The sequence below is a fragment of the Micropterus salmoides genome, unplaced genomic scaffold (assembly GCF_014851395.1).
Source record: "Micropterus salmoides isolate LMB-PRFRI ecotype aquatic unplaced genomic scaffold, ASM1485139v1 Ms_hic_scaffold_8, whole genome shotgun sequence".
Taxonomy (NCBI): domain Eukaryota; kingdom Metazoa; phylum Chordata; class Actinopteri; order Centrarchiformes; family Centrarchidae; genus Micropterus; species Micropterus salmoides.
Window position 1 is genome coordinate 738,538 of NW_024044570.1, and position 62,713 is coordinate 801,250.

Consider the following 62,713-nt stretch of genomic DNA (forward strand, 5'->3'; position numbering starts at 1 on the left):
GCAGATAGGGCACGGAAAGAGCATACATCGATGTGGTTAGCAGTTAGCATCGGTAAGATGGAAATAAAGAGCATTATTAAACAGACTGGAGAAAAGGTGGCAAAAGCAACGGGAGGAAGAGAGGAAAGGACGATGGCTTTACAAAATTCAGAGGAGAGAGGGAGAAATGAGATGTGCAGGAAGGAACAGGAGAGAAGAGACACTTATATCAAGACCTGGATTTGGGCACACTGGATTAAACAGCGCTTTATTCAAAATAGGGAAACATAACACGGGCAGGTGTGAAAACTGGGGCAACAAGAGACAGGCGAACACGTCATGGTACACTGTCAGAAGTGTGAGGGGAAAATGAGGGAACTGATCCAAAACCTTAGAAGGGAAAGAATACATTTTGAAAATCTAACAATATTAAGAAAGAACTCACGAGATAAGTGGAATTGTTTTTCATTATTTTAGAGTAATCAGTATGACTGAGAGGATCTGAGTCTTAAACTTATATTTATTTGTTTTGTTTTGTTGTTTTGTCTGAAATTAGTAGTAGTCATTCTGAGCCACACTCCGTACCAGTTGCTGGTCGCTGCGTGCCAACCGTCAATAAAATTCCATAAAGAAGAAGATGTGCTGGGATTGTGAGCTTAGCATGACTTTGTTACCTGCCTGAACTAACGCTACGCTTGATAAATAGTTATCCAACACTATTCATTCAGTGTAAAACTCCATAGGTTTGAACTAATGCTGATGACAGCAGTAATAACTCGGTCATCTTGGCTCAAGCTGAACATCACAGCCTGCTGAGAGGCCTTTGGGGGGGGGGGCACAGCTGTAGAGGAAAGGGGTTCGCTGGATTTATAACACAAATCAAGTGTCATTGTGCAACAGCATGCAGAACAATAACCGTTTTAACTCAATTAAGTTGTTTTTATAACCTTTTGAAGTCAAAATCATAATTGAGGTTAAAATTGTGCTGCACACAGTGTTTTTTATACAATAATTTATATTTGGCTAAAATTTATTTAGGTTTATTAAGTCACTGGTGTTAGAGTCAAAGTTGAGTTGCAAGTCCATGTCATGTGACTTGAGTCCACGCCTCTGGAGCCGACTAAATGAATACTGTTTCATCATTACCTTCATTTAACCAAGTTTCTGTCAAAAGCATAAAATCAAGTCCACAGACTTTAATAAAATACTTCATCAAGTAAGAAGAGATAATAATGAGGAGAGCTAACTTAGTAACCTAAGAGCTTTGCTCGTTACGCTGTGACAGACTGACACACATTCACATAATGTGATATGTAATCCCTGTCCTGGAATAGACTCACTGGGTCCAACTTGTTTTGAGAGCACATACTGCAGCGACATCGACACTGTAGCAGCACACTGGGACGATAGAGAGTCTCTCTGGATTGTCATCAGAATTATTTGGACTGTAGGATGAACTGGTGGTACAAACAGGAAGTGAAGATGTCAGTGGGGGCGAAGAAGAGAAATCAATGTGTGTAATAATCCAAAGCTATGAATAGAGGTTATTCTGTGACATGAGGCTGTAGTGGATTTTCACTCTTATCCCATCCCGCTCCCATAAAAATAATCCCTAAAATGGTTGTTTTACTCAGTGTGATTGACAGGAGAGATGATCAGAGGGCAGAGTTTTTACCACCATCATTAAGACCAGGACTAAAGAGTGGGTAGAGTTTCTCAGTGAAGCGGCAGCCAGTAAAGGAGTAGATAAGAGCTGCAGCATCAACGTCATAAAAGGAGACCAGACCCTCCTCATAATCCACAAACACCCCCACCTTCTCAGGCCGAGACTTCAGAGAGAGATAGACTGCAGGGTCATCAAAAGCGTAGTACTCATTTTCAATCAAACATATCGTCCAGTAACCATCCTGAGGAGTCACAGTGAAGTTTTGCTTCCTGTTGATCGACTCTCTGGCCACTCCTAAACCCCACTCAGTCTTCCCTTTAACCTGAACCTCGTAGTAAAATCTTCCTGAAGAGAAACTCTGCTTTGCTAAGACAATAACAAAATAATCAAATCTCTCTGGATTGTCTGGGAGGATCTTCTTTACATCAGCATGTTTAACTTGTTTTCCATCATCAGACAGGATGAGTTTGGGATGTGCTGTATCAGGATCGAGGGTCACATCCACTGCATACAGCTGGACCCTCTTCAGCTCAGGCAGCTTCGTCATCTGTTCACTGAGCGTCTCCTCCAGCTGATTCACAGCTCTCCTCACAGTCCCCTCATATGAAGGTGGACGGACGCTGACTTCTGTCCAGTCCTTGGTGGGTGGAGCAGCGTTCAGGGACGGGAGGCTTTGGAGGAGGTGGAGGTGGTCTTCAGAGCGTGAGAGCTGCTCCACCTCAGAGCTTCTCTTCTTCAGCTCAGAGATTTCCTGTTCCAGCTCTTTGATGAAGCCTTCAGCCTGTTTCTCTGTCTCTCTCTGCTTCTCTTTGATCGTGTAGATGAGCTCGGCCTGGCTTCTCTCAACAGACTCCTTCAGAGCGCTGAAGACCTGAACACCACCTGCTATCTCTCTGTCTGCATCTTCCTTACTGAGCTCCACTGAGCGTTTGATCTCCTCAATCTTCAGTCGTCTCTTCAGGATTTCAACGCCGCCTTCTTTCAGAGGAACAGCCTCCTCTGTCTTGTGGTCTAAAACCATCCAGAGCATGAAGACACACATCAGACCCCCCAGGCAGAACTTCAGGGCCTTCAGTTTGCAGCTGGCAGCAGACATATCGACACTCTGAGGACAAACAGTGAAAGTAGGAGAAAGCTAAGGTGTAATTACAAAATTCCTTACTAGGCATAAAATGATCAAGTTAGGTTAAGTGGAATATCAGCAAGAAAGTTTTCAATATTTTGTTATTTTACATTTAAGCACAAGGGCGTCACGTTGTGTTGAAAAGTGTTGGGGACATTTAGGGGCCCAGATTAGGGGTGTGACAAAACATTCAGCCCACGAGACGTGAAGATGCACAATATTAGGGTCACAAGAAGATATTTTAATACTATTTAGACTAAATATTCAGTGATGAAATACATGGCTGGGGGGTCAGGGGGTCCTCCCGCAGAAGAGTTTGAGCATTAAACGCTTAATTTCCTGCATTCTGGAGACATTTTCTGCACCAATTTGTGGTGGAAAGTCTTTATTTATGTAAAGGAAAACACAAAATTCAGGTGGCAGGTGACAATTCAGAAAAATATACTGGAATATAATGCAGTAGGGCTGAACGATGAATCGTTTTCAAATGGAAATTGCGATTTGGAAGAACGCGATTAGCTAATCGTGAAGACGGCGATTAAAATGTAGGTTAATTATACATCTGACTCGTTTTAAACAGTCATGCAGTTACAAATTAAGTCAATTGTCGTCCTTGTGTGACCGACCTGCTCACCAATCAGAGAGGGCACAGGGCAGGTATATTTTACAACGACAACGAAACTAGATGAAAGCGCGGGATGATGGCGTCAGGCGAACCGACAGAGGCAGCGGATGTGCCACGGTTTTGTCCGGCATCAACTCACACTGTGCTTCAGCAGCGTTCAGCCCTATGTTGTTGTTCTTTTGTTAATTTGTCCTTTTTTTGTGCTTCAACGTGGAGCGTTTCAGAAAAGAGCGTTTTGCCCGTCTGATTTTCCTGACTTGTTCAGATATTGTTGATTTGATCGGTTGGGCTTTATTTTTGTGCTTCTACCTTGGTTAAGTAGGCTACGTAAACTATTTTTCAATCTGTTTTTTAATTGTGTTTATTGTTGATACATAATCGTGATTCTGCACCGGGTGTTTTATTTAGAAAATATACTGGATTCTCTGTGCTGTGTCTGACTTCCTGCCTAGTTCATCTGCTCTGTGCTGCTTGACGAGTTAAGTCCTGTCAAAAATAGTCTGGCAGTGAATATTGAACTTTAGCTAAACCTAAAAGAAAATCGTAATCGCAAAATCTGCAGGAATTTTTCCCCCAAATTGTTCAGCCCTATAATGCAGTAATCAGTCAATTTTTTAAGCTTAATGCAGATGTGTTTCTTCTATATTTACATAGCGTTGCATGTTTTCTTATTGTGCACAATAACCTTTCTCATAGCATTTTCATTTGCTATGCTATTTTCCAGGAGATTTTAACAAGTGCTTTCAAAAAGCAGTGGGGACAACATCAGCCATTTCAAGTCCCCAGAGACCCCAGTGTAAAAGGACACTATGTCTAAGCAAAATATTCATTTCCAAGAGGACAAAATAAAAACAAAGGAACTTGTTAAAGTAAGTAGTAAATATAATCAGCTGTACTCACCAGGGTTTGGCAGAGACTCTGCTGTGTTGTTAAGTCAGCTTAATTTTTCCTTTTGGAAGAAACAAGTTTGTCTCGACTGCAGGTCTTCTGTCACTCAGTAAAAAATGTTTTCATTTGAGGTATGAGACATTTAAGCTGTCATGCTTTTCCAGTGCTGCTCCGCCTCTTTCTGCTCTGCAGTGGGGCTTCGTTGGCCCTCAGGTTTGACCTGATATGTGACGTTCTTTTGGCACAAAAAGAATTTAGTTTGGTTGAATGTACTGAAGGCACCATGTTGTTACTGGAGATTTTTTACCAAGTAAAAGTACTCTAACAAATTAAAGGCCAAAATATACATGGCACATATCTCTAGATGTAGCGCAATTCAGGGATCGTAAAGATGTAAGATGACTAAATGTGTAACTTACTATAGGTGCGTTCGAGATGACGGTGGCTGACTTTTGCAGACTTGATAGTCTAACATGAGCTGCAGGTGACTGCAGGGGTGGGGAATAAAAAAGGCGCCATCAAGTCGGACACATTCTACCTGCATGATCACTGACTGATCTCGTGGCCGCCTTGCTCCCGCCAGGTTTTAATGCCATGTGACATGGTGACGTTTTGCAGCACCGGCAAAAGTCTGACACAATTTCTACCCAGCATGCCTTGTTTTAAGTCCAGCATGTATTACGTTAAGTCAGCGCTGCGTAGAGCCACATGAAGTCTAAAGCACCCTTTGTGGGAGTTACTGACCAAAATGCACTTATATTGATTATACCCAGCTGGTGGACATGTATTATTTTTGGCGTCTGCGGTTTGTGCACCATTTTATACCACCCCAGTGTATTAACAGTAATTTGGAAACATTTTTAGATATTTCTTGAGTTTTCGATAAGACCGTCATCTAGTTTTTAAATTATTCGCAGAGAGACCGATGCAGAAATATGAAATCACTTTTTAGTGCCACCGAGTTGTTGATTGGCACCAAATTTTGCATAGTACCTCCGTCGGGCATGGTTAAGGTTAAAAGAAACATTTAAAGACTACAACACACTCAAAGTATTCTACTCAGCTCTGCAGCCCACAGCAAATCAAAGGAAACACTGTGGACACTGGCTTCCATGCAGAACACCTCTGTCATTTTGATGCTGTTTATTCTGCTGTCGCCAGGTCACGGGTCAGATAAGAGGCAGAAAAATCGATAAACAGATATATCGATGTCAGCATATGTTTCTGCTGAGGTGCAGAAATCCAAAAAACACCAGAGTCTCTGTTCCAGAGTTTGTCTTCCTGGCAGGGGTGCCATAAAGGGGGGGCCAGGGGGGGCCATGGCCCTGATTAAATTGCTGTCCCTTGTAAGAGAAAACTTGTAATAGCAAATAACAGAGTCAACTGTGTGATGAATCATTCCTTTGTACGTACGGTACAGAGAGAGGGCTAGAGTGGTATTATTACAACTATTACACTTGGGGATGAGGATGGGATTGGACGCTCCGCAGATCAACGCTCGGGTCCAAACTGAAGGTAAAATTAACAGTAGGGAAAGTCTCCGCCTCCACAAATTAGGAAAGGAACCCCCCTGAACGTCTGAACGGGGTGGTGAACAGCAGGACGCTCCATTTGAACTTACTATGTGAGTACTGTGTGATGAACCATTTCCTGAAAAGAAAAACTAGGTTGATAGACATGTAATTTCATTTGGTGATGTCTGCCAGATAGTGTATATTATTACATTTACGGTGATATGTCGCTTTTCCATTACCAGTACCAGCTCCACTCGCCTCGACTCTACACGGTTTGGTCGTGCTCCGTTTTCCAATGCAGATAGTACCCCTGGTCGTCATAGCGACGCCACACATAACTGCCGCGACGTAATGTTCAATACGACACGCACACATCAGAGATCCACACAGCTTTCTCTTTAAAAACAGATAAGCGGTATGAAAAGCTTCCAGCTGTGTTTTCCTCTGCCGTTGTTGCTGCAGCGGTCTGTGTGACAGCAGGAGCAGAGGGCTCTGTTAGCGGGCAGCTGGCCGGCCTCATATGCTCCTCCCGCAGGTCGCCGCAGGCTTCCCCCGCAGCCACAACTCTGAAAATATTTAAGCACATTTTTGTTCCGCCATCACTTCTCGTAAATCTGTCAATATTCGAAATCTACACAGCTGATTTCTCACCTCAAAACTTGTCAGAAGTGGATTTAGTGATGAAATCAAGTATGAAAATTGTAAAATATAAAACTTTCTGCTGCTGGCCTCTGTCTGGCACACGCAATGATGACGCAATGAATAGTGACGATTCTCTCTGACCAATCAGCAGTCTGCTTTGTTTTCACATCACATTTTAGTATCGCCTCAGCTCTCTTGGAACCATGACAGAGTTGATATGAAAAAAAAGTACCTGGAAGAAGGCACAGGTACAACTTTTCCACAGTGGAAAACCAAACAAAGGTGAGCCGAGTCGAGCTGGTACTGTGCAGTGGAAAAGGGGCTATAGTTTTTAGTGATAATGTGTGATATTTTTCGAGACAGGCCTGATACGTAATTCCTTAGTGGTGGTATTTTTGTTCCGGAACAGTTCTCATTTTCCTTCGGGGTGTTGACAACTAGTCTGGAGTAATTCCTGTGTAGTCGATGGACATAAACACAAAAGAGTTTTTTATCCTGCGTCATTTTGAAACAAAAATAAAAAATCTTGCACTTTACAAACAGTGAAGTCTTTACTTTACAGTAAAGAGTCTTTGCCGCAGCGGCCTGGATTCGACCTGTGACCGCTGCTTTATGTAATTCTCTCTTTTTCCCTCTACTCTCTCTAAACTCTCCTATCTTAAAGAAAAAATATTTACACATATAACGGTATATACTAAACGATAACATAAGTCTACTGGATGTACGTCCCGTTATAATATAAATAACTTGTGTGTAAAGACATAAATGTTTTTCATAGAATGTCCTATAGAGGATTGAAAATATCATATTTTCCTTTATTGCATCTCCATTTACTCTTTAATAGCTAAATAAATATTCCTTAGGAGACCAGAATTATACATCTAGGCCTAATGGCTGAGGAGTTATTCCTGACTGATTTTGGGTATGTTATTTTAGGTGTTCTTCCTGGAAATAGGGGCAAATAGCTTGTAGTTACCAACAGGTTAAGAACTTTTGAGTTTCAAACACTAACAATAGTATGTCCCACTGAGAACGAAAACAAAAGAGCATATGTGTGAGATGATAAATGAATAAACTCTGCGGTACTCATTCAGTGTGTAGTATATACAATTCAATATAGACCAGGTGCTATATTGTGTCATAAAGATAATAATAATAATAATAATCCTTATTTGTAGAGCACTTTTCAAAAACAAGTTACAAAGTGCTTTAACAAGTGTAAAGACAATAATACCCAAGAGACAATAATACAAAAAACAATACAAGATAAAAGCATGAAAACATTGAAAAGACTAAAATACAGATAAATATAAAATTAGTAAAATACAATTAAATAAAAGGGATAAAATAAAGTCAAATAAGATCGGGAAAGCTCTCCTATAAAAGTATGTTTTAAGAAGGGACTTAAAAGAGTTCACTGACTCAGCCGACCTGATTTCCTCGGGCAGGCTGTTCCAGAGCCTCGGGGCCCTGACAGCAAACGCTCTGTCCCCTTTAGTTTTCAGTCGAGACTCTGGAACAGACAACAGACCTCTGCCCGAGGATCTCAAGGTACGTGCTGGTGTGTATGGGACTAAAAGGTCAGAAATATAACAAGGCGAGAGGCCATGAAGAGCTTTAAAAGCTTTAAAAGTGATCAATAGAATTTTAAAGTCAATTCTAAAACACACTGGGAGCCAGTGTAATGAAGCTAAAATAGGAGTAATGTGGTCATATTTCTTTGTTCTGGTTAAAAGCCTGGCAGCTGAGTTCTGGACAGTCTGAAGTCCATCAATAGATTTTTGGGTTAAACAGGTAAAAAGGCTGTTGCAATAATCCGTGATGAGATGAAGGCGTGTAAAATGGTCTCGGTGTCCTTAAAAGTTAACATAGATCGAATTTTTGTTGAGTTGATAAAAACATGATTGAACAAGCTTTGTGGTGTGCTGCTCGAAATTTAAATTACTATCAAACCAAACACCAAGGTTCTTTGCCACAGGCTTAATGTGATTTACTAGGGAACCAGCAGATGGCAGTATTTGATTTGCCATCTGCTGGACCCGATGACCAGGATTTCTGTTTTGTCTGAGTTCAGCTGGAGGAAATTATTTGACATCCATTTTTTAACTTCACAAAGGCAGTTGTTAAGTGAACTCAGCATTCCAGGGTCTGTGGATCTGACGGGCAAGTATATTTGTGTGTATCAGCATAAATATGAAAAGAAATTCCATGTTTATGGATAATATGTCCAAGGGGAAGCAGATACAAGGAAAACAAAATGGGTCCTAAGACCGACCCTGAGGCACACCATATTTAACTGGACAGAACGAAGAGACATAGTTGTTTACAGACACGCAAAACTTCCTATTTGACAGGTAGGATGAAAACCATTCTAGGGCAGTACCAGAGATCCCCACCCAGTGCCTCAGTCTGTCTAACGTGATGTTGTGATCAATGGTGTCAAAAGCAGCGCTAAGGTCCAGGAGTACCAGGACTGAGCACATGCCTTCATCAGCAGACATTAAAAGGTCATTGGTGACTTTAAGCAGGGCAGTCTCAGTGCTGTGGTACTTCCTGAAACCAGACTGAAACTTTTCAAATATTTGTTATTTTCCAGTACAGTGAGCAGCTGTTTGGACACAATTCTTTCTAGAATCTTTGCAATAAAAGGCAGTTTTAAAATTATGTAGGAGGGAGGGATCTAAACCAGGTTTCTTTAAAAGTGGGTTCACGCAAGCCGTTTTAAAATAATCAGGGACACAACCAGTAGATAGGGAGCTGTTGAAAACAGAGATCAAATGGGGCCCAACAGAATCTATTACTTTCAGTAAAACTTTGTAGGTATTACATCAAGTGGGCTGGAGGACACTCTCATTTGTGATACTGTTTTTAAAAGCTCAGACAAGTCGATGGGATAAAACTGGTTAAAACTCTCTTGTTGCTGGTGAGGAACCTCTGAGGAAGAAGCCACAGGGGTAATAGAGGCTCTGATTGACACCACCTTATTGGTAAAATAAGATAAAAACAATTCACAGTCATCATTACTTCCAGCTGAGGCACAAGGAGGGGTTGGGTTTACCAGCTGATCCACAGTCTTAAACAGAAACCTGGGATTGTGTTTATGTGTAGTAATGAGTTCAGAAAAATAGTGTGTTCTCGCATCCTTAACCATGTTATTGTAGTTAATTAATAAATCCTTCAGACTGAGGTAATGGACTTGGAGACTGGATTTTTTCCTGCATTCCCTTTTGAGGCTGCGAATGCTGTCATTTATCCAGGGTTGCTTACTAGCTTTAGACGTAGGCCTAACCTTTAGAGGAGCAGTAATATTTAGTGACGACAAGCAGATATGATTGAAGTGATCGACCAGATTGTTGGTGTTGGAATCAGACAGGTGTTGGCTTTGGCTCTGAAAGAATGTGCAAAACACTTTGTTCATTAAAGAAGCGAGAACACACGGAGCTTGGTGAGGCGGCATGAGTAACAGGCGAATCGCAGCTAAAAACAATACATCTGTGGTCAGATATGGTCATGTCCACTAATTCCACAGAGGAGACGCTGACACCCAGGGTAAAAACCAAGTCCAGTGTAGGACCACGGTTATGTGTTTGCCCACTTGGCTGAAGAGTTTATCCAAAGATCGTGTGTGCTTGATAAGATCCAACTATACACAAGTATGGAAAGATCAGAGTGACTGTGAGTGTTGTGTGAATGAGAAGCCCATTGAAAGTTTGAAAGCACATCTGTCCCAGAGTCAAACCTAACAGCATGTGAGCTTTTTTAATATCTACATTTGATACAGGAATTAGGTTCCAGGAGTGATTTACTATCGGGACATTTTCTGATAAACTGCTATCTGCAGTGCCATAAAAAAGTTCAGAGACGCTTGACTGTCTGCAGTGAGTATCACATTTCTCACCAGGCACTAGAGATTACAGAAAGATACAATAGGAATGGATAAAGTCTGCGTGGGGTTTAGATTGTGCAGCTTCACCAGTAACCCTGTCTGAATTTGGGGGTTTTGTAGCAAGTTTTTGATTTGGGGATTTAAGAGATGTTGTGGTTCAGCCAAAACCAGTTGGAGACCATGTTGTGACAGATTCCCCTCAGTTTTTTGTTGGTTGTCTGTGGGGACAAACAGTTACCAATAGGTTACAACTCCAAACGTTTTTCCACTACAGGGAAGGAAGTAGTAGCAGGCCTAAGAGCACTGGCAGCAGCTACTGAAGAAATGCTGGCCACAGACACACAAACCCTAGAGTTGTAACTCTGACTCTGTTTTACTTCGTGGATGGTGTCGGCGCAGGCAGCTACAAATTATTTGTTTTAAGCCGTGTTTTTCAGTTTAGCTACAGGACATCACAGTGTCCACTGATTCTCAGTATGCATTATATGTGTGTCATTATTTCCATGTTTTGCGGAAAACTTATTTTCCTGTCCTCTACAGGTAGAGCTTCTTCCCCACAAAGATCTAACCTTTAACCCACTGTCTGCATTCCTGTTTAACCTGCCTCTGTTGCTGTATGCAAATGTCAGGCTCATGCAATGACCCTGCATGGTCATTTAAATGTGCTATATAAATAAACTTGAACCTTAATGAATAACTGTGGTGATATTCATACATTTTTCTTATCATTAACAAATCCCATGCAAAGATGAAAACCAACAATGAATTTATCCTACTTACAGTTATGGATCCCATCCCTTATTTATCTCAATCTGACAATTTTTGAAAAACCCCCAGCTTGTTCCATAATATTTCTTTCAGCACTTCATTGAAGCTAAATATTGACACAGAGTGAAATATTTAAATGCAAGACTTGTGTTAATGTACTAAAAAAATGTGTGGTCACTGCCCCCTTTAAGAATGATACGTTGATCTTGACTGGAATTGACTTTAGGGACAGTAAACTTCAGAGCATGGTTAAGTGCACAACAATTTCTTACTATGTGATCATCATCCCTTTCAATGTTAACCTCTTTTGAGAAAAAAAAGGGTGTTACTCATCTGCATAGGACCTCTCATGCCTTATCTGCCAAAGGTCATTAGTTCATTAGTTTTGTATAAATTACACATTTGTTACAAGAATCTTCAGCAACAACCCTGGTGTGCACAACATGGGATAAAAAATGTTGTTGTAGCAGATTTTACTGCTCTCTGGTATTTAAATAATGTATCCCCCAATATTTCAAATGAGACTTGAAGTTTGTCCTTTTTCCACTTTCTCTCAGCTATTCTACAGGCACGTCTGAGAGAGCGGGAAGTGTCATTCAGCCAAGGCTCTGAAAGAGGTTTAGAGCGTTTTTCCCTCAGTGGAGCAACACAGTCCAATATCTCAGTACAAGTACAATCAAAGTGGGAGGTGAGTTCCTCAACAATGAGATTACAGCCATCGAGATTGTACAACAATGAGTCTTTAAAAGCAGCAGAAAAGTGTGAGGCAGTTAAAGGGTTAATTGCATTTACACTGCGTGCAGGAGCAAAGGTAGCAAAGGGAAAACCAGGTTGTCATGTTAAGCAACATAGTTCAGGTTCTGCATCCTTGTGTAGATGACATTTACACTGGGGACATGTCCCCATTACTTTTCTGAAAGTAGCTTGCACCAAAACATGTTCTCTAACAAACAAAAATGCTTTGAGAAAGGTTTATTTGCACAATAAGAAAACATGCTATGCAATTTAGTTTAAATATAGAAGAATCATGTGCATTATCCAACACAAGTAAGCGCAGCATTTTATTTTGTTATATTTTTATATTCATGAATTGTCAAGTAGGCTACGCAACAAAACTACTCAATTACAGTTAGGCAAGTAATTGGAATTCATTACTTTCCACCTCTGCTTTCTGGTAACCTATTTACAAAACAGTAGCTGAACAGAATTTGCATTTCTCTGATAGATTCTGAAAACATATTGCACATTTAGACGCATATTGTTCAGCCGCACTATCTCTGTCTTCACTGTCCTCTCTGTCTACTCTTTCACCCGTGAACAGGGCTGTGGCATCTTCCTCTTCCTGGTCTTGGACCTGGTACTAGTACTACTACTACAGAACGAGTTGGCTAATTTTTTTACATTTACTTGCATTTCAACAAAGACGTTTGACTCTTTTGAACTTTTCAGCCTGACCCTTTACGTTTTTAAACTCTGCTTTTCCATTTTCTTTTGTAGCTCGTTTGGAGGTTCTCTCCATTACTGTGTAAAGATATGGTTATTAACTCTTTGAGGATTTCTTTCTAACATCTAACATTCCTCCATGGTGCTTTCTTTTGGCAATACATGGTTCTAACTTTAATTGGTCCAATCTTAACCACAACAATAGCAATATTTGAAGTGAAGGCAGCACAGCCAGCAACGTCAGCAAGGCATCAACATAATCAGATGGTTTGCATGGTGCAGGGGAAATTATGCTCATGAAAAGTGTAGCTGTGTCATTTAAATGTCAAGTGAGGTCCACATTTCTGACAGTTCTGACAAAGCAACATCTTTAACAGTGGCAGAAATGTTGAGTTCTTTTGAGAAATACCAAATCCGAGTATGACCAAGACGTACGTACTCCTGGACACCAAAAGAGTCCAGTATGGCACATGGTTCCTTGGCTTTATTGTCCTTGTGATTATGTTTAAGTCACCAGCAATGACAAAATAATCAAAATCAGTGCAAATTAAAGATAAAATATATTTTTAATTCATCAATAAAATTAGAATTGTACTTTGGAGGCCTGTAGATAATTGCTAGTAATGGAGCTCCTCGCAGAACTAAACAAGTCATAATGTGCTCTTCACCAAATTTAAAACTATTTTATATTTTTAACAAGAGTTAAAAATCTAAAACCGTTCCGGGGAAAAAAGCATTAACCTGTGCAGAAAAAAAGCAGAGTTGCGGTTTCATACAAAAAATTTCATATAATTTCATGAATTAAAATATTTTTTGATGTAGAGCTGCTTGATTATGGCAAAATCCTAATCACGATAATTTTGTTATATATACACAATTATATAACACAATTACTCATCGACTTATTAATTTATTGAACTTTTAAAAGTGAATGCTTCGTTTAAAAAATAAATACCCCAAAATCCCAAATAGCCCATGAAATTAGAAATAATAATCCCATATTATTAACTTTAAACAAGATCTAGAGCACACGAGGACGACAGCAGCGCAGTGTTTCTCCCCCTGTTGATTGCTTTGGGTGAAAGATGCGTCGCTGAGAGGCTCCGTGTGTGTGTGCATGCAGTGAAGCAGAGCAGGTGACAGGTGTAATACTCGAGTTGAAGATAATTTACTACATTACATAATGCTATAATACAACCGTGAAACTATAAATCTGTATTATGTTGGAAGACGTGGACACAGTGGATGTTTTACAAACACAGAGACCAGGTAAAGCAACACTAAACACACCTGCTTTAGAATACAAGAGATATACTTTATTAATCCTACGAGGAGAAACTCAATGTTTTCACTCTGTTGTTAATGTTTTACACACAAACAGGACCTATAGGGACAACGCATGGAGAGATGTCAGCGTGAGGGGGCTGCCACTTGGTACGGCGCCCCGAGCAGTTTGGGGTTCCAGGGGCTTGCTAGGGGCCACCTTCAGCAGTGCCCAAGAGGTGAACTGGCACCTCTCCAGCTACCAGTCCACACTCAGTATCTGTGGCCTGAACTCGAACCAGCGACCCTCCAGTTTCCAGTCAAGTCCTTAGGGACTGAGCAACTGCTGCCCCCTTTAGTGTATGTATAAAGAATATCCTTAAACTACAGCCTACCTGCTTGTTGCGGGGCCGTGTAAAACTCCATAGGTTTAAACTAATAATGATGACAGCAGTTATAACTCGATCATCTTGGCTCAAGCTGAACATCACAGCCTGCTGAGAAGGAGTTTGGGTTTTTAGGGAGGGAACAGCTGTAAAGGAAAGGGGTGCGCTGGATTTGTAACAAAAAAGTTAGTGTCATTGTGTAATGGCATGTGCCACAGTAATTGTTTTATCTCGATTAACTTGTTTTTATAATCATTGGAAGTCTAAATGGTAATTGAGGTTATTCAATTAATAGCACAGCCCTATGTGGATGCACTGGCAACGTGGTGTCTTTCAATGTTCCCTAGGGGACACTCAATCTGGATCTATAGAAAGACACCCATGTCCAAGGTACATGTGGTGAACCACTTAAAGTCATGACCCCTCTGGACATATTTGTTAAAGCATCACACACATTTACCTTCCATTTACCCCATACCCAAGAGGCTGGACGCCCCCAGTGAGATCAGTTACATGTACAGGCAGTGTTTTAAAGTTGTTTCCCATGATTAGCTAGCCAGCCGGCTGTATCAAAGAAAACAAGGGTCCTACAAATGCAGTTCCAGTCCTTGGATTGCGGTCCTGAAAATGCAACCTCTGGTACTGCAGCTACATTCTACTTGAAGATTCAGGGAAAGAAGGAAGTACTAGGCTACTAGAGACGAGCGAACAACAGCAGTGACGAAGAACCACAGCAGAGATTTCTTTGCATGGACCGACAACGAGGTGGAACTGTTACTGAAAGTAACGCTGGAGCACAAAGTGACTTTGGCGATAGGAACCAGACTGGGAGACGTAAATACTACGACATGCATCAGTGTTATCTGCAGACTTAATCACAGCAAAAGGTCTGCGTTTTAAAACTAAACGTATGGATGTAGCCTTAGTAACCAGTGTGCTTTGTTCAATACGCTATGACTCACATTTTACAGACTGACACACATTCACATAATGTGATATGTAATCCCTGTCCTGGAATAGACTCACCGGGTCCAACTTGTTTTGAGAGCACATACTGCAGCTGACATGGACACTGTAGCAGCACACTGGGACGATAGAGAGTCTCTCTGGATTGTCATCAGAATTATTTGGACTGCAGGATGAACTGTTGTAGAGTGAATCGTTAAGTGACATGAAGCTGTAGAGGGTCAAACAGAATTTTCACTCTTATCCCATCAATCTCCCTCAGAAATTATCATGTCCTGTCCCTTTCCTGATAACCCCCCCCCCCATCCTCCCCAGTCCCATGATGAATAATAAAATTGAGACCCTTGGATCTGTTGTAGTCGTAAGTAGCAACGTGACATCAAAGATAAACAAAAGGAAAAACAGACAATGATCAGAATCTGGAAAAAACATGAATGCACCTTACATTAGGAAAAAAATATAATTTATACCATGTAGAAAATCAAATGTTCTACTCAGTGTGATTGACAGGAGAGATGATCAGAGGGGCAGAGTTTTTACCACCATATTTAAGACCAGGATTAAAGTATGGGTAGAGTTTCTCAGTGAAGAAGCAGCCAGTAAAGGAGTAGATAAGAGCTGCAGTATCAACGTCATAAAAGAGTTTGACTAGGCTTGAGCGGCTGACGGCTGACGTACTGCGGTAAGCGTGTCGACTCATTTCCGTTTCCGGTGCTTGTGTGTTGGTACCGTGTTGTTGTTACATTTGTTAGATTACAGCAGCCAACTGTCTGCTAAACACTTATTCTTTACAGTAATTTTGCCTAAGCACTCACAGTTCTTTCCATCTTTTAGTGACTGCTGTTCAATCTCATAGTTGTTCTAAAGTTTTGGTAACTGACGCTACAGTACTTTAGCTTAGCCGTTAGCGACTTTAGCTTAGCAGCTAGCGATGGCTTCTCCTTCTCCCTCTCTCTCTCCTACTTTCTCCTGCTCGGTGTGTCAGATGTTCAGTTACTCCTCTGCCTCCTTTAGCGGTAATGGTACGTGTAATAAGTGTAGTTTATTTATAGACATGGAGGCGAGGCTCAGTGATTTAGAAGTCCGGCTCCGCACCTTGGTAGATCAGTCTTTAGCTACTGTAGCTAGCCAGTCCCTGGTAGTCGGTGCGGAACGGCCTGAGTTAGCCTCTGGTAGCCGTCCCCCGGCATCTCCTGTGCAGCCAGGAAAGGGGGGGGGGGCGGGTGACTGTCCGAAGGAGGAATAGTCGTAAGCATTCAAAGTCCACGGGGCATCATCAACCTGTTCATGTTTCTAACAGATTTTCCCCACTCAGCGACACACCGCTGAGAAACCAACTCTGATCATTGGCAGCTCCATTTTGAGAAACGTGAAGTTAGCGAAGCCAGCGGCCATAGTTAAGTGCATCCCTGGGGCCAGAGCGGGCGACATTGAGTCTTATTTGAAACTGCTGGCTAAGGATAAACGTAAATACAGTAAGATTGTTATTCACGTCGGCGGTAATGACTCCTGGTTACGCCAATCGGAGGTCACTAAGATTAATGTTGAGTCGGTGTGTACATATGCAAAAACAATGTCGGACGCCGTAGTTTTCTCTGGACCCCTGCCAAATCTGACCAGTGATGACATGTATAGCCGCATGTCGTCATTCCGCCGCTGGTTGTCGAGGTGGTGTCCAGCAAACGATGTGGGCTTTGTTGATCATTGGCAGACTTTCTGGGGAAGACCTGGTCTGATCCGGAGAGACGGCATCCATCCCACTTGGGAAGGAGCAGCTCTCATTTCTAGAAATCTGGCCAAGTTTATTAGTGGACCAAATCCATGACAACCCAGAGTTGAGACCAGGAGGCAGAGTCGCAGTCTAACACACTTCTCTGCTCCTCCATTTCAGGAGTTACTTAGTGAAAATCCTATAGTGACGGTGTCTGCCCCCCGACCATTTAAATTATTTAAAAAGGTAAACAGAAGAGGAGCTGTGCATAAAAACCTCATAAAAATTAAAACCACAAGAGCAATAGTGCAAACGAATAGGAGAGTTAAATGTGGACTCTTAAACATCAGATCTCTCTCTTCTAAAGCTGTACTAGTAAATGAACTAATATCAGATTATGATATTGATTTATTTGGTCTTACTGAAACCTGGCTGGGTGATGGAGAATATGTTAGCCTAAATGAATCCACCCCTCCCAGTCATATTAATACTCACATTCCTCGAGGCACAGGCCGAGGAGGTGGAGTTGCAGCTATCTTCGACTCTAGCCTACTAATCAGCTCTAAACCTAAACTAAACTATAACTCATTTGAAAGCCTTGTTCTTGGTCTTTCGCACCCAAGTTGGAAATCACTGCAACCAATTTTTTGTTATAGTGTACCGAGCACCTGGCCCGTATCTGAATTCTTATCTGAATTTGCTGAGTTTTTGTCAACTTTAGTCCTTAAAACGGACAAAGTTATTATTGTAGGGGATTTTAATATTCATGTGGACGTTGAGAATGACAGCTTCAGTACTGCGTTTATCTCTCTGTTAGATTCCATTGGCTTCTCTCAGAGTGTTCATGAACCGACTCACTGTTTTAACCACACCCTCGACCTTGTTTTGGTGTATGGTATTGAAATTGAACATTTAGTGGTGTTCCCACAGAATCCCTCTTTATCCGACCACTGTTTGATAACTTTTGAGTTTGTATTGCTGAACTACTCGCCATTGGGCAAAAATTTCTATACAAGATGTCTGTCTGATAGAGCTGTAGCTAAATTTAAGGATGCGATTCCATCAGCTCTAAATTCATTATCAAGTCACAAAGTAACAGGATTCCTATGCTAATTTCAGTCCCTCCCAAATCGATCATCTTGTTGATAGTGCTGCAGGCTCGCTGCGAATGACACTCGACTCTGTAGCCCCTCTAAAAAAGAAAATAATAAAACAAAGACGGTTAGCTCCATGGTATAATACTGAAACTCGCAAATTAAAGCAAATATCGCGGAAAGAGGAATTGGCAGTGGAAAATTCTCGTTTAATTTGGCAAGATAGTCTTAAAACTTATAGGAAGGCCCTCCGTAATGCCAGAGCAGCGTACTACTCGTCATTAATAGAGGAAAATAGGAACAACCCCAGGTTTCTTTTCAGCACTGTAGCCAGGCTGAGAGTCACAGCTCTATTGAGCCAAGTATTCCCATAGCTCTCAGTAGTTACGACTTCATGAGCCATGTTCATAAGACATCCTTTTGTCCTTGGACCAATCCTCTTCACTTTATATATGCTTCCTCTTGGCAATATTATCAGGAAATATTCCATAAATTTTCATTGTTATGCAGATGATACTCAGTTATATCTATCGATCAAACCAGATGAAACTCATCAGTTAGCTAAACTTCAAATGTGCCTTTAGGATGTTAAAACCTGGATGACCTGTAATTTTCTAATGTTAAACTAGATAACCAGATAAAACTGAAGTTATTGTTCTGGGGCCTAAGCACCTCCGTGACGCATTATCTAAAGATATAGTTTCCCTGGATGGCATCGCCCTGGCCTCCAGCACCACTGTGAGGAATCTTGGAGTTATCTTTGATCAAGACATGTCGTTTAAGTCTCACATTAAGCAAATTTCAAGGACAGCCTTTTTCCACCTACGTAATATTGCGAAAATCAGGAACATCCTGTCTAAAAATGATGCAGAAAAACTAGTCCATGCATTTGTTACTTCTAGACTGGATTACTGCAATTCCTTATTATCAGGCTGCTCAAAAAAGTCCATTAAGACTCTTCAGCTGATCCAGAATGCTGCAGCACGTGTTCTGACAGGAACCAGGAAAAGAGATCATATTTCTCCTGTTTTAGCTTCTCTGCATTGGCTTCCAGTAAAATCCAATTTAAAATCATTCTTCTTACCTACAAAGCTCTTAATGGTCAGGCACAATCTTATCTTAAAGAGCTCATAGTACCTTACTACCCCATCAGAGCACTGCGCTCCAGAATGCAGGGTTACTTGTGGGTCCTAGAGTCTCCAAAAGTAGACTAGGAGCCAGAGCGTTCAGCTATCAAGCTCCTCTCCTGTGGAACCAGGTTCCAGTTTGGGTTCAGGAGGCAGACACCATCTCCACATTTAAGAGTAGGCTTAAGACTTTCCTCTTTGATAAAGCTTATAGTTAGGGCTGGCTCAGGTGAGTCCTGAACCATCCCTTAGTTATGCTGCTATAGGCCTAGACTGCCAGGGGATTTCCCATGATGCACTGAGCTCCTCTCTCCTCTACTTTCTCTCCCTCTGTATGCAACCTCATCCCATTATTGCATGTTACTAACACAACTTCTCCCCTTTCTGGTAGTCTTGTGCTTTCTCGTCCCTCTCCTCTCTCCTATCACTTCCTGCAGGTTTTCTGGCTCTGGAGCTGTGGAGTCTGGATCTGTGGTTGCGGGTCACCTGCTGCCCCCGTGTTCCTGCTCGACACCCTCTGCTGCAACGACTATTGTTACTAGTCCTATTGTTATTATTGTTATTATAATCATTAACATTACGACTGTTATCATTAACACTATTATAAATATCTGTACCATTTTTTCATTTAGTCTATAGCAACATCACCTTTACTGTCTGTACCTCTGTGTGGATATTGTGTAGGCTCCCTCCCCTCCCTCTCCTTCCATCCCTCTCTTTTTCTCTCTGTTCCTCTCCTGCCCTCTCTCCCTCTTTCTCTCTCTACTTCACCCAAACCGGTCGAGGCAGATGGTCGCCCACCCTGAGCCATGTTTCTGCACGAGGTTTCTGCCTCTTAAAAGGAAGTTTTTCCTTGCCTCTGTCTCCTAGTGCTGCTCTTGGTGGGAACTGTTGGGCTTCTGTAAATAACATCACAGAGTACGGTTTAGACCTGCTCTTTTTATGAAAAGCGCTGTGAGATAACTGTTGTTGTGATTTGGCGCTCTATAAATAAAATTGAATTGAATTGAATTGAAAAGGAGACCAGACCCTCCTCATAATCCACAAACACCCCCACCTTCTCAGGCTGAGACTTCAGAGAGAGACGGACTGGAGGGTCAGCAGCAGCTTCGTACTCGTTTTTATTCCTCAACCATATCGTCCAGTAACCATCTTGAGGAATCCGTGTGATGTTTCCCTTCCTGTTGATCGACTCTCTGGCCACTCCTAAACCCCACTCAGTCTTCCCTTTAACCTGAACCTCGCAGTAAAATCTTCCTGAGGAGAAACTCTGCTTTGCTAAGACATGAACACAAATATCAAATCTCTCTGGATTGTCTGGGAGATTCTTCCATACATCAGCATGTTTAACTTGTTTTCCATCATCAGTCAGGATGAGAGCAGGATGTGCTGTATCAGGATCGAGGGTCACATCCACTGCATACTGCTGGACCCTCTTCAGCTCAGGCAGCTTCTTCATCTGTTCACTGAGCGTCTCCTCCAGCTGATTCACAGCTCTCCTCACAGTCCCCTCATATGAAGGTGGACGGACCCTGACTTCTGTCCAGTCCTTGGTGGGTGGAGCAGCGTTCAGGGACGGGAGGCTTTGGAGGAGGTGGAGGTGGTCTTCAGAGCGTGAGAGCTGCTCCACCTCAGAGCTTCTCTTCTTCAGCTCAGAGATTTCCTGTTCCAGCTCTTTGATGAAGCCTTCAGCCTGTTTCTCTGTCTCTCTCTGCTTCTCTTTGATCGTGTCGATGAGCTCGGCCTGGCTTCTCTCAACAGACTCCTTCAGAGCGCTGAAGACCTGAACACCACCTGCTATCTCTCTGTCTGCATCTTCCTTACTGAGCTCCACTGAGCGTTTGATCTCCTCAATCTTCAGTCGTCTCTTCTGGATCATCTGCTGAGTTTCAGCCTCTGTCTTCCCCAGCTCGGCCTTCTTTCCTTCATATTCTTCTTTCAGAGGAAAAACATCATGTGTCTTGTGGTCTGAAACAGAGCAGAGCATGCAGACACACATCTGGTCGGTCTTACAGAACAGCTCCAGCAGTTTATCGTGCTTCGTACACATCCTGCCTTCCAGGTTCTCCACAGGGTCGATCAGCTGATGTCTTTTCAGGCCTGCCATTGTCAGATGAGGCTCCAGGTGAGTCTCACAGTAGGAGACCAGACAAACCAGGCAGGACTTCAGGGCCTTCAGTTTGGTTCCAGTGCAGACATCACAGGGAACTTCTCCTGGTTTGGCAGCTTGTTGCTCTGAGCTGCTGCTGCTGGCTTTCTGTTGAGCTGACTGTCTGAACTGAGCAGCCATCTCAGAGATGAAAGTGCAAAAAAATTACGCGACAGTCAGTTTGATAACATGGAGATCTTCATTTAAACATTGAAACATTTACTTTGGCTGCCTGGGGAGAACTACAATTTCTCTAAATATTAATCATAGAATACGATATTAATATGATATTAAATCCTTGAGCAAGCATAAACTTTCACACGTTTATGAGAAAGAAAAAAGAGATAAAATAAGACAAATCAAAGATACAAAAGCAGAACAGCAGAGAGCAGCATGTGGCGTTGATCCGGATGTTAATTGTAGTTCCTGCTAAATTTGCATGTGTTTAGTGGAAATGAAATATCTCTATGGCTTCATATCTTTATGTGGTAAAACTAAACCTGAACTGGCCTCTTACCAAATACTGAGTCAGTGCATTTTGGCTTTGTAGGGCCGTGTACTCACCAGGGTTTGGCAGAGATTCTGCCTTTCTGTTGAGAAAAAGCTGATGGATTCAGTTGAATGTTTCTTTAGAGAGAAAAAGTCTTGACCACAGCTCCAGACAAACTTTGACTTTCATTTGAGGAAATTTGACATTGCAGCTCTCATCTTTCACTATTGCTGCTCCTCCCAGTGCAGCTCTGGAAGTCAGGTTTTATTTCCTTCTTGGGAAATACTTTGGCAGAGCTTTGGAACAGGATGGCTTTTCATTTTTTTGGTTTGTTCTTTTCGCTACAGTGGAAGTATACAGCAGCCAAAATAACATGCAACTATAAATAGACAACATAACAAAGAGGTCAGTGCAAAAAAGAACATACTGTATCTTTTGATCAGCACACTTCCTTTACAATCCCACAAACACTCCAGTGTTCAGCTCAAGGCTTAGCCTGTAATTTCCCTTTACAGTTTTTCACTTTGCAGTTTACAATATTTTCTTTATTTGACAGATTTCTGATTGTCACATTACACGGCAAAAGTAAAGAAACACTGCATAAGTGACATTTTTCACATACATTATTTAGTTCCAGTGTCGTTTAAATGTTCATATTTAGAACTTTGTAATCATTAGTCCTTCTCATGTGTTCCCAACCTCTTTCAAAAGGGCTCGGGTTACGCCCCTAATCAAAAAGCCCTCCCTCAATCCTACTCAGGCAGAGAACTATCAGTCGGTTTCACTCATACCATTTCTATCCAAAGCTATTGTTGTGTCCTTTTTTTCTTTCCCCGAATGTCATCACAACATTAAACGAGAGGCACAAATCAATAGTCTGCTTCTCAATTTTCAATAATTTACTAAAAACATACAAAAAGTGCAAAATATATCAAAAGGACAATTATTATAGTGATTACATGATGTTATAATTAAAGAAAATAATAAAATAGAAGTGGAGATAAGTTCCATTTTGTTAATGTCAATTTAAAGGAGAGTTTTATCCTGCTTTTCAGAACCTAGAAAATCCTAAAGATTCCTCAGGAAACCCCAAAGTCACTCGAATTGGCTGAAAGTTATACAAAATTAGTGAACATTAAGACTTAAGATTATATTGATGTTCAATGGTATTTAATTCTTATTCCAATTTGGTTAGAGATGTTTTTCCCTCCACCCTCTGAAATAATGTCTGAAGGCTTCTCCTTCTTTTCCCTAATATAAACCCCTAAAAACTACAGCCACGTAGGCAACATGGCCGACTTCTAAACTGCGCCGCTCCTCGATACTTTCTTCTTAGGTCACTTGAGTTCACAAAAACAAGTATCACATCATTTTTCATTGTGCAATGAACATTTGGGCGGCCAAATGTTTCCCCATAAGGAAAGCTCCCTCAGTTTCTCAACTCCACATTAACAACAAAAACAAAGAAAACATATTGCATCAAAGGATGAACATGGGCTTTGCAGTTATGATAATGAGTTTACATGAAATAACCGTTAATCCTTAGTTCCAATTCAGATCTTGATCCATTAATTTAGGGAGGCCTCAGCATGTGAACATATGGATTCACAGGATAAGTGTATATAAAAGGAGCCTGCACAATGGAGCAGCTTTTCTCCCCAAAGCAGAGCACAGGGCCTGCTCCAGCTACCACCTACTTCAAGCACTCCTTTGGTGATAACTATGGATAGAGACTATTTGATTAACTTTTAATTTAACTTCTGGGTGAGTTATGCTACAGCAACGGCAGCGCCGAGAGGGCGATCCCAGAACCCTCTGCTACTGCCATAACCATAAAGTTTGAATAATAGTTAATCAAATAGGCTAGTCAGTTATTTTTGTTTATTTTTAATACATTTGTAAAGATTTCAAACAAACTTCTTTCACATAGTCATTATGGGCTATTGTTTGTAGAATTTGGAATTTAAGGCTGTAATATAACAAATTGTGGAAAAAGTGAAGCGCTGTGAATAGCCTACTTTCCGGATGATGCACTGTATAGGCTAATATGTAATGCAAATGTAGCAGGTGTAGCCCAGAGATACTGGAGAGGGTTTGCTGCAACAGTTCTTTATTTGACCACCCACGCACACATAGCCTACCTTTGCAAACATAAATCTCTCACTGCTGGCTCAGCACCTGATATCCCGGCTATTTACAGTTAAATATCTGTAAGTAAGTAAGAAATAGCTTAAAGAAACGGGACATTTAGGTAATTAAACCTCTGTAAATACTACGTTCTGCTTTAGTTGGACTGCTGCAGATGTTAAATTTAGACAGCATTCCTGGCTCAAACAGCAGCGTGGGGAACTGGAAAATACAGGAAGTAAACAAGCTATTTTGGTGAGAACATAATGAGTTATTATGCACAATATACCAATGCGTTGGTTTAGTGCTGTACGATGTAGGCCTATGTATTAAACTCCACATTGTGTGTAATTGTTGCGTTTAGGATTGCCCATGCTTGCGGAATGAAACCTACATGTGGGCCACAGAGCTCGTTATCCATGAGTTGGGTCGGAAGAAACCTGGTGACTGGAGCTCATTCTGTTTAATGTGTTTATCTGTGTATGGACACATTTTGTTTCCTTTGTTACACGATTGAGCTCAAACGTTTGACAAGTTAGCACAAGTCCAGGCTAGAAACTAACGGTGACCGAGGAATTCTCAGTAGCTGCTCCTGATCTTTGGAACACTTTACCTGCTGAAATAAGAAATGCCTCGGACTCCTGACACTTTCAGATCCTTGCTAAAGACGTATCAAAACAACGTTTTCCACATGTAGGCCTACCTTGTTTCAGCATAAGCCAAGGAATGGTAGGCTAATGTGACACGATGTCACGGACCTACTATGCTATTGAAAACTGTTTTAACAGCGTGTAGCTTTGCTCACATTCTCAAAGACTAATGTTTGCATGTGATCCGTGACTTAGAAAGCGCAGTGAAAACGCCTCTCATCGTCTATTGTAGCATATTTCAGCACCATGGACAGAGAGCGGAGGTCAATGATCGTTAGAAATGAGTAATTACTTTAGTTAACTTCACAGAAAAGAAATAAATGTATTGAATTACATGCTTATTTTTAATTATTGTTTTCTGCTAAGTGACGGCTGAGTGAAAGCTAAAATCACTTTCAGTGGAGACATTTTATCTTATAGGCCATAAGTCCAACGTCGGGCATTTAACAAAGAGCAAAATGAGTTATAGAGAAGATATAAAAAGAAAGTCATGCTATGCGCAAAGAGAGGGTTCTGTTAAAATATCAGAACCAGTAGATGTACAGTGTCTACATTTGTTCCGCAGACTAAATGGGCTTTAATACGCCATTAATGGAAGTATTTCTGCCAGCTCGTGAAAGGCTGATATAAGCTGCTTTCTGTTGCTGGATTGAGTTACATTAGCAGCAGCCTACAACCAACTCTGAAATTCAGTAGGTATTTCCCTGATTATCTAAATGTTTGATAACACTGCACTGCGGACTGTCGGTGATCGCTCTCTTTGGCTGGATAAAGCCAGAAACTCCTGATTTTAAGCATCTATGATACAGAGTTAACATAATGTCAAGAGACCCCCCCAAATGTCACAAATCATGTTTAGGGGAGCTCATTTCTTAAGAGGAACCAAGCTCCCCCATAGTTCGCACCTAGCTTCATGTCACACAGAATTTAACAGATTATTAAACTTATATTCAAATATAGTAACATTTAAAAATAAAATGAAACAACATACATTTATTTATATACATAGCATTTTAGGAAAACGAATCTCGGATAATCTTTGAGATTATAAAGTGCACCATATGCTGGCAAGTAGGCCTATACGCTGTTTGGTAAAATATTCTGCCATGTTATTACCCTAAACTCCACATTTGTGCTGTGAAATTGTGAAGTCCTTAGGAACAACGGCGCTGTCCAGAATGCTGAAAGGGAGATGAGATCAAATCATAGTTGGTTGTACAGCCTGCTTGCTTTTCAGTATAGGCCTAACTTTCTGAGCAAATTTCCTTTTCTACCCGGTGTAGCAGTGAGAGAGAGAGAGAGAAACCAGCCTGGAGAAACGCCTGTTTCAGCAGGACTCACTCACGGATTTTAAGTGAATGTAAACAGCAGCAAGATGATAATGTGGCCGTTATCCTCACAGCTTGAAAACTGCGCATGGATTGCTTGATCCAGGATGTTAATAAGCAAGTCTCTGTAAACATTTGAGCACAGCAGTCTCTGATTTTCGTTTCTTGGCCAACCCGAGTCCCATTTTGTCCAGACCAGAGGTTTAGGAGCAGCCTTAGGTCCAAGCTGGGCCAACATAGCTCTGATCCCGCTCTCTTTCCCCTCCTCTGGGCAGCTACGATGTTGGCGCTGCCGTTCCCATAGCATAACTCACCCCTAAGTTTATATAAAAGTAAATCTATCCTTATCACTAAGGAGCGCTTGAAGGAGGTGGTAGCTGGAGCAGGCCCTGTGCACTGCTTTGGGGAGAAAAGCTGCTCCATTGTGCCTTTTTATATACACTTATCTTGAGGCCACGAGAAAATTATAATTTTATTTTTTCGACAAAGTGGGACTAGGGGGGATCCGTACAGTCACATACACTGTTTAAAAAAAGGTGAAAAAATGGGAATATTGTGGCAGAAAAATATAGTAAAATAACTAACTTTTAGAGGCACGGTAATATTCCATAATGACAATACAGTTTGTAACTTTCATTTTACAAAAACATTCAATTCAATTCAATTCCATTCAATTACCTATAATTAAAGTTGAACACTGCTAAAATACAAATAATCAGACTAGTTAAGTTTTATTATATCATTTGACATAAATATCTTATAAATGTAATCAATGTTTAATCTAAAAATATGATACAACACCTGCAAACACTAGATTTTCCATTTAAAAAACATCAAAATACTGTTCTAAAACTGGTAATCAGCTTTTAGGATTGTGTTCATTGGAATTCTTGTAGAAGCGCATCTGGGAGGTCAGGCGCAGATGTTGTACGAGAATGCCTGGCTCGCAGTCTCCGCTCCATTCATCCCAAAGGTGTTCAACCAAACTCATCCAGGTCTTTATGGACCTGCTTTGTGCTCTGGTGCGCAGTCATGTTGGAACAGGAAGGGGCCATCTCCAAACTGTTTACACAAAGTTGGGAGCATGAAATTGTCCAAAATGTTTTGAAAATACCACCCCACACCATAATCCCCCCTCCACCAAACTTTACACTTGGCACAATGCAGTCAGGTAAGTACCGTTCTCTTGGCAACCGCCAAACCCAGACTCGCCCTTCGGATTGCCAGACAGAGAAGCGTGATTTGTAACAGTGAACACGTCTCCTCTGCTCTAGAGTCCAGTGGCGGCGTGCTTTACACCACTTCAGCCGACGCTTTGCATTGCACTTGGTGATGTAAGGCTTGGATGCAGCTGATTGGCCGTGGAAACCCATTCCATGAAGCTTACTACGCGCTGTTCCTGAGCTAATCTGAAGGCCACACGATGTTTGGAGGGCTGTAGCTATTGACTCTGCAGAAAGTTGGTGGCTTCTGCACATGCACTGATCTGTGATTTTATGTGGCCTACCTCTTCATGACTGAGTTTCTGTTCTGTTCTGTATTATGTTTAAGTAGTGAGGAAATTTCACAAATGGACTTATTGCACAGGTGGCAGTCTATCACAGTACCACGCTTCAATTCACAATTCACTGAGCTCTTGAGAGCGACCCATTTTTTCACAACTGTTTTTATAGGAGCCATTTATGTTTATTGTTGGCATGATATTTTATTTAATAATAAATAGTTGAATAAACTCAATGTGTAACGAGGTGACTGCTTTCCTCTGACTTCATGTGTTCTGTGCAGCATCTTAAGTTAAGAGAACTTTCAACCATTTTGACATCAGCGTTGGTGTCGATGTTTGTTTACTGTTTTCTTCTTCACCAATAACGCAGATTTGCCGTGATATTTCTCTCGCTTGCGGGCTTCCCCTGGTAACCCCATACAGTCTATGGGTAACCCCCGTGTTTCACGTCATACCGCTATGAACTGGGGGCAATTCCCTCAGCCAAAGTCTGCAGAAATGCGGACTTACCAAAAGTCTAATGTCGGCGAGAGAGCCCTCGCGCACTTGATGATTTGACAGTGGGATGGCCCTGAGCCCTCACGGACTTCCCGGGAACGCGCCTCAGAGTCTGTGAGTCCGTGAGGGGGGACATTGGGATCGGGCCAAACACTCTCAAGCTTTTTGGATGTAAGGAACGGCAAGCAAGTCTGCCTTTTGCTTATTGCTCACACTTGATGGAAGACCTGCTTTGTCATTTTTGCAGCCAGGTAGCTGCACCTGATAGGTACCTGACTTGAATTTGTCCCTAATTCTGTGGAGAGGGCTACGGACCGACACATCTCCAGAATTTGGTCATCATACCATTATTAAGGGAAACTTACTTACTTAATGTCTCGCAGACCTTGGATAGATATGCTGTTGATTTTGTTTGCCGTTGTTTATGTTTTCCAATTGAACTACCTTGAGAATCCAAGTGGTTTCTTTAGGTCATCCTGAGGTGTCGTCGTGAAAATGTTCTTTTGACTTGAATACCAAAAACTGGCACACGAATGAATTCATTAGGACTGCCAAGAGAAACTTGCATATATTCTACAGTGAGTGAACTATGGCCAGCCGGTGTTTGTTGTTTGAATAGGTATTATTCAAACTGTCACGACCCCGTGGGCCGTTTATGTGGATATGGGATGTTGTGCTTGTGTGTTTTCCCTCTCTGCCACCAGCAGCACCTTGCCCCGCCCCCAATGCTGCAGCAGCAACCTGAGGAGCGCGGCTGATTCCACTCTCCTAATCAGTGGAGAGTATAAGTTCTGGTGAAGGAAGCTGCTGTTGTTGAGAGTATGGTGGTCTACAACAAAAGAGACCGTGTCGCTGAGCGTTTGGAGTCTGCGGCGAGCCTGTGGCAGTTGGCAGAGACCGTAACCAGCAGTGACAACAGTGGGAGTCCCGTGGATAAGTGATTTACTGTTTTTGTTTGCACCGTGTGCTTGTTTGCTAGTTTGCTTTCACTACTTTGCGTTGTTTTGTGTGATACCTTAGTTACCTTTGAAAAGGACCCTTGTTGCTCGCTTCCCTTTTGGGAGTTGCCCCCTGAGGTTCACAACAACCACCAAGAAGTTGAGTTGGAATTCACATTGAATTTCAGGTAAATTCTGTCTGAGTTGTGTTTGTATCACATTCCCACTTGCCTTTCTACTTGCACATACTTGCATCTATTTTATACACCACCTTAATTTATAAATTGTGGACTTCCCATTTTCAGGGGCACGCAGTTGTGCACTGCCCTCCAAGGCCAGGTGGACCTAATTCAGCTGTAGCACTTCTAAAGTATGTGTAGAGTTTCTCAGTGAAGCGGCAGCCAGTAAAGGAGTAGATAAGAGCTGCAGCATCAACGTCATAAAAGGAGACCAGACCCTCCTCATAATCTACAAACACCCCCACCTTCTCAGGCCGAGACTTCAGAGAGAGACGGACTGGAGGACCAGCAGCAGCTTTGTACTCATTTTCATTCCTCAGCCATATCTTCCTGTTGCTCAGCTCTCTGGCAGAGCCGGCATCAGTCTGAGCTCAGCAGGGGGGCAATTATTTTTAATGGGTGGGCACTATTGATGGGGAATTTTTCCGGCTATCCTATAGGCTAGTTATTATCGCTACTGCCGTTTCTGTAAGTGATTAGCCTGAAGTGATGAGAACCAACTCCTAAACCGACTCTATTATAAACAGCACTTGTAGCTAGCTTACTGACAGGAGAGACGGATCTTAATTCTAGTTTGCTCTAGCATTAGAGTTGACAATACGGGACTACTCAAACCATGTAGGCCTACCATTTTCAAAACACTCACAACACACAGATTATTCTACAATCTCAATTATCAAAAAGAAATAAAACTGCTGTTTCTCCACGGCGGGAGGGATTTTTCAGGACAATGGACCACACACAACGGGGGGAATTAAATACTAAATTTATCGTCTTGACAGTAGGCTACATAATGCTTTTCTGGCACTTTGCAGTGTTCATTGATCAAACACGGTTATCACCACATCTTTTAGCTGAATCTCAATGAATGATACTTCATGTAACAAAATATTAACGAGTATAAACATTCAAAAAATATATATACGTCGACTCATTTATCACCGATGAACCCCACAAAGGATATTCTAGCGTTTAAAAGCAGTACTTGGAGGTGCATGCAATTCATGCATGACACTGTCAACACATGGGCCTCTAGCGTTTTCTGATATTTGGACAACGATGTTGACGTCTGCGGAGCCACGAGGTAGGCGGGCTGTCTTGATCGTGTATTGATGTGTGGCTGTAGTAGAACCTAAAGTGAATTGAGATTCAGAGTTAGGCTTTTTAGGCGTGGTGTAATGTCCATTTTGGAGCATTTTGAGCTGCCTGCTTTGTTCTGATATGTGCACTGCCGCCAGGAATCTCCCGCTAACTTGGTCATTTCATGCACGTACTAACATGCAAGTGCATTGGGAGGGGGGAGGCAGGGGGGTTTCCTGTCTTGGTGAGAATAAATCCTTTTTACAATCTGCAATTTGCACACTTGTTTGAATGCACATGCTTAAAAGGGCATCTACTTTTATTTGTACTATGCGGTGCGTTCGTGTACTGCTGCTGTGACATTTCCCCCAGAGATAACTGAAGTAGGGTGAGTGTTGTGAAACTGGGACAACTGCCACAGTTAGCAATAAACTTATTGACGAGGAACACACAAAATAACCCAAAAATGCTTATTCATCACTGGCAAAGCATCTGATTGGGGGGGGGAAAGGGTCATATAGATCATATGATGTCATAAATTGGTGTGGCATCATGAACAGTGACCCTTGATTTCCAGTAAAATTCCCTTTAAAAAATGTATTATAATATGAAAATGTAATATTTTAAATAGCTAAAACTCCAAAATTCACTCCAGGAGCCAATGGCAGACAAAAGATAGGCAACAAGGAAAGACAGGAGAAAAGAAGCACAGAAATCCCGAGGTCAAAAGCACAATCAGGGAAGCGAGGACAGAATTAAAGGTGAAGTTCTACAATATGAAGAACTAGTAGGAGCAGAGCAACCTAAGATTGTTGGCTCTCGCTTGCAACATCCCAAAAAGGATCTACACTGCAAAGGAGAGTGAAATAACATGATAAATATTATATAATGTTTGACTGGCCGAATGAACTCCTTCAGGAGGATGAGTTTGTCTCATCTGTTGGACCCACTGTTCCTGGCTCTGGTCCAGCAGGTCCCCGGAGTCGGCAGGGTCAACACTCTGGCCGTCCTACACAATAGCATCCAGAAGCCCTGCCACGCCGCCGACACCAAGCTGGAGCCATTTGTGGGTCAGGCTGTAGCTCAGCAAATCCACAGTTTCTTCCACAATGACACTGCTGCTGGAACCTGAAGGCTCAACCCTAGGTCTTTATCTAACCAGGAAGGTTTAGATTTGTGTGAAATGAAGGTTTGAAAACAAATGATCCCTGGAACGGCAGAGTGATTCTGGATGGAGACAGTGAAAACAGCACTTACCCCTCCATCTATAACCCCACTGAGGCAGATATTCATTCTCTGGGAACCAAGACAATCTATCCAATAATTGTTGAGAGATTGATTGCATATTGATTACTGCTCATTGTTTGTGGTTGTTTGTCAGGATGCAGCAGCTAATTAGCAGACCCACTTTAGGAGCCCCGTGTTGCATTTTGTATGACTCATTAGCTGCGTAACTGACATTTTTCTGCCATCATTTAACATTTATTCATTTAGCTGACGCTTTCATTCAAAGCGACTCACAATTCAAATTTATGTCAGAGGTCGCACACCTCTGGAGCTGAGGGTTAAGTGTCTTGTTCAGGGACACAATGGTGGACTCTCCAGTGGGGAGTTGAAGGCATGCGTCTTATCCACTGCTCCATCACCTCCAGTTTCAGTGTTGCTTAAATGTTAAACTCAATGATCATAAGCAGTGTTTCCCACAGAATGACAGCGTAACTGTGGCGGGGGGCAAGTCTACTTTAACAGGTGCAGACTTCGGCACAACACCTGGCGCTGCAATCACATCACCATGACATGAGCAAGGCGACGGCAGGCGCCGGGTCCGGCGCACGCAGTTGTTGTTCTCTGGTTGCACACACCTTTTGCCTAATCATTGTTCTAAGCTCACGCAGTCTACAGGAGGTAGATTGTGTCTTACGGCGCTGTTTATATATCCCACCCCTGCAGTCCCTGCAGCTATGGTGGTCAGCCGATTTCCCTTATGTCATTTCTATCCAAAGCAGAGATGCTCACAAGTCTTTGAGCTAGAGTCCAAGTCAAGTCTCTCGTGGTTATAATGAATGTTGTATCACCTGCTGCATTCAATCCAGGTTGCTAATAAAACTTCATAGCTATAAGGAATACTGTTAACCTGTTTTTCTTTTACAGAGCACAACCATGTGATGTGAAATGCAATTAATGACAGCTTATTAAATACTGTAAGTCAATAAAACTGTGACGTTGCATAATCAACAATAAATCTTAAAAAGTTTTTAACTTACAGAGCACAACCATGTAGCCTAATGTACAATGCGTCTACAATTAATGACAGCTTATAAACTACTGTAAGTCAACACATCTTCCTGACTCTCAAAACAATAAACTGTAACCTGTTTTTCACAGAGCACAACTATAATGTGCAATGCAATCAATGACAGCTTAAACTACTGTAAGTCAACACACCCTGCAGACTCTCAAACAAGTGTAATGTTAGGCTATAACTAAATAAAACTATAAGGCTACATGATCAACAATAAACCTGTAACCTCTTTCTAGCCAATAGCAATAACTAAGATGATGGCAGCCAGCAGGACGTAAATGATTACGTTAATCGACCACCACAAGTTTGGCAAGTAAACAAACACTCGTTCATCTTTTCATAACGAACGACAGTCAGAGCAAACCTTCCATAGCTCGTAGCTGAAGCAAGAAGCAAGCAAACGTTAGATGGCCAATACTGAGCTAAACATGTTCACTCACCACATATTTGCGTTCAGCTCGTCTTTGTTTGGGTCTTGTTGTATGAAGTTTTAAAGCCAAAGTTTATGATAAATGGCACAGCAGCTGCCGGTGTTTGTTGTCCTCTCTCACGTGCGGCCGCAAGCAGCAGATGCTACGTAGGCAGGTTATAGGTAACTTTGGGAGGGAATAACAGCAAGCTCATCAGATGTTTCTTAAAAATAAACATTGTTCACGAGTCCCGCGCCTCGAGTCTGAGTCGAGTCTGAAGTCTTTTCAGGACGAGTCTCAAGTCTAGTCTCAAGTCACTGTGTGTGCGATTTAAGTCGCACTCAAGTCCAAGTCTCTAACTCCCCATCTCTGATCCAAAGCTATCTAAAGGGTTGTCTTCAGACCGGGCACAGAGTTAGTCTCACAGAATAGCCTCCTTGATCCATTTCAAGGTTTTACGGCTCTGTTGTCTGTGACAGAAACCCTAAGATCGGCTAAAGATCACAGCATGCTGCTATCTGCACTCTTGGCAATGGGCATCTTGGGCTAGGCACTCCTGTGGTTTGAATTCTAACTCTCTGAGTGTTCTTACAATGTGTCTTGGCAATTGTCCTCCTCTCAGTGCCTCTCCAAAGGGGTGCCCCAAGGATTGGGGGTAGGGGCCCTTCTCTTCTCAGTTTACACCAAGCACTAGGGACGATCATTTGCTTGCATGGCTTTTCTTACCACTGCTACGCAGACGATAAACAGTTCTACCTGTCCTTTCTGCCAGATGACCCAACTGTCTTGGCGCGGATCACCGACTGTTTCTTTGACATTTCAGCAAAGATGAAGCCTTTCCACCTTCAGCTAAGCCTCTCTAAGACTGAACTCTTGGTCATCCCTGCCAACCAATCTATCCACCATACATCAAACTACAAATTGGCTCCTCCTCACCCGAACCTAGGTGGTGAGAAGCTGTCTTTCTCGGACCATGTTGCCATGTCTCCCAGTTTTGCCCATCCTAACTCAGTATGCTACCCAGCTTCTGGTACAGGCCGTGGTTAATCTCTTGCTTCGACTATTTCCCTCCTATCTTTCAGCTTGTGCAATAAATGTGGGATTAGTTTTTGATCAACTCAAAAGGACTAATGTCACTCGACTACTGAAGGACATCCGCTGGCTACCCATTGCCACCAGAAACCGAATCAGGTCACTAATGCTTGCATACAGAGTGATTACTGGGTCTGCTCCCATCTACCTAAACTCTATAACAAAGTCTTCTGTTCCTTCTCAGCCAGTACACTCCTCCAATGAACACCGCCTGGCTCTGCCATCCCTACACACAAAGCAATCTGTGACACCACAATGGTAGAACGAGCTACTGCAAGCCATCAGAGCGGGGGCGTCCCTCTAACTTTAAGAAGCTCCCATGAAATCTCATCTCTTCCGAGAACACTTCCTCTTATAACACCTCTAACCCTTAACCTCCAAGATGCCCTTCCTGTGCTCTTCTTCTTCTATCTCATTACAATTCACATTTCTTGATTGTACTATTTGTTAACTCTTATAGCTTCCCCTAGTAATTAATCCCATTGATGTCATATGTGTTAATAGCTCTCACTAGAATTATTGCTGTTCTTACTAGTATCTCTTGTTAATAGTAGATCTCTTATTTTAAAGATGCTTGTATGTTGTTCATAAATGTAAGTCGTTTAGGATAAAATCCTCTGTGAAATGAGTAAATATTAATGTACTGTAAGTCACAGAGCTATGTAGTCAGTAATTTGTGCAAGTATGCAACACTTGTTGCAGAAACAATGGTCAGACAATAAAACATTTTTTATTTGGCATACAGACCTTTAAGGAACATATAAATGCTTCCTATTTCTGACATTGTATTCTGATGATTTAACAGTCTGGAAGGCAGGTAATGCAGTTAATAGAATAACACTAACGCTTAACACTTTAAACACAAATATTTACAGAAACAAACACATCAACACACAATAAAAATTAGAAATCATCAAAATATACAATCTACATGACCAATAAATATACATATATTACATTAATGGTAGAAAATCTAATAGTTGTTCTACTCAGTGTGATTGACAGGTCACAAGAGAGATGATTAGAGGGGCAGAGTTTTTACCACCATCGTTAAGACCAGGACTAAAGTATGGATAGACTTTCTTAGTGAAGCAGCAGCCAGTAAAGGAGTAGATACGAGCTGCAGCATCAACATCATGAAAGGAGACCAGACCCTCCTCATAATCCACAAACACCCCCACCTTCTCAGGCCGAGACTTCAGACAGAGACAGACTGGAGGGTCATCAAAAGCAAAGTACCTACTTTCATTTCTCAAACATATCGTCCAGTAACCATCCTGAGGTGTCACTGTGATGTTTCCCTTCCTGTTGATCGATTCTCTGGCCACTCCTAAAGTCCATTTAGTCTTCCCTTTAACCTGAACCTCGTAGTAAAATCTCCCTGAAGAGAAACTCTGCTTTGCTAAGACAATAGCACAATAATCAAATCTCTCTGGATTGTCTGGGAGGTTCTTCTTTACATCAGCATGTTTAACTTGTTTTCCATCATCAGACAGAATGAGCCAGGGATTTGCTGTATCAGGATCGAGGGTCACATCCACTGCATACTGCTGGACCCTCTTCAGCTCGGCCTCCAGCAGCTTCTTCATCTGTTCACTGAGCGTCTCCTCCAGCTGATTCACAGCTCTCCTCACAGTCCCCTCATATGAAGGTGGATGGACGCTGACTTCTGTCCAATCCTTGGTGGGTGGAGCAGCGTTCAGGGATGGGAGGCTTTGGAGGAGGTGGAGGTGGTCTTCAGAGCGTGAGAGCTGCTCCACCTCAGAGCTTCTCTTCTTCAGCTCAGAGATTTCCTGTTCCAGCTCTTTGATGAAGCCTTCAGCCTGTTTCTCTGTCTCTCTCTGCTTCTCTATGATCGTGTCGATGAGCTCGGCCTGGCTTCTCTCAACAGACTCCTTCAGAGCGCTGAAGACCTGAACACCACCTGCTATCTCTCTGTCTGCATCTTCCTTACTGAGCTCCACTGAGCGTTTGATCTCCTCAATCTTCAGTCGTCTCTTCTGGATCATCTGCTGAGTTTCAGCCTCTGTCTTCCCCAGCTCGGCCTTCTTTCCTTCATATTCTTCTTTCAGAGGAACAACATCATGTGTCTTGTGGTCTGAAACAGAGCAGAGCATGCAGACACACATCTGGTCGGTCTTACAGAACAGCTCCAGCAGTTTATCGTGCTTCGTACACATCCTGCCTTCCAGGTTCTCCACAGGGTCGATCAGCTGATGTCTTTTCAGGCCTGCCATTGTCAGATGAGGCTTCAGGTGAGTCTCACAGTAGGAACCCAGACAAACCAGGCAGGACTTCAGGGCCTTCAGTTTGGTTCCAGTGCAGACGTCACAGGGAACTTCTCCTGGTTTGGCAGCTTGTTGCTCTGAGTTGCTGCTGCTGGCTTTCTGTTGAGCTGACTGTCTGAACTGAGCAGCCATCTCAGAGATGAAAGTGTTGACCTGCAGCTCAGGTTTTGTGTAGAAAAGCTTTTTACAGTTGGGACACTGACACAGGACATTAATATTCCAGTTTTCAGTGATGCAGGTTTTACAGAAGTTGTGTCCACATGGTGTGCTGACTGGATCAGTGAACACATCCAGACAGATGGAGCACAGAAACTGATCTTCAGTCAGTAGACAGCTGGCAGCAGACATATCCACACTCTGAGGACAGAATGTTGTAAAAAAACAAAACTGTTATTACAAATAATTTTTTTTTAAAAATCTATCAATGATTAGTGGAATATAAGGAGTCGTCCTAAATTATTTTATTACACTGAACAAAATTAAAAAAGCAACACCAATTGTTTTTGCCCCATTCATCATGAGCTGAACTCAAAGATCTAAGACTTTCTTTATGTACACAAAAAGCCCATTTATCTTAAATATTTTTCACTAACTGTCAAAATCTGTGAGCACTTCTCCTTTGCCAAGATAATCCATCCACCTCACAGGTGTGGCATATCAAGATGCTGATCAGACAGCATGGGTATTGCACAGGTGTGCCTTAGACTGGCCACAATAAAAGGCCACTCCAAAATGTGCAGTTTCACTGTCTTGGGGGGGCAGTCAGTATCTGGTGTTGCTGTCTACCATCTGCCCTGTGCAGTGAAAAGAGGGATTCACCGTGAAGAGAACACCTCTCCAAAGTGCCAGACGCTATCGGATGTGAGCATTTGCCCACTCAAGTCAGTTACGACGACAAACTGCAGTCAGGTCGAGACCCCGATGAGGACGACAAGCATGCAGATGAGCTTCCCTGAGACGGTTCCTGACAGACACTTTTGCAGAAATTCTTTGGTTATGCAAACCAATTGTTGCAGCAGCTGTCCGGGTGGCTGGTCTCAAGACGATCTTGGAGGTGAAGATGCTGGATGTTGAGGTCCTGGGCTGGTGTGGTTACACGTGGTCTGCGGTTGTGAGGCTGGTTGGATGTACTGCCAAATTCTCTGAAACACCTTTGGAGATGGCTTATGGTAGAGAAATTAACATTCAATTCACGGGCAACAGCTCTGGTGGACAATTGCACGCTCCCTCAAAACTTGCGACATCTGTGGCATTGCGCCGTGTGATGGAACTGCACATTTTGGAGTGGCCTTTTATTGTGTCCAGCCTAAGGCACACCTGTGCAATATCCATGCTGTCTGATCAGTGAGGTGGATGGATTATCTCGGCAAAGGAGATGTGCTCACAGATTTGTCAACAATATTTGAGAGAAGTAGGCCTTTTGTGTAAGTCTTAAATCTTTGAGTTCAGCTCATGATCAATGGGGCAAAACCAAAAGTGTTGCATTTATAATTTTGTTCAGTGTATATTGCAGCCAACTAAGGGACACATTTACTAAGAAAATGAAGTAATAAATCCACAATGTGAGCAGGCAACTTTAGTCAGCAGGACCGCGACTTAACACGACCAGACAAAAATAGTGGTCATTTAGTGAAACAGGGCAACGGAGTCTTAGGGGCGTAGCCAGCAAAGTCTCAGCTGAATCTCTGGAGCGCTGGGCAGTCATAAGAATTCAAAAGAAGTCCAACAAATTACAGGCAGAAATCCAACACACTGAGAAAAGGGCCGGGATGATTGACCAGTAGACAAAGACAAAATGACAACAAACAAGGGTAACTCACTGACTTAAATGCTCAAGTGAGGGGAGAATATCCAGACACGGTTGAAAATTATTACAGCAAGGCAGACAATCAAGCAGGTGGGAAAAACACAGAGGCAGGAAGTGAATTAACACAGGACACATAAGAAAGGATATTTTCAAAATAAAACAGGAAATAACTCAACTAAACCAAACCATGACACTTTTATTCCAAAACATACACTTTGGTTGCCTCTGGAAAAATTTAGTTTCTCTCATTATTACAAAAAATATATAATATAATAAATATTATTTTCGAGCCTAAATCTGATTATTAATACATTAGCAAGCATTAAACTGTACATGTTTATAGGAAACAAAAAGGAGATTTAATAAGACAAACCATATACACACAAAATATACAGAAGATACTGCAACAGATGGGGAGGGAGAGAGTCAGCTTGGACACAAAGAAGAGGCACAGAGAGAGAGGATGATGATGTAGAGAATCAGGCACATTAAATGTGCAGAAGAAAAGATGGAGCTCAGTTAAAAACTGCCAACCGCCCCGAGAGGTACTTCCTGTCCGAGTAGAGCTCAGGTTTGTAATTACTTTTGTAACAAGATGCAGTCAGAGTGCAGTCACTGTGATTTGGTTTTTACCTCTCTTTTGTAGTTTTGTACATGCTATTCATATCAAAAATGACACATTTCTATGATATCATATCTTTTATCTGGTAAAACAAAACAGTCAGATTCTGGTTTGAACTGAACTTTGACCAAATACTGAGTCAGTGCATTTTGGCTTTGTAGGGCCGTGTACTCACCAGGGTTTGGCAGAGATTCTGCTGTTTTGTTGAGAAAAACCTGATGGATTCAGTTGAATGTTTCTTTCGAGAGGAACAGAGAGACTTGTCTCGACTGCAGCTCTGCTGACACTCAGACTAACTTTCACTTTCATAAGAGGAAATGTGACGTTGCAGCTCTCCTCGTATACTCTTGCTCCTCCTCTCAGTGCGGCTCTGAAGTGAGGTTTTATTGCCTCTGTGGGAAAAACCTTGACACAGCTTTGGAACAAGATGAGTTTTTGCTGCTTTCCAAACCATATTTTGTTTGTGTGACATGGAAAACTGTCACTGGGCCACAAGTAGGCTTCTCTGTAATGTTGAAGTTTTAAAGTAGAAAAGTACATTTTAAAATATTTCTTTTAGTGACTTTAAGGGAAATTAAAATAGCATAATTTAGAAAAAGCTCATCAGTTACATAGTCGTAGTGAAAGTCTAAGAAATTAAGAGTTTGTTTAACTCCTGTATCCATATAATTAGTTTCAGTATGAGGCTGGTGATACAGTTATTTATTAAGTGCATGTGTCAGGCTGCAGTTTGTTATAATATAATTTTTTTGAGTGTGTTAGAAATAAATCTGTGTTAGTGTTATTTTTACTGAGCATATTGTAGCCGAGATCAATGCCTTTTAATGAAGCATTTAATATTCAAGTCCTGCCTGTTCATTTATTTTTAATAGATGGAGGATTTTAGGGAATCTTTATTTCCTTATTTTACTAACTAAGACACGTGTTAAAACATCTGACAAACATCTCAGACTGCAGAGAGTCAGAGATGAGACGGTTAGATATTATTTATTATTAGTAATTCAATTCAATTTTATTTATATAGCACCAAATCACAACAACAGTTATCTCACAGCGCCTCATAAAGAGCAGGTCTAGACCGTACTCTATGATGTTATTTACAGAAGCCCAACAATTCCCACCAAGAGCAGCACTAGGAGACAGAGGCAAGGAAAAACTTCCTTTAAGATGCAGAAACCTCGAGCAGAACCATGGCTCAGGGTGGGCGGCCATCTGCCTCGACCGGTTGGGGTGAGAGAGAGAGAGAGAGAGAGAGAGAGAGAGAGAGAGAGAGAGGAGAGAGAGAGAGAGGGGAGGGAGGCAGTACAGACAGTAAAGGTGATGTTGCTACAGACTAAATGAAAAATGGTATAGATATGTATAGTAGTGTTAATGATAACAATCGTAATGTTAATGATTATAATAACAATAATAACAATAGGACTAGTAACAATAGTCGTTGCAGTAGAGGGTGTCGAGCAGGAACACGGGGGCAGCAGGTGACCTGCAACCACAGATCCAGACTCCACAGCTCCAGAGCCAGAAACACCTGCAGGAAGTGACAGGAGGAGAGAGGAGAGGGACGAGAAAGCACAAGACTACCGGAAAGGGGAGAAGTTGTGTTAGTAACATGCAATAATGGGATGAGGTTGCATACAGAGGGAGAGAAAGTAGAGGAGAGAGGAGCTCAGTGCATCATGGGAAATCCCCCGGCAGTCTAGGCCTATAGCAGCATAACTAAGGGATGGTTCAGGACTCACCTGAGCCAGCCCTAACTATAAGCTTTATCAAAGAGGAAAGTCTTAAGCCTACTCTTAAATGTGGAGATGGTGTCTGCCTCCTGAACACAAACTGGAACCTGGTTCCACAGGAGAGGAGCTTGATAGCTGAACGCTCTGGCTCCTAGTCTACTTTTGGAGACTCTAGGAACCACAAGTAACCCTGCATTCTGGGAGCGCAGTGCTCTGGTGGGGTAGTAAGGTACTATGAGCTCTTTAAGATAAGATGGTGCCTGACCATTAAGAGCTTTGTAGGTAAGAAGAATGATTTTAAATTCTATTCTGGATTTTACTGGAAGCCAGTGCAGAGAAGCTAAAACAGGAGAAATATGATCTCTTTTCCTGGTTCCTGTCAGAACACGTGCTGCAGCAATCTGGATCAGCTGAAGAGTCTTAACAGACTTTTTCAAGCAGCCTGATAATAAGGAATTGCAGTAATCCAGCCTAGAAGTAACAAATGCACGGACTAGTTTTTCTGCATCATTTTTAGACATGATGTTCCTGATTTTCGCAATATTACGTAGGTGAAAAAAGGCGGTCCTTGAAATTTGCTTAATGTGAGACTTAAACGACATGTCTTGATCAAAGATAACTCCAAGATTCCTCACAGTGGTGCTGGAGGCCAGGGCGATGCCACCCAGGGAAACTATATCTTTAGATAATGCGTCACGGAGGTGCTTAGGCCTCAGAAAAATAACTTCAGTTTTATCTGGGTTTAACATTAGAAAATTACAGGTCATCCAGGTTTTAACATCCTGAAGGCACATTTGAAGTTTAGCTAACTGATGAGTTTCATCTGGCTTGATCGATAGATATAACTGAGTATCATCTGCATAACAATGAAAGCTTATGGAATGTTTCCTGATAATATTGCCTAAAGGAAGCATATATAAAGTGAAGAGGATTGGTCCAAGGACAGATCCTTGAGGAACTCCATGAGTAACTTTGGCGTGCATGGAGGACTCATCGTTAACATGTACAAACTGAAATCGATCTGATAAATAGGACTTAAACCAGCTTAGAGCGGTTCCTTTAATGCCAATGAAATATTCCAGTCTCTGCAATAGGATCTGATGGTCAATGGTATCAAATGCAGCACTAAGATCTAATAAAACCAGTACAGAGACAAGTCCTTTGTCTGATGCAATAAGGAGGTCATTAGTAATTTTCACCAGTGCTGTCTCTGTGCTATGATGAGCTCTAAATCCTGACTGAAAATCCTCAAATAAACTATTGCTCTATAGAAAGTCACACAGCTGTTTAGCAACTGCTTTCTCCAGAACCTTAGAGAGAAATGGAAGGTTAGATATAGGTCTATAGTTGGCTAAAATATCCGGATCAAGTTTAGGCTTTTTCAGAAGAGGTTTAATTACAGCTACTTTAAAGTACTGTGGTACATAGCCTGTTGATAAAGATAGATTGATCATATCTAGTATAGAGGTGCTGACTAAGGGTAGAACATCTTTAAGCAGCCTAGTCGGGATGGGGTCTAAGAGGCAGGTTGATGGTTTAGATGAAGAAATTATTGAAGTTAGTTGGTAAAGATTGAGGGAAGCAAAACAGTCTAAACATGTATCTGGTTCTACAGCTGTTTCTAAGGTTCCTGAGTTAAGAGATAAGTCGGTGCCAATTGAGGGCAGGTCTTGGTGAATTTTGTCTCTAATAGTTAGAATTTTATCATTAAAGAAGCTCATGAAATCGTAACTACTGAGAGCTATGGGAATACTTGGCTCAATAGAGCTGTGACTCTCTGTCAGCCTGGCTACAGTGCTGAAAAGAAACCTGGGGTTGTTCCTATTTTCCTCTATTAATGACGAGTAGTACGCTGCTCTGGCATTACGGAGGGCCTTCCTATAAGTTTTAAGACCATCTTGCCAAATTAAACGAGAATTTTCCACTTTGGTGGAACGCCAATTCCTCTCAAGTTTCCGCGATATTTGCTTTAATTTGCGAGTTTCAGTATTATACCATGGAGCTAACCGTCTTTGTTTTAGTATTTTCTTTTTTAGAGGGGCTACAGAGTCGAGTGTCATTCGCAGCGAGCCTGCAGCACTATCAACAAGATGATCGATTTGGGAGGGACTGAAATTAGCATAGGAGTCCTGTTACTTTGAATTTAGAGCTGATGGAATCGCATCCTTAAATTTAGCTATGGCACTATCAGACAGACATCTTGTATAGAAATTTTTGCCCAATGGCGAGTAGTTCAGCAATACAAACTCAAAAGTTATCAAACAGTGGTCGGATAAAGAGGGATTCTGTGGGAACACCACTAAATGTTCAATTTCAATACCATACACCAAAACAAGGTCGAGGGTGTGGTTAAAACAGTGAGTCGGTTCATGAACACTCTGAGAGAAGCCGATGGAATCTAACAGAGAGATAAACGCAGTACTGAAGCTGTCATTCTCAACATCCACATGAATATTAAAATCTCCTACAATAATAACTTTGTCCGTTTTAAGGACTAAAGTTGACAAAAACTCTGCAAATTCAGATAAGAATTCAGATACGGGCCAGGTGCTCGGTACACTATAACGAAGAGAATTGGTTGCAGTGATTTCCAACTTGGGTGCGAAAGACTAAGAACAAGGCTTTCAAATGAGTTATAGTTTGGTTTAGGTTTAGAGCTGATTAGTAGGCTAGAGTCGAAGATAGCTGCAACTCCACCTCCTCGGCCTGTGCCTCGAGGAATGTCAGTATTAATATGACTGAGGGGTGGATTCATTTAGGCTAACATATTCTCCATCACCCAGCCAGGTTTCAGTAAGACCAAATAAATCAATATCATAATCTGATATTAGTTCATTTACTAGTACAGCTTTAGAAGAGAGAGATCTGATGTTTAAGAGTCCACATTTAACTCTCCTATTTGTTTGCACTATTGCTCTTGTGGTTTTAATTTTTAAGAGGTTTTTATGCACAGCTCCTCTTCTGTTTACCTTTTTAAATAATTTCAATGGTCGGGGGACAGACACCGTCACTATAGGATTTTCACTAAGTAACTCCTGAAATGGAGGAGCAGAGAAGTGTGTTAGACTGCGACTCTGCCTCCTGGTCTCAACTCTGGGTTGTCATGGATTTGGTCCACTAATAAACTTGGCCAGATTTCTAGAAATGAGAGCTGCTCCTTCCCAAGTGGGACGGATGCCGTCTCTCCGGATCAGACCAGGTCTTCCCCAGAAAGTCTGCCAATGATCTACAAAGCCCACATCGTTTGCTGGACACCACCTCGACAACCAGCGGCGGAATGACGACATGCGGCTATACATGTCATCACTGGTCAGATTTGGCAGGGGTCCAGAGAAAACTACGGTGTCCGACATTGTTTTTGCATATGTACACACCGACTCAACATTAATCTTAGTGACCTCCGATTGGCGTAACCGGGAGTCATTACCGCCGACGTGAATAACAATCTTACTGTATTTACGTTTATCCTTAGCCAGCAGTTTCAAATAAGACTCAATGTTGCCCGCTCTGGCCCCAGGGATGCACTTAACTATGGCCGCTGGCTTCGCTAACTTCACGTTTCTCAAAATGGAGCTGCCAATGATCAGAGTTGGTTTCTCAGCGGGTGTGTCGCTGAGTGGGGAAAATCTGTTAGAAACGTGAACAGGTTGATGATGCCCCGTGGACTTTGAATGCTTACGACTATTCCTCCTTCGGACAGTCACCCAGCCTTTCCTGGCTGCACAGGGGATGCCGGGGGACGGCTACCACAGGCTAACTCAGGCCGTTCCGCACCGACTACCGGGGACTGGCTAGCTACAGTAGCTAAAGACTGATCTACCAAGGTGCGGAGCCGGACTTCTAAATCACTGAGCCTCGCCTCCATGTCTATAAATAAACTACACTTATTACATGTACCATTACCGCTAAAGGAGGCAGAGGAGTAACTAAACATCTGACACACCGAGCAGGAGAAAGTAGGAGAGAGAGAGGGAGAAGGAGAAGCCATCGCTAGCTGCTAAGCTAAAGTCGCTAACGGCTAAGCTAAAGTACTGTAGCGTCAGTTACCAAAACTTTAGAACAACTATGAGATTGAACAGCAGTCACTAAAAGATGGAAAGAACTGTGAGTGCTTAGGCAAAATTACTGTAAAGAATAAGTGTTTAGCGAACAGTTGGCCGCTGTAATCAAACAAATGTAACTGTTATTTAGCGAGAGCAGCACAACACGGTACCAACACACAAGCACCGGAAACGGAAATGAGTCGACACGCTTACCGCAATACGTCAGCAGTACCAGGTCAGTCTAAACCAGCTTAGAGCGGTTCCTTTAATGCCAATGAAATGTTCCAGTCTCTGCAATAGGATCTGATGGTCAAGGGTATCAAATGCAGCACTAAGATCTAATAAAACCAGTACAGAGACAAGTCCTTTGTCTGATGCAATAAGGAGGTCGTTAGTAATTTTCACCAGTGCTGTCTCTGTGCTATGATGAGCTCTAAATCCTGACTGAAAATCCTCAAATAAACTATTGCTCTGTAGAAAGTCACACAGCTGTTTAGCAACTGCTTTCTCCAGAACCTTAGAGAGAAATGGAAGGTTAGATATAGGTCTATAGTTGGCTAAAACATCCGGGTCAAGTTTGGCTTTTTCAGAAGAGGTTTAATTACAGCTACTTTAAAGTACTGTGGTACATAGCCTGTTGATAGAGATAGATTGATCATATCTAGTATAGAAGGGCTGACTAAGGGTAAAACATCTTTAAGCAACCTAGTCGGGATGGGGTCTAAGAGGCAGGTTGATGGTTTAGATGAAGAAATTATTGAAGTTAGTTGTTAAAGATTGAGGGAAGCAAAACAGTCTAAACATATATCTGGTTCTACAGCTGTTTCTCAGGAAGTAATGAGAAAAAGTTGGCAGTTCTAAACCACCACAATCTTTTCCTTTTTAGCAGAGTTTTTAAACTGATTCGTTTTGATTTTGTTCATAAAGATTTTGAGATGCTCAAGTGCAATGACTTAAACTAGACAGCAGAGGGTTGGGTGGGTAACTAAAAACAGGTAATTCATTTTGTTCAGGACCGTCATTTCTATGGTAACCCTGATTAATCATGTAATTTGTTATTATTACCTGATCTGTTCTGTACCGGGGGTCTTTTCTGCTGCTCTCTGCTTAGGGCTTTTCATGTATGCACATGGATGGGCAGGGAGGTGCTCTCCCAGAACAGGGCCACACCACCAAACTTCAGTGTCACAAATATCCGTTTCTTTGCTGAAAGTTGTCTGACTGAAATAAACTAGACAAGGCAGATGTAATGGGAATAACACCAAAGAACATGTACAGTAATGCTGTGAAAGGTTGTGCTAAAGATCTACAAGGACAATGAGGGGGAATGCACTTTGTGCCCTCTCTGACGTGAATTTAGACATGGAGCATGGCCATGTGTATTATAGGGCAGTTTGAACCTAAAGGTCAGTGAAGCAGGTTTGATCCCTGGACCTGCAGGATGAATCTGGGTGGAGACCGTGAAAGCAACACTTACCCTTCTGATGAAGAAAAAGTTCGGGCTAGTTGAAAACCCAAAACAGATCTTTATCGTTATATAAATCTTTGCTAAAATAGACAGCAACCTTGGGGTCTAAAAAAAAATGATGCAAGTCAAGTCTTTATTCTTTTTCAAGACAAAAACCGAGTTACATCTTGCAGGTTTCAAGATTTTTCCAATCCAAAACTTTCGTCCTTAGTGATTTTCCATTCCTTCATTTTCTACCAGTGTTTTGTCTGATTCTTTGTTATACAATACATTTCACACAACTAGGCCAGAAGTATTTTCCACAGTGGGGTCTTTCTGGTTTTGACAAGCTTAAACCAGTTTACAGTGGTGACATAATTGTTGGCGGACTTGCAGGTACTTTTCCTTCACATGGACTCATCTTCCCTTTGTGATGTCCTCATGCTATTCTCGCTCTTTCTTATGTGTACTGCGTGATCACTGGTCAGCGTATATTCCCCCACGTCGACTACCAAACCTTATCCACAACTTTAAAGGCGACAAGGAATACATGATAGGATAGTATTTCTTTAAACATATATAGAAAGATTTGCCAGTAGAGCTGTTTGAACAAAAGTGGCTTGTATTGCAATATATAGTAACTATATCTTATAACATTTATACATTTAAGATAGCAAATATTACACAACGCCTCCATCACTGAGGAAAACTGTAGTTGTACTTGCATTTTTAAAAAATCTGGGAAAAACGCATTGATCAAAATCCTAAGAAATCAACACCGTATACACCGAACATCAGCAACAAATATACATTTTATTACATTAAACGTAGAAAGTGTTTATTCCGCACTGACAGGAGAGATGATCAGAGGGGTAGAGTTTTCACCACAATCATTAAGACTGGGACTAAAGAACAGGTAGAGTTTCTCAGTGAAGCAGCAGCCAGTAAAGGAGTAGATAAGAGCTGCAGCATCAACGTCATAAAAGGAGACCAGACCCTCCTCATAATCCACAAACACCCCCACCTTCTCAGGCCGAGTCTCCGTGGAGAGACGAAAATCAGGGCCAGCGTAGTACTCATTTTTATTCCTCAAACATATCGTCCAGTAACCATTCTGAGGAGTCGCTGTGATTTTTCCCTTCCTTTTCATCGACTCTCTGGCCACTCCTAAAGTCCACTTAGTCTTCCCTTTAACCTGAACCTCGTAGTAAAATCTTCCTGAAGAGAAACTCTGCTTTGCTAAGACAACAACAACATGATTAAATCTCTCTGGATTGTCCGGAAGATTCATCTTTACATCACTATCAAGTACTTGTTTTCCATCATCAGACAGGATGAGGTAGGGATGTGCTGTATCAGGATCGAGGGTCACATCCACTGCATACTGCTGGACCCTCTTCAGCTCGGCCTCCAGCAGCTTCTTCATCTGTTCACTGAGCGTCTCCTCCAGCTGATTCACAGCTCTCCTCACAGTCCCCTCATATGAAGGTGGACGGACGCTGACTTCTGTCCAGTTTTTGGTGGGTGGAGCAGAGCTCTTCTTCAGCTCAGAGATTTCCTGTTCCAGCTCTTTGATGAAGCCTTCAGCCTGTTTCTCTGTCTCTCTCTGCTTCTCTTTGATCGTGTCGATGAGCTCGGCCTGGCTTCTCTCAACAGACTCCTTCAGAGCGCTGAAGACCTGAACACCACCTGCTATCTCTCTGTCTGCATCTTCCTTACTGAGCTCCACTGAGCGTTTGATCTCCTCAATCTTCAGTTGTCTCTTCTGGATTTCAGCATCGTGTGTCTTGTTGTCGAAAACCATCCAGAGCATGAAGACAAACACCAGACAAACCAGGCAGGACTTCAGGGCCTTCAGTTTGGTTCCAGTGCAGACGTCACAGGGAACTTCTCCTGGTTTGGCAGCTTGTTGCTCTGAGCTGCTGCTGCTGGCTTTCTGTTGAGCTGACTGTCTGAACTGAGCAGCCATCTCAGAAATGAAAGTGTTGACCTGCAGCTCAGGTTTTGTGTTGAAAACCTCTTCACAGTTGGGACACTGACACAGGACATTAATATTCCAGTGTTCAGTGATGCAGGTTTTACAGAAGTTGTGTGACTCAGACACTGAGGACAAAAAGTGTGAAAAACAAAATGGTAATAACATATCGTTTGTTAAATAAAATCAAATGTGCAGTTCAGCATTGGTATTTCTATGAGATTAACAAGCTCAGATAATAAGTGGTAACATCAAGATCTTCATTCCAAAAGATTTACTACGGAAAAACATGCCTTATTTTCTGCAGCTAAATTCCATCAAAACAAAAATGACTGTTTTTGGACCCCAACATATCCCAAATCAAGTACTGCCACCTACTGGTCAGTTGTCACAACAAATCAAGCCTGTTGCAAGAAAACTTGGTGTCTTGTTTGATAGCAAAACATCACTTAGCTTGTCCTGTCATGTTTTCAGCAGCACAGACATATTGCTCAAATACATTTTAGGGATGTAGAAACTCTTGTTCACACTTTTGTTTCCGCGCCTTGATCATTACAAACGTCTCTTCTCTTGAACCTTTAAACGACTGCAGAGTGTGCAGAACTGCTGCTGATTGGCTTTTAAGCAGAACTTAGAGCTGCGAGCTACAAACACCTGTTTTAGCCTCTTTACATTGACTCCCTGTTTGGTTTAGGATAGATTTAATGTTCTTATTGATCACTTTTAAGCCTCTCCATGACCTGGCTTCTGATAGTTTTTTGGATCTTTTAACTCTTTATAAGCCTTTGTGTAGTTTGAGATCTTCGGGCAGGGGTCTCCTGTCTCTTCCTGAGTCTTTGGCTTAAAGCTAAAGGGGAAGGAGCTTTTGCCGTCAGAGCTCCGAGGCTCTCGAACGACAGTCAGAGTTTAAGTCTCTTCTAAAATGCACTTTTAGTGCAAAACATATCCAGATTTTATATGAACTGCCCATTTATTTGACACACTAATCTGATGTCTTAACCATTGCAGCGATAGTTTCATTGAAGCGTCTGAGGGAGTCGAGCAAAAGAAGAATCTCTGTGCAAAGACCTTTAGTGTCAGAGAGTGAGCTTGGACAAAGAGGAGGAGGAGGTACAGAGAGCAGAGAATCAGACGCATTAAATGTGCAGAAAAAAAGATGGAAGCTGCTCTGGACTGCAGGAAACTGAAACAGCCCCCACGGCCTCCGATGGAGCTCAGTTAAAAATGGCTACCACCCTGAGTGGAACTTCCTGTCTGAGTAGAGCTCAGGTTTTGTGTTAATACCGAAAACAAGTCAGAAAAAGGCAGTACATTAACTTAAGCTGAAGCTAGCTGTCTAAGTGGAGTTCAGTCACTGTGGTGTGGTTTTTACATCTGTTTTTTAGTTCCGGCAAATTTACACATTTTTAAAATGACACATTTCGATTGCATCATATCCTTATTTTGTAGAACAGATGTAAAACAGTCAGATTCTGGTTTGAACTGAACTTTGACCAAATACTGAGTCAGTGCATTTTGGCTTTGTAGGGCCGTGTACTCACCAGGGTTTGGAAGAGATTCTGCTGTTTTGTTGAGAAAAACCTGATGGATTCAGTTGAATGTTTCTTTAGAGAGGAACAGAGAGACTTGTCTTGACTGCAGCTCTGCTGACACTCAGACTAACTTTCACTTTGATTTGAGGAAATGTGACATTGCAGCTCTCATCTGTCACTGCTGCTCCTCCTCTCTGTGTATTTCTTCTTTTTATGAGTTTTTACTGCAGTCAGCATCCTTGGAGTTTTATTACTGCCACCCTCAGATTTTATTCTCCCTCAGAGTTAATTCAAATACATGTTTCCAGTCCAGTTGCCTTCACTGTTACATTCAGCCAGCCAGCCGGACACAGGTAACAAGGTTTCTGACCCAAACACACAAAGAGACTCCTGCAGCAAACAATGAACTGGCGAGGAATAAAAAAACAGACAACCACTTACATACACAGGTGAGAGAGAAACTAATTACACACAGATGAAACCATTAAGACAATGGGAGACAAGCACGGGAAGTAGAACATGACAAGAGACACTAGGGTAGACTAAACTACACACTAAAACAGGAAGTGAAGCTCACAGAAACATAAAAGAAGGGATTTCCCAAATCACAGATCACGCAGCACAAGCGCTATACTTACAAAACATGTTCAAAAACAAAGAACACAGACACTACAACGAAACCAGAACCCTAGGGCAGAACAAAACTACAACATAACATAGGAAAAAACTACAAACACACCCAATCAATTCAAACCCGTGACTAGGGTAGCCACCTTCAACACAGAAAAATAAGGGGGCCACACCCCTCGGGCATCCAGAAGCCACAGGGCCGGCGGTGTGCCAGGGGTGGTTTATCATAACTTGAAACATGTATCAGGAAATATTCAGATTGATACCAGTGAACGTTATAATAAGCTATCTGCTATTGAAATCAGTGTGAACAGATGCGCTCAGTCTCTTTCTGTCACAACTCAAGAGACTAGCGGTGATATTATCATTGCTGAATACACTATTCACACCAGGGTGTGTTGGCCATCTGGCAATTCTGGCATATGCCAGAGGGGCCGGACTATTTATTCTGGGGTGGGCCGGTCAGATCAGATAATATCAGTGTTTCCCACACATCGGCTTTACTTGGGCGGCCGCCCAACTATATTTGGCGACCCATTTAAGCATTTAAGAGAGAAATGATCAGACTCAGACGCTGGATATTTCACAAGCACGGACAGGTAAAGCAACAGTGAACACTTTGGTGCAGGTGCAACTGGTACAAAGTTGGTTTCGGTTCCTCATTAACGAGCCTCCTCCGCTCATCCGCGGGTGCTGTGTCATTTCAGCCACTTTATAAAACAGCCCACTGCTGATGGAGGAAGTCAACAGGGCCGACAAATACAGGAGAGAGAAAAAGAAAGAGGCTGAGTTTGCAGCAGAGGTGAATGTTCAGTGTTTGTGTGGAAATATGTTTTTATACATGTGTATTCCAATGTTGAGCGCAGTGTGTGAGAAAAGATTTTTCTGCAGTGTTCTGTAGGCTACTGTGTTCATGGATGTTGCTGGAATCGGTACAAACGGAGAGCCCTGGTCTTCTTGTGGGCTCCCAGCGCTGGGAGGAAGGATGCTCCTGTAGGCCGAGCAGAGACCGGGAGGAGGGGGGTAGAGGTCACACAAAATGTTCAGGTTGTGATAAACTCTGCAGCAGAGAAAGACAGTAACAGCAGACAAACAGACAGAGAGCACAGACTCTACAACGTACTCAGATGGACAGACATTGTTTTAACTGCATGTGTAAATTTGTTATAAACGTTTGCTCTTAAAAAACTAGTGGCCTTAATTCTCAAAATCTTCTGGGGGAGGACCTCCTGACCCCCCACTCATATATTTCATCATCGAATATTTCTTCAATTTAGTGTTAAAATATCTTCTCGTCTTGTTCTCGTGACCAAAGTCTTTCATCACATCCCTATTCTCAGACCTTATGTCACCACGTCTTTTCAACCCAAAGCGACACCCTTGCTGTTACATACAGTCGGCCTAATGCTTATATTATTTCACCATCTGTACACAAATGTAGCCTAAGTAGTGAATGTGTGTTCGTGGGGATGCGTGGTGAGGTGGGCCCGCGTGGCTACAGTGCCAGGGTTGATTCACGCACACAACAATGTGTGAACTGTATTTTATTAACTTATTAAATCAACATGTCCATAACTTATGAACTGTAAACGGGCTAAAACAAATGCTTTGATACCATTCAATTGGAAACACTGTTGTAAAGGATTTTCCATGAACATCAGTGGATTAGAAGCAGTGGGCCTCGTGTGCAGCACTGGAGCGTGTTAGGCCTACTTCCTTTCATAAATGTTTTCTAGTCAGAAGTACAGGACTATGAACAGAAGCAGCTCCCTCCTCCTGTTCCTGCTGAGAAATGGATCATGGACTTGAGTAATTGCAAACGGGGGTGTGAACACAGATTTTGCCTAAATATTTGTCATTGTTTGCAGTAATACCATCCAAACAATGAAACCACACATGAATAACCTATCTACAATCATTTCTCAGTTTAATTCAACACCGTCAGTAAATATATTTATGTTTTCAGTTTTTATTCAGCCTGTTGTTAATTCTAGTATTGAATTCTATAGATTGGTTAAGTATAACTAATAGCTGTTTATGTCTCTCTTATGAAATGAATTCTGACTGCATACCTCAACCTTAAGAAACTAATCACAGCATAATGTAGGCATGAGCTTCATTTACACTGTAACAATATTTGTTAACAAATAGGCAGCAAATGAAGCCCAGCGGGATCAATCAGAAAATCAGTACGTTTTATTAAATCTCTGCCTCGGCATGCTGTCACGTGTCTGACAGGCCAACAGAACACTGGCCGACGAATTCTGACGTTTGGCTTGATACTGATCAAGCAGGCTATTTCATTTCTCCCTCTCTCGTTGTCCTCTGTACTTTAGCATCCGCTTTCGTTTCAGGGTAGAAAAGGAGAAGTCTTCACAGAATGATCTGCATGGGATGCTGCATTAAAGACAACCCAGAAATACGGGACTAACGTATTGCTTCAAAACAGGAAACACTATTTAGTTCGTGGCACGCTACCTCTGACACTCCACATTTCGTCTTTCGTGTAAAATTTCCTGCGTGTTGTAAGGTTTCATCCTCCTGACATTGTTCACACAGACCTGTTGGATGTTTTCCTTTGAATAAAAATGTGCTGTTAAGGTTGTCCAGATCCCTTTACTTGCTCTTTACGGTTTGCTCCATAAATGTCTCCCTTTTATTGCATTATTCCAGTTCTGTTGCCCCTGTTGATTTACACTTCTCCACATTATTCCTTTCCTCTGAGTTTGATCATTTAATATTGACCTTTTTGTTGTTGTTCATTCAGTCATCTTAAAACAATAATTGTACACATTTGGGTTCATTGTCCTCAGATGCCTCCCAGTGTCTGCCTGTACTTCTCAGCATTGAGGGGACCATTCATTCTGACCAAATCCCCAACTCTGTTTACAGAAATGCAGCCCCAAACTATAAGAACCTCCAGCATGTTTCACTGTTGCCTGCAGACTCTCTTTCTCGTACCGCTCTGCAGCCCTTGGGCAAACAACCTCCCTTCTGCTGCAACCAAATATGTTACTTATTTCGACTCATCAGTCCAGAAAACCAGCTGCCGTCTTTCTGTCTCCCAGTTCCCGTGTTTCCGTGCACATTTGAGTCACTTGGCCCTGGTTCCATGTCGGGGGTTTGGCTTTTTGGCCGGAAGTCTTTCATGAAGGCCACTTCTGACCGGACTTTCCCGTCAGTTGTGTCCTTCTGTTTTCTGCAGCTCTGAGCTGATGGCACTGCTGGACATCTTCAGATTATGAAGGGAAGTAAGCAGGATGTGTCTTTCTTCTGCTGCAGGAAGTTTCTTTTTCGCTGACCACTGCGTCTACGGTCCTCAACACTGCCTAGTTAGCTTAGACAGCACATCTGTTCACCCGTCTGCCTGGGAGAGACCTTGCTGATGCAGTATAACGACATGGTGTCTTGTTGCTGTGCTCCGTCTTGCCATGGTCTATGACTTTTAACAGTAAACTGTCAGCTTGTTAGCTGAGTTTGGCTGTTCCTCCCCCAGTTGTATTCCTCCTACACAGCTGTTTCTGCTTCAGTTATTGATTGTGTTTCAACCTGCATATTGAGTTGGTGATCATTAGCACCTGTTTGGTATAATAGTTTAATCTTACACCTGAAGTTATGCCAGCAAAGTCTCTGATGCTGTTTTGAAGACAAAGGGTGGAAACAAGAAAGATTGGTTTGATTTAGATTTTTCTTCTGTTCACTCACTTTGCATTCTGTTAATTTGATTAAAATAATCTGTTAATGTGTCTATTTATGAAATGGTTCTTCTTAAACAGCATTTTTCCCTTCCAGTCCAGCGACTGCTGACTTTAGATCCAGACTTTAGGTCTAGTCAATGTATTCGGTACACAAACGTTTAACAACGCTCGTCTGACGTGTCCAATGCATTTTTAAGTTTTGAAAGAGTATGTCCTTCCCCACCATATGCCTCACAGTGGTTTAATCCGTTTGTTCCTAAAAGAGACCAGCAACAGATCTAGTTAGTCACTCAGACCATCAGGGGAAACATATGTGCTTTTGTATGCTGCCCAGACAGGACGTCAGAGAGCAGCAGTGAAATGAAGAAAACAAACGGTGTTGTTTAATGTGACATGTAGATTACAGCCTTTATTCTGTTGTAATAATTTCATGCTGTGAGGTGCAACATTTGCTGTTTGCAGTTCTAGTCTCTTCTTATTGTAATGGAAGTTCTTTAGTTTGTTTAAAATAGAAAAAAGTCCCAAACTAGATGACTGTTGAATTGAAAATCAACGACTTTGTATTTAATATGGCTGTGCAATATGACTAAAACCTCATATCCCAATAATGATATATATCCTGATATAGAACAGTGTTTGTAAATTCAATGAAATATTCTGAGTTACAGGATTTTCACTCCAGTCCCAATCATGGCAGAATGACTCCTTTCCCTCCCAGTCCTGTGATCAATGGTAAGATTGAGTCCCGGTGGTGTTTTGTAGTTATAAGTAACAACGTGACGCAGGAAAAAGGCACATTGACCAGAATTTGAAAAATCATCAATAAAAGATACATTTATTACATTAAATGTAGAAAATCAAGTTCTACTCTGTGATTGGCAGGAGATCATAGAGGATGATGATACAGAGAATCAGACGCATTAAATGTGCAGAAGAAAAGATGGAAGCTGCTCTGGGCTGCAGGAAACTGTAACAGCTTCTCTTCACAGCCTCCGATGGAGCTCAGTTTAAAAAGGCTACCGCACTGAGAGGAACTTCCTGTCTGAGTAGAGCTCAGGTTTTGTGTTAATAAATTTGCTTGAACTAGTCGGAGTTCTGGTTTGGTCTTTAACTCTGTTTTGTAGTTTTGACTGAATTTACACATTTTTATCCACACCTTTCTATGACATCATATCTTTATCTGGTAAAACAGATGTAAAACAGTCAGATTCTGGTTTGAACTGAACTTTGAGCAAATACTGAGTCAGTGCATTTTGGCTTTGTAGGGCCGTGTACTCACCAGGGTTTGGCAGAGATTCTGCTGTTTTTTTGAGAAAAGTTGAATGTTTCTTTAGAGACAAACTGAGAGACTTGTCTCGACCGCAGCTCTGCTGACACTCAGACTAACTTTGACTTGAGGAAATGTGACGTTGCAGCTCTCCTCTGTCACTGTTGCTCCTCCTCTCAGTCTTTTATTCTTCTATTCCTTTTGAGTTTTTACGGCAGTTGGCGTTGCATTACTGCTACCGTCAGAGTTCATTCATTTTAAATAAGTCTTTCCAGTCCAGTCACACTCAACAAACCAAAAATCCATTTCCTATCTTCACAGTCTTCACTTTCCAATATACTTTTAACCGTGTTCTTTACCTGTCCTATTTTATGTAATTGTGTTATCATTTCTTGTTTTTCATGTTTAAATTTCCTGCATGTTGTAAGGATATGCTGGACTGTTTCATCCTCTTTCCCCTGAATGAGAAGCACAGGAATTTCCTCTGCCTGGAGACGCTGGGGAAATCAAAATAGGCTAATAGTGAAGATATATTTTCTGCAATAATTCTGTCAGTCATCATCCAAATCCAAGTTTCAATACTGGTCTTTGATTTTAGGCCTGTGTCATATTCACACTTGACACAACATGTGAGTTGTGGTGATGTTTGGTCAAGCTGTATGTAAGTTTATATGCCTGCGTTTTAAAATAATTGCCTTAAATTATTTTATCCTTCTTAATGCCCCCATTCAGGCTCAAACAGACGGTGACCAGTCCACACATTCCATAATCCCAGCAGTGAAAGGTATTTCCACCTGATGTCTACACACTGAACAAGTCATCTCTCTGCATCTGGATTTATTTAATGAGCTGCAGTAAAAGTTATATGCTTACATCACCACAACTGGAATACAAAAAAAGCAAATTCATTTAGAAAATCAAAAGAAAAATTTTGATTCCTTTCTTGTGACTGTTTAAAAAAGTTATCTTCTCACTGAAACGAGCAGATGTTGAATTCACTTTCACATATTTCTAAAAACGCAAATGTTGTTTAAAGACAGTTTGAAACAGGTAATCACAACTTTGTAGTTAGGAAAGTTTGGTATACAAAATGTGTTGATTTTATGGTGATTGAGTCTAAAATGATTATCTTTCCTTTCTTTTCAGATTGACCAAGCCGATCAAAAACTTCCTGTAAGTTCTGCACATTTTGTGCTGAAAAGAGGCTACTTACCGCTTAAAACATGTATGCCACACTCTGATATCACCGCTCCCATGCCTTCACAAGGAATGCCTGTGCACATTTAAATCTTTTTAATGCACTCAAGGTTCAGCTGTCAACATGGCACACTCAAAAGGATCTAGGCAAAGTTAGTGACTGTCAGCTGTGCCACTTTGTGGATCCTTGCTCTGAACCACTTTTTCACCCATTTGCGAAGACATTTGAAGCTGAAGCAAACGGTTACTTCTCCACATCAAGGCTGTAACTTTCAGAGAAACGTTTATTCCACCTTTAATGCACACAAAAGCAGCTGCTTCTAATGGAAATATAATAATCATGAGTTTAGTGCACTTGAACGACACAACAACACAGGGCTGGAGTTTGTTGGCTGACGTTTAGTAGGCGGAGAGCATGTTTGCAAAGGAAAGTTTAATATCACTGTGTTACTGGTTGACATCCACATCACATAGTGGCCCTTTTTACAAGTAGTGAGTTCCCTTCATTTAGACAGGAGGCTGGAGCTGTGGGGGATAATTGGTGGCACCATGGTAATGTGTATGGGGTGGGTAACCATGCATCTATATTATTGAACTTTAATAGGGCCTACATGTGGGCTTCTAGATTGCTAGCAACATTATTTGACACTGACATGTTCATAGCAGTTTTGCAGGTCACACAGGAAAGAGAATTGTCTTCAATCTTGTCTCGTCTTGTGAGCTAAGTGTCTTGTCACAGTCCGAGCATTTAGAGCTCTATTCTTGCAAATACTTCAGCACCACAAATGTTTTCATAAGAAGGGCAAATCCAAGGTTGTTTGTAGTTTTGATCAAAAACTCACTGATATTTAAAATATTAATTATGTTCGAACTGCATTACGTTCGGTTGGCGTCACAGTCCTGTAGTTAACAGATGTTTACTTGTTAAATACTGTGAGACACTGAATAGTTAGTATGTCTTCCTTTTCAGGTTTTCAGGTTCAGGTGTGATTTTATTTTGTCTTGCCAAATAATATAAGATGTGCAAAACTCATCTTCTGCAGTATCAAACCACACATTTGTTATTTGAGCTAATGTATAAAATATTGATATTTAGGGGCAGACAACTGTACAATTGAAGCTGAACAATTGTACTATTGCAATACTGTCACTTACATCACAAAAATCACAGTATGGACATTTTAAAATTAATTTCAAAATACATATTAAAAACAAGAAAGGATGAAGAACAGTCATTATTTTTTTGCTTATTGTAAGTTTATTACAGAAGAGATTTAAACTAAAACACACACAAACAAAATCTTTAATTGGATAATAGTTACAATAATATTGGAATCATAAGCTAAAATATGAAAAAACATCAGTTTCCCCCATACCTACAAATCTACATCTAAAAGAAAGGCATAGGAAGAGAAGTCCTCAGAACAAAGATTTATTACTGTTATCTGTCCCTTTGGTCTGGACTGAATTGGGAAAAGGGCCGTTTCAGAATGCGGCTCCTTGTGCTTGGAATCAGCTGAAAATGTCCTGAATCTTCAGGAGCCGGTTTCACTGCTTGCTTTTAAATGACATGGAGGCTGGCAGTTCTGGCTGTAGATGTTCTGATTGATTACTCAGATGATCCTTGTTGTTTATTACTTGTGGTAAATATCTATGAAAGTTTGATATTTTATGACCTTGTAACTCATTATTTATTCCCATCGTAAACTTTTATCTGTTTTATGTTTATGTCCTATGTTTTAATGTCTGCAACCTTGTTAATTGTGGTGCTGCCAGTCTTGACCAGGATGCTCTTGGAAAAGAGATTTTTAATCTCAATGAGGTTTTTTCTGGTTAAATAAAGGTTAGAAAAGGCAATGTCATGCTTGCTTATTGTTCAGCCAAGATTTGTGTTTTAATTGTTATCACAAAGCGTGGCTTTTAAGCTGCATAAACTTAAGAGGTTTATGCAGCTTAGCAACATTGTTTTTAACTTAGCAAACACATCATGTTTTACTGTGTGATGATCAGAGGGGCAGAGTTTTTACCACCATAGTTAGGATCAGGACTGAAGTATGGGTAGAGTTTCTCAGTGAAGCAGCAGCCAGTAAAGGAGTAGATAAGAGCTGCAGCATCAACGTCATAAAAGGAGACCAGACCCCCCTCATAATCCACAAACACCCCCACCTTCTCAGGCCGAGACTTCAGAGAGAGACGGACTGGAGGGTCAGTATAAGCAAAGTACTCACTTTCATTTATCAAACATATCGTCCAGTAACCTTTCTGAGGCCTTTGTGTGATGTTTCCCTTCCTGTTGATCGACTCTCTGGCCACTCCTAAATCCCACTCAGTCTTCCCTTTAACCTGAACCTTGTAGTAAAATCTCCCTGAAGAGAAACTCTGCTTTGCTAAAACAGAAGGAATAAGAGAAAATCTCTTTGGATTGTCTGAGAGATTCTTCTTTACATCACCATATTTAACTTGTTTTCCATCATCAGACAGGATGAGGTTGGGATTTGCTGTATCAGGATCGAGGGTCACATCCACTGCATACTGCTGGATCCTCTCCAGCTCGGCCTCAGAGAGCAGCTTCTTCATCTGTTCACTGAGCGTCTCCTCCAGCTGATTCACAGCTCTCCTCACAGTCCCCTCATATGAAGGTGGACGGACGCTGACTACTGTCCAGTCCTTGGTGGGTGGAGCAGCGTTCAGGGACGGGAGGCTTTGGAGGAGGTGGAGGTGGTCTTCAGAGCGTGAGAGCTGCTCCACCTCAGAGCTTCTCTTCTTCAGCTCAGAGATTTCCTGTTCCAGCTCTTTGATGAAGCCTTCAGCCTGTTTCTCTGTCTCTCTCTGCTTCTCTTTGATCGTGTCGATGAGCTCGGCCTGGCTTCTCTCAACAGACTCCTTCAGAGCGCTGAAGACCTGAACACCACCTGCTATCTCTCTGTCTGCATCTTCCTTACTGAGCTCCACTGAGCGTTTGATCTCCTCAATCTTCAGTCGTCTCTTCTGGATCGTCTGCTGAGTTTCAGCCTCTGTCTTCCCCAGCTCGGCCTTCTTTCCTTCATATTCTTCTTTCAGAGGAACAACATCATGTGTCTTGTGGTCTGAAACAGAGCAGAGCATGCAGACACACATCTGGTCGGTCTTACAGAACAGCTCCAGCAGTTTATCGTGCTTCGTACACATCCTGCCTTCCAGGTTCTCCACAGGGTCGATCAGCTGATGTCTTTTCAGGCCTGCCATTGTCAGATGAGGCTTCAGGTGAGTCTCACAGTAGGAGACCAGACAAACCAGGCAGGACTTCAGGGCCTTCAGTTTGGTTCCAGTGCAGACGTCACAGGGAACTTCTCCTGGTTTGGCAGCTTGTTGCTCTGAGCTGCTGCTGCTGGCTTTCTGTTGAGCTGACTGTCTGAACTGAGCAGCCATCTCAGAGATGAAAGTGTTGACCTGCAGCTCAGGTTTTGTGTTGAAAACCTCTTCACAGTTGGGACACTGACACAGGACACTAATATTCCAGTGTTCAGTGATGCAGGTTTTACAGAAGCTGTGTCCACATGGTGTGGTGACTGGATCAGTGAACACATCCAGACAGATGGAGCACAGAAACTGTTCTTCAGTCAGCAGACAGCTGGCAGCAGAAATATCCATACTCTGAGAACAACAAGTGAGAAAAAAACAAATCTGAAAGGTTAAAATCAAGGGGAACAGGACTTTTTTTGAAGATACCTGAAGTGTCTTAAACTCTGACCAAAGAGTAACTGTGTCCTTTGTGGCAACTCATTCTGTCGGTTACATGTGATGTGAAAAGGTGGAAAAGTGAAGTTTAACATTGAACGGATGTTGGGATTGTTGTACCTTAAAGAGAGACTATAAAGGGAGTGTTGTAGCCAACTGAGCCATAGATACAGGATGTTCTTGCATGTGTTGGATCGACCTCTGTTGGCTTGTTGTTTGACTGAGTATGCTGTAGACTCCATCACAAGAAAACCACAAGGTGCCCTTAACAAGTCTACTAAATTCACCATTTCCCAAAAGAACATCACTAAACAGGTCGAACCCGAAAGGCAACAAAACCTCACATGCAGAGCAGGAAGAGTTGGAGCAGTACTGGGAAAACACGACAGTTTAAATGTCACATTCCTCAAAGAGTGTCAGCGGATCTGCAGTCGAGAAAAGTCTGATTCTAACTAAAAGAAAAGTTAAACTGACTTAACAACAAAGGAGAGTCTCTGACAAACAAGTACAGCTGATAATATTTACGGTGTTTCAACAACATTAACACATTTCTGTGACATCATATCTTTTATCTGGTAAAACAGATGTAAAACAGTCCAATTCTGGTTTGAACTGAATTTTGACCAAATACTGAGTCAGTGCATTTTGGCTTTGTAGGGCCGTGTACTCACCAGGGTTTGGCAGAGATTCTGCTGTTTTGTTGAGAAAAGTTGAATGTTTCTTTAGAGACAAACAGAGAGACTTGTCTCGACCGCAGCTCTGCTGACACTCAGACTAACTTTGACTTGAGGAAATGTGACGTTGCAGCTCTCCTCTGTCACTGTTGCTCCTCCTCTCAGTGCAGCTCTGAAGTCAGGTTTTATTGCCTCCTCGGGAAATACCTTGACACAGCTTTGGAACAAGATGAGTTTATACTTTTTGTTGTTTCTTTATATACAGCAGCCAAAAGAACATAGGATTATCTGCAATCAAGACAAGTCTGTTTCTCGTAAAGAGAAAAATTAAGCTGTCTTAACAACACAGCAGATTCTCTGCCAAACTAGTACAGCTGATAATATTTACCGTGTTTCAACAAAGATTAAAGGTCAGGAGGACACAGGTTTAAGCAGAGAGACATGGATTGAGGGGTGGACATTCACGGCAACTTCAGTCTTATGACCGAACGATTGATCACTCTCTCGATTATGAACAGATCAACGTACAGCTTGCGGGACTCCACCTGGAGGGGAAGGTCCCGGGAAGATAACCACACACCGCGTAGTTGGGAGCAGGAGCCCGTCGGCGGACCTGTGCTGTCTGGGTCTTTCTCCAAACTTGCCGACAGTTGCCAGAACTGAGGCGACTACCACCTATTTCTCATGGTCAGGGAAAAAATGGGGATTATATTCAAGCATGGTCATGAATGGAGTCATACCTGTGGCAGCGGAAGAGAGGGGGTTATGGCCGTACTCCACCCAGGGTAGCGATCTGGACCAAGAGGAGGGGTTAAGGGTTATGACAAAGCAAAGAGCAGTCTCCAGGTCCTGGTTGGCCTGCTCCGTCTGCCCGTGCTCTGAGGACGATAGCCGGACATAAGGCTGGCTGTGGCCCCCAGCAAGGTACAGAAGAGACCACGGTCCAGTCGACCTGCTTAACCTGGTGCCACTACCTGTTGTTTACTCTGGGAACACTACCAATATGGCTGAGCAGACAGGCTGTAGATGAGCTAATGCCGCCGTTCTTTAAAACGACCTTCCCCAAAACACGGTTGGTGCTGGACTTGACTGAGATCCACATCCAGACGGCCACACGTGCAGGGAACTCCTCCCATCATAAAGGCTCCATGTTGTACCTGCTTCCAGTTAAAGAAACTCGATGAAACGCCCTCACAACAGGTCGGCCACCTGAAAATCCACATTGAGAGGTTGATCGGCCGAGTACCAGATCTTTGCTGACGTTGTTCCCTCTGCACTTTGTGGTTCGGTCAACCGGCTGTGGACGGTCTGTGCTCTGCTGACAAACTTTCAAGGACCTTTGCTTTAAGCAATGTTTAATAACTGTGGATATACAGTATCCAGATGGATGGTGAGAGACCCTGGGGTGGACACAGATCACACTGGCTTCAGAACGTCTCGAGATCCCCTAGAAGGAGCTGGAAAATGTTGCTGGGGAGAGGGACGTCTGGACTACCTTGTTTATTCTGCTTCCATAGCGACCCGGCCCAGATAAGAGGCAGAACAACAGATGATGAATATATCAATACCGGCATACAGGTGCTGGTCATATAATTAGAATATCATCAAAAAGTTGATTTATTTCAGTAATTCCATTCAAAAGTGAAACTTGTATAATGTATACATTCATTCCACACAGACTGATATATTTCAGAAATCAGCATCTCTGAATATTGTGAAAAGGTTCAATATTGAAGACATCTGGTGCCACACTCTAATCAGCTAATTAACTCAAAACACCTGCAAAGCCCTTTAAATGGTCTTTCAGTCTAGTTCTGTAGGCTACACAATCATGGGGAAGACTGCTGACTTGACAGCTGTCCAAAAGACGACCATTGACACCTTGCACAAGGAGGGCAAGACACAAAAGGTCATTGCTATAGAGGCTGGCTGTTCACAGAGCTCTTTGTCCAAGCACATTAATAGAGAGGCGAAGGGAAGGAAAAGATATGGTAGAAAAAAGTGTACAAGCAATAGGGATAACCGCACCCTGGAGAGGATTGTGAAACAAAAGCCATTCAAAAATGTGGGGGAGATTCACAAAGAGTGGACTGCAGCTGGAGTCAGTGCTTCAAGAACCACCACGCACAGACGTATGCAAGACATGGGTTTCAGCTGTCGCATTCCTTGTGTCAAGCCAGTCTTGGACAAGATACAGC

General features: G+C 42.1%; 4 protein-coding genes and 1 long non-coding RNA gene across 5 annotated transcripts; 1 reads left to right on the forward strand and 4 right to left on the reverse strand.

Moving 5' to 3' along the window:
• Nucleotides 1-1,634: 1,634 nt before the first annotated feature.
• Nucleotides 1,635-21,378, reverse strand: LOC119894060 (pyrin-like). Its single transcript, XM_038706555.1, has 2 exons — nt 20,106-21,378; nt 1,635-1,760 (listed from the first exon to the last, which is right to left on the reverse strand). The coding sequence occupies exons 1-2, from the start codon at nt 21,369-21,371 to the stop codon at nt 1,635-1,637; spliced, it is 1,392 nt and encodes a 463-aa protein (XP_038562483.1). The 5' UTR covers nt 21,372-21,378.
• A 7,449-nt stretch (nt 21,379-28,827) lies between these two features.
• LOC119894072 lies at nt 28,828-29,922 on the forward strand. The gene is made up of 2 exons (XR_005442866.1): nt 28,828-28,953; nt 29,071-29,922. It is a non-coding gene; the product is annotated as an uncharacterized LOC119894072 (long non-coding RNA).
• A 4,676-nt stretch (nt 29,923-34,598) lies between these two features.
• Nucleotides 34,599-38,925, reverse strand: LOC119894052 (E3 ubiquitin-protein ligase TRIM21-like). Its single transcript, XM_038706548.1, has 2 exons — nt 38,781-38,925; nt 34,599-36,533 (listed from the first exon to the last, which is right to left on the reverse strand). The coding sequence occupies exon 2, from the start codon at nt 36,522-36,524 to the stop codon at nt 34,878-34,880; it is 1,647 nt and encodes a 548-aa protein (XP_038562476.1). The 5' UTR covers nt 36,525-36,533; nt 38,781-38,925; the 3' UTR covers nt 34,599-34,877.
• A 7,035-nt stretch (nt 38,926-45,960) lies between these two features.
• LOC119894063 (E3 ubiquitin-protein ligase TRIM21-like) lies at nt 45,961-55,035 on the reverse strand. Its single transcript, XM_038706559.1, has 2 exons — nt 54,940-55,035; nt 45,961-47,928 (listed from the first exon to the last, which is right to left on the reverse strand). Exon 2 carries the CDS (start codon nt 47,792-47,794, stop codon nt 46,664-46,666), a length of 1,131 nt encoding a protein of 376 aa, XP_038562487.1. The 5' UTR covers nt 47,795-47,928; nt 54,940-55,035; the 3' UTR covers nt 45,961-46,663.
• Nucleotides 55,036-57,405: 2,370 nt separating this feature from the next.
• Nucleotides 57,406-60,665, reverse strand: LOC119894055 (zinc finger protein RFP-like). Its single transcript, XM_038706550.1, has 2 exons — nt 60,513-60,665; nt 57,406-59,757 (listed from the first exon to the last, which is right to left on the reverse strand). The coding sequence occupies exon 2, from the start codon at nt 59,752-59,754 to the stop codon at nt 58,117-58,119; it is 1,638 nt and encodes a 545-aa protein (XP_038562478.1). The 5' UTR covers nt 59,755-59,757; nt 60,513-60,665; the 3' UTR covers nt 57,406-58,116.
• Nucleotides 60,666-62,713: the final 2,048 nt, after the last annotated feature.

Bases quoted from the DNA above. Each gene is read 5' to 3' on its own strand.
- LOC119894055 (XM_038706550.1), bottom strand. From the start codon at position 59,754: ATGGATATTTCTGCTGCCAGCTGTCTGCTGACTGAAGAACAGTTTCTG.
- LOC119894052 (XM_038706548.1), bottom strand. From the start codon at position 36,524: ATGTCTGCTGCCAGCTGTCTACTGACTGAAGATCAGTTTCTGTGCTCC.
- LOC119894063 (XM_038706559.1), bottom strand. From the start codon at position 47,794: ATGGCTGCTCAGTTCAGACAGTCAGCTCAACAGAAAGCCAGCAGCAGC.
- LOC119894060 (XM_038706555.1), bottom strand. From the start codon at position 21,371: ATGGCTGCTCAGTTCAGACAGTCAGCTCAACAGAAAGCCAGCAGCAGC. The intron at 1,761-20,105 runs GTCTCCTTTTCA...GAGGAGGGTCTG, and splicing joins TGGATTATGAGGAGGGTCTG to GTCTCCTTTTATGACGTTGA.